Source organism: Aulonocara sp. 'chitande type north' Nkhata Bay, unplaced genomic scaffold, assembly GCF_057382095.1.
Source record: "Aulonocara sp. 'chitande type north' Nkhata Bay isolate Kocher_YH1m ecotype deep benthic unplaced genomic scaffold, A_spYH_male_GT1.1 unmapped_scaffold_9, whole genome shotgun sequence".
Taxonomy (NCBI): Eukaryota; Metazoa; Chordata; class Actinopteri; order Cichliformes; family Cichlidae; genus Aulonocara; species Aulonocara sp. 'chitande type north' Nkhata Bay.
In genome coordinates, this window is record NW_028234341.1 from 87,342 (window position 1) to 153,042 (window position 65,701).

Below are 65,701 nucleotides of genomic sequence, written 5' to 3' on the forward strand. Positions count from 1 at the left end.
CAAATCTTCTACTGTTTTACTTTTATGCCTCTTAAAGTTTTGAGTTGCAAAATTGTGATTTTTCACAAAATACATGCGTTGTTATGGTTGCTATGCTCTTGGCTTCCAGTGTGTCACTGAAGGTTTTGCAGTCTTCTCTTCATGTCCGAACAACTGTTTGCTACTTGCTCAATTTTCACTCAACTTCCACAAATTATACATCAAAACGTAGGTATTTTTGCTGGCTTTCAGGAAATGTCACTATCATTGTTGTGGGATTTATAGAATTTTCGCAAATCTCCTCAGACCAACACAATGTCAGAAAACTCTCCATATAAAGTGAATGGAGAGCTTGTTCAAAATCACCGCTGGATTTCTGTAATGAGAGGCATATTCGAATCGTCATATCTCCTTAACGAAGCAAAGTTAAGACATGAGGCTTGTCCCCGAATATCTTCAGACACCCCTGACGCTCACAATTCAAGAATTTCTTTCTCACCTATTACCGTTCTGAAATGAGTTGGACTTGTTTGAGGGTAGGAAATTTGTCCTTCGCTCAGATTTCTTCAGATTTCAAACTGTGGAAATGAACCACTTTTTTCTCTCATCATAACTTTTTGTTGGATTTCCACAGAGACCTGAAAATTTCTATGACTGTTCACCAAAGCCTGCTGTCTCTTACGGTGAAAGAATGATATCGATACTCCAAATAGATTTAGAGTTAGAAAGCGTTGTTTGAGGGCAAGTCAAGGCAGTTTTTGCTTCGCTCTGCTCAGTTATGGTGCATTAGAAGTCTAATATCTTTAATAATTCATATTTTAATGATAAATTGTTAACACTGGAAGATTCCCCCATCTCTTCTGAACAAAACGGTATAAGAATGACCGCTCTAGCCCCTACGGTTAGGAAATTATGGTCATTTGTTTGAGGGGAGTCCTCACTATGAGAAATAGGCTGCAATAATCCTGTGCCTCTCTGTCCTGCGTGTGTAAAAAGATGCACCTGTTTTGGCGGGAAAACGTAAACAGCCACTCTGATTGGTGGATTTAAATTCGGCAGCTCTCTCCCTCTGTGTCTGTCTGTGTGTGTGTGTGTGTGTGTGTGTGTGTGTGTGTGTGTGTGTGTGTGTGTGTGTGTGTGTGTGTGTTTAGTGGGAGAGAGAGGACCCTGCCCTTATTTGGCAGCATGTCATTGTAGGATTTAAATTGAATATAGTTAGACTGGTTGACTGGATTAGAGCCTGTGTTTGTGTGTCCCTCTGTGCATTTGTGTTCCAATATGCCTCCATATTTGTAATTTTGTAAGTTAGTATGATTTAGCAGAATAGTAATATTTCTGCTTTTTATAGGATTTGTGCCTAACATAGTATTTCTGCTTTTTATAGGATTTGTGCCTAATATAGTATTTCTGCTTTTTATAGGATTTGTGCCTAATATAGTATTTCTGCTTTTTATACTATTTGTGCTAAATTATAATATTTCTGCTTTTTATACTATTTGTGCTAAATTATAATATTTCTGCTTTTTATACTATTTGTGCTAAAACATAGTATTTCTACTAAATGTAGTATTTATGCTTAATCATACTATTTCTGCTTTTTATAGGATTTGTGCCTAATATAGTATTTCTGCTAAATTATAGTATTTCTGCTTTTTATACTATTTGTGCTAAAACATAGTATTTCTACTAAATGTAGTATTTATGCTTAATCATACTATTTCTGCTATTTTATAAGATTTGTGCCTAATATAGTATTTCTGCTTTTTATAGGATTTGTGCTTAATATAGTATTTCTACTAAATTATAGTATTTCTGCTTTTTATAGTATTTGTGCTAAAACATAGTATTTCTACTAAATGTAGTATTTCTGCTTTTTATACTATTTGTGCTAAATTATAATATTTCTGCTTTTTATACTATTTGTGCTAAATTATAATATTTCTGCTTTTTATACTATTTGTGCTAAAACATAGTATTTCTACTAAATGTAGTATTTATGCTTAATCATACTATTTCTGCTTTTTATAGGATTTGTGCTTAATCATAGTATTTCTGCTAAATTATAGTATTTTTGCTTTTTATAGTATTTGTGCTAAAACATAGTATTTCTACTAAATGTAGTATTTATGCTTAATCATAGTATTTCTATATATTTCTGCCAGGTCCCCAGGCAGCCAATCCTCTGTGAGGACTTAGACATTCAAATTTTCAAATCAGGGCCTGCACGGTTTCCCAGCCAATCATATATGTGTCCTGAGGCATTCAAATTTGCATATTGGGGCCTTCATGGCTTCTAAGCCAGCCAATCATATCTGAGGGCTGAGGAATTCAAATCCACAAATCAGGGCCTGCACGGCTTCCCAGCCAGCCAATCATATATGTGGCCTCAGGCATTCAAATTTGCATATTGGGGGAATTCGTGGCTTCTAAGTCAACAAGTCATCCATGTCGTATATCTCTAAAAATTCACATTTTAATGATAAATTGTTAACACTGGAAGATTCCCCCATCTCTTCTGAACAAAACGGTGTAAGAATGACCGCTCTAGCCCCTACGGTTAGGAAATTATGGTCATTTGTTTGAGGGGAGTCCTCACTATGAGAAATAGGCTGCAATAATCCTGTGCCTCTCTCTGCTGTGTGTGTAAAAAGATGCACCTGTTTTGGCGGGAAAAAGTACACAGGCTCTCTGATTGGTGGATTCAAATTCAGCAGCTCCCAGGCTGACCTAGAAACTTACTTCTCTCTCCCTGTGCATTTTTTTGCTGATTTTTTCATTTAACAAGTATATTTGAGGGACCCTCAGCATGTTCAGCATTTTTTCAGCTGTCCATTTTGCTTTTCCAATTTTTCTGTTTAACTTATTACTATTGTGCTAAATCATACTGTTTCTGCTTTTTATAGGATTTGTGCTTAATATAGTATTTCTGCTAAATTATAGTTTTTCTTCTTTTTATAATATTTGTGCTAAAACATAGTATTTCTACTAAATGTAGTATTTATGCTTAATAATAGTATTTCTATATATTTCTGCCAGGTCCCCAGGCAGCCAATCCTCTGTGAGGACTGAGACATTCAAATTTTCAAATCAGGGCCTGCACAGTTTCCCAGCCAATCAAATAAGTGTCCTGAGGCATTCAAATTTGCATATTGGGGCCTTCGTGGCTTCTAAGCCAGCCAATCATATCTGAGGGCTGAGGAATTCAAATCCACAAATCAGGGCCTGCACGGCTTCCCAGCCAGCCAATCACATATGTGGTCTCAGGCATTCAAATTTGCATATTGGGGAATTCGTGGCTTCTAAGTCAACAAGTCATCCATGTCATATATCTCTAAAAATTCATATTTTAATATTAAATTGTCAACACTTGAAGATTCCCCCATCTCTTCTGAACAAAACGGTGTAAGAATGACCGTTCTAGCCCCTACGGTTAGGAAATTACGGTCATTTGTTTGAGGGGAGTCGTCACTATGAGAAATAGACTGCAAAAATCCTGTGTCTCTCTGTGCTGCTGCGTGTGTAAACAGATGCACCTGTTTTGGTGGGGAAAAGTGCACAGCCTCTCTGATTGGTGGATTCGAATTCACCAGCTCCCAGGCTGACCTAGAAACTTACTTCTCTCTCCCTGTGTGTGTGTGTGTGTGTGTGTGTGTGTGTGTGTGTGTGTGTGTGTGACAGAGAGAGAGAGAGAGAGAGAGAGAGAGAGAAAGGCTTTTAATGGGATGATCTCATTCTAAGATTTAAATTCAATATATTTAGACTGGTTGACTGAATTGGATCTTGTGTGTGGGTCTCTCTGTGCATGTGTGTTTCCTCATGTGTACATATTTGTGATTGTGTGGCTGTAATAAATTTTTTTGCAGATTTTTGTCATTTAACAAGTATATTTGAGGGACCCTCAGCATGTTCAGCATTTTTTCAGCTGTCCATTTTGCTTTTCCAATTTTTCTGTTTAACTTATTACTATTGTGCTAAATCATACTATTTCTGCTATTTTATAAGATTTGTGCTTAATATACTATTTCTGCTTTTATAGGATTTGTGCTTAATATAGTATTTCTGCTAAATGTAGTATTTATGCTTAATCATACTATTTCTGCTTTTTATAGTATTTGTGCTTAATATAGTATTTCTGCTAAATTTAGTATTTCTGATTAATTATAGTTTTTCTACTAAATCATAGTACAGTATTTCTGCTTTTTATGGGATTTGTGCTAAAACAAAGTATTTCTACTAAATGTAGTATTTGTGCTTAATCATACCATTTCTGCTTTTTATAGGATTTGTGCTTAATATAGTATTTCTGCTAAATTATAGTATTTCTGCCAAATTATAATATTTGTGCTAAAACATAGTCTCAATTTAAAATTACAATATTCATAGTTCATCACAGTGTCTCTGGTAAATCACAATATTTCTGCTCTGTTGTACTATTTTTCTAAATCATAGTGTTTCTGTAATGTTTAAGTATTTTTGGCTAAATATATTCTTTCTGTTATCTTATACTATTTCTCCTAAATTCTTGTATTTTTGAGAAGTTATCATGTTTCTGGTAAGTTACAATATTTCTGCTAAATTCTGCTATGCTATTGTATTTCTGCCAAGTATTATGTTTCCTCTAAGATATTGCAGTTCTGCTAAGTTATTCCATTTTAGCAAACTTCTTTTGCTTCTGCAAAGTTTTTACAATTTCTGCAACTTTTCAGCTTTTTCAGCTACTTTTTGCATACAGCTTCAGCTTTAAGCATCCACACTGCATTTTCGCAGGAAATGCAAATTTTTCTAGTTGTGTGGATGCTTTAAGCATCCACACTATTGAGTTCCTGTTTCTCTTTATTCTTTATTGTGTGGATGCTTAAGCATCCACACTATTGAGTTCCTGTTTCTCTTTATTCTTTATTATTATTGTGTGGATGCTTAAGCATCCACACTATTGAGTTCCTGTTTCTCTTTATTCTTTATTATTGTGTGGATGCTTTAAGCATCCACACTATAGAGTTCCTGTTTCTCTTTATTCTTTATTATTATTATTATTATTATTCTGGGTGTTTCCGTACACTTTTCGCCGTTAAACTACTTCCACAATTTTCAGCCGATTTTCACCGTTCAAATTTTAAACTATTCAACTATTTTTGCTAATTTCTGCTATGATTTTTGCTATTTTTAACTATTATACTTTTTAAAATATTCCACTTTTTTCCTTTAATTTGTCCCATTGAAATGAATGGAAATCTTCCAAAATTCTGCTAAATTTTGCTTGTTTTTGAAACTTAACTACTTCCTCATACTTTCACCTAGAACAACCATTCAAACTTTAAAATGTTCACAAATTATTGGGCTATTCAGGTATGATTCAGCTTTTTCAAATCTTTTACTGTTTTACTTTTATGCCTCTTAAAGTTTTGAGTTGCAAAATTGTGATTTTTCACAAAATACATGCGTTGTTATGGTTGCTATGCTCTTGGCTTCCAGTGTGTCACTGAAGCTTTTGCAGTCTTCTCTTCATGTCCGAACAACTTCCTGCTACTTGCTCAATTTTCACTCAACTTCCACAAATTATACATCAAAACGTAGGCATTTTTGCTGGCTTTCAGAAAATGTCACTATCATTGTTGTGGTATTCATAGAACTTTCGCAAATCTCCTCAGACTAACACAAGGTCAGAAAACTGTCCATATAAAGTCAATGGAGAGCTTGTTCAAAATCACCGCTGCATTTCTGTAATGAGAGGCATATTCGAATCGTCATATCTCCTTAACGAAGCAAAGTTAAGACATGAGGCTTGTCCCGGTATATCTTCAGACACTCCTGACGCTCACAATTCAAGAATTTCTTTCTCACCTATTACCGTTCTGAAATGAGTTGGACTTGTTTGAGGGTAGGAAATTCGTCCTTCGCTCAGATTTCTTCAGATTTCAAAGTCTGGAAATGAACCACTTTTTTCTCTCGTCATAACTTTTTGTTGGATTTCCACAGCGACCTGAAAATTTCCATGATTGTTCACCAAAGCCTGCTGTCTCTTACGGTGAAAGAATGATATCAATACTCCAAACAGATTTCAAGTTACAAACCGTTGTTTGAGGGCAAGTCAAGGCAGTTTTTGCTTCGCTCTACTCAGTTATGCTGCATTACAAGTCAAATATCTTTAATAATTCATATTTTAATGATAAATTGTTAACACTGGAAGATTCCCCCATCTCTTCTGAACAAAACGGTGTAAGAATGACCGCTCTAGCCCCTACGGTTAGGAAATTATGGTCATTTGTTTGAGGGGAGTCGTCACTATGAAAAGTAGGCTGCAATAATCCTGTGCCTCTCTGTGCCTGCGTGTGTAAAAAGGTGCACCTCTTTTGGCGGGAAAACGTAAACAGGCACTCTGATTGGTGGATTCAAATTCAGCAGCTCCCAGGCTGACCTAGAAACTTACTTCTCTCTCCCTGTGTGTCTGTGTGTGTGTGTGTGTCTGTGTGTGACAGAGAGAGAGAGAGAGAGAGAGAGAGAGAGAGAGAGAAAGCCTTTTAATGGGATGATCTCATTCTAAGATTCTAATTTAATATATTTAGACTGGGTGACTGAATTTGATCTTGGTAGTGTGTCTCTCTGTGCATGTGTGTTTCCTTATGTGTACATATTTGTGATTGTGTGGCTGTTATAGATTTTTTTTGCTAATTTTTTTCATTTAACAAGTATATTTGAGGGACCCTCAGCATGTTCAGCATTTTTTCAGCTGTCCATTTTGCTTTTCCAGTTTTTCTGTTTAAGTTATTACTATTGTGCTAAATCATACTGTTTCTGCTATTTTATAAGATTTGTGCTTAATATACTATTTCTGCTTTTATAGGATTTGTGCTTAATATAGTATTTCTGCTAAATTTAGTATTTCTGATTAATTATAGTTTTTCTACTAAATCATAGTACAGTATTTCTGCTTTTTATGGGATTTGTGCTAAAACAAAGTATTTCTACTAAATGTAGTATTTGTGCTTAATCATACCATTTCTGCTTTTTATAGGATTTGTGCTTAATATAGTATTTCTGCTAAATTATAGTATTTCTGCCAAATTATAATATTTGTGCTAAAACATAGTCTCAATTTAAAATTACAATATTCATAGTTCATCACAGTGTCTCTGGTAAATCACAATATTTCTGCTCTGTTGTACTATTTTTCTAAATCATAGTGTTTCTGTAATGTTTAAGTATTTTTGGCTAAATATATTCTTTCTGTTATCTTATACTATTTCTCCTAAATTCTTGTATTTTTGAGAAGTTATCATGTTTCTGGTAAGTTACAATATTTCTGCTAAATTCTGCTATGCTATTGTATTTCTGCCAAGTATTATGTTTCCTCTAAGATATTGCAGTTCTCCTAAGTTATTCCATTTTAGCAAAGTTCTTTTGCTTCTGCAAAGTTTTTACAATTTCTGCAACTTTTCAGCTTTTTCAGCTACTTTTTGCATACAGCTTCAGCTTTAAGCATCCACACTGCATTTTCGCAGGAAATGCAAATTTTTCTAGTTATTATTATTATTATTCTAGTTGCTTCCGTACACTTTTCGCCGTTAAACTACTTCCACAATTTTCAGCCGATTTTCACCGTTCAAATTTTAAACTATTCAGCTATTTTTGCTAATTCCTGCTATGATTTTTGCTATTTTTAACTATTATACTTTTTAAAATATTAAGCTTTTTTCCTTTAATTTGTCCCATTGAAATGAATGGGAAACTTCAGCAATTCTGCTAAAATTTGCTTGTTTTTGAAACTTAACTACTTCCTCATATTTTCACCTAGAACAACCATTCAAACTTTAAAATGTTCACAAATTATTGGGCTATTCAGGTATGATTCAGCTTTTTCAAATCTTTTACTGTTTTACTTTTATGCCTCTTAAAGTTTTGAGTTGCAAAATTGTGATTTTTCACAAAATACATGTGTTGTTATGGTTGCTATGCTCTTGGCTTCCAGTGTGCCACTGAAGGTTTTGCAATTTTCACTTCATGTCCGAACAACTTCCTGCTACTTGCTCAATTTTCACTCAACTTCCACAAATTATACATCAAAACGTAGGTATTTTTGCTGGCTTTCAGAAAATGTCACCATCATTGTTGTGGGATTTATAGAATTTTTGCAAATCTCCTCAGACTAACACAAGGTCAGAAAACTCTCCATATAAAGTGAATGGAGAGCTTGTTCAAAATCACCGCTGGATTTCTGTAATGAGAGGCATATTCGAATCGTCATATCTCCTTAACGAAGCAAAGTTAAGACATGAGGCTTGTCCCCGAATATCTTCAGACACCCCTGACACTCACAATTCAAGAATTTCTTTCTCACCTATTACCGTTCTGAAATGAGTTGGACTTGTTTGAGGGTAGGAAATTCGTCCTTCGCTCAGATTTCTTCAGATTTCAAAGTGTGGAAATGAACCACTTTTTTCTCTCGTCATAACTTTTTGTTGGATTTCCACAGAGACCTGAAAATTTCCATGATTGTTCACCAAAGCCTGCTGTCTCTTACGGTGAAAGAATGATATCGATACTCCAAATAGATTTCAAGTCACAAAGCGTTGTTTGAGGGCAAGTCAAGGCAGTTTTTGCTTCGCTCTACTCAGTTATGGTGCATTAGAAGTCAAATATCTTTAATAATTCATATTTTAATGATAAATTGTTAACACTGGAAGATTCCCCCATCTCTTCTGAACAAAACAGTGTAAGAATGACCGCTCTAGCCCCTACGGTTTGGAAATTATGGTCATTTGTTTGAGGGGAGTCCTCACTATGAGAAATAGGCTGCAATAATCCTGTGCCTCTCTGTGCTGCGTGTGTAAAAAGAGGCACATGTTTTGGCGGGAAAAAGTACACAGGCTCTCTGATTGGTGGATTCAAATTCAGCAGCTCCCAGGCTGACCTAGAAACTTACTTCTCTCTCCCTGTGCATTTTTTTGCTGATTTTTTCATTTAACAAGTATATTTGAGGGACCCTCAGCATGTTCAGCATTTTTTCAGCTGTCCATTTTGCTTTTCCAATTTTTCTGTTTAACTTATTACTATTGTGCTAAATAATACTATTTCTGCTATTTTATAAGATTTGTGCCTAATATAGTATTTCTGCTAAATTACAATATTTCTGCTTTTTATACTATTTGTGCTCAAACATAATATTTCTACTAAATGTAGTGTTTATGCTTAATCATCCTATTTCTGCTTTTTATAGGATTTGTGCTTAATATAGTATTTCTGCTAAATTATAGTATTTCTGCTTTTTATACTATTTGTTCTAAATTATAGTATTTCTGCTTTTTATAGGATTTGTGCTTAATATAGTATTTCTGCTAAATTATAGTTTTTCTTCTTTTTATAGTATTTGTGCTAAAACATAGTATTTCTACTAAATGTAGTAATTATGCTTAATAATAGTATTTCTATATATTTCTGCCAGGTCCCCAGGCAGCCAATCCTCTGTGAGGACTGAGACATTCAAATTTTCAAATCAGGGCCTGCACAGTTTCCCAGCCAATCAAATAAGTGTCCTGAGGCATTCAAATTTGCATATTGGGGCCTTCGTGGCTTCTAAGCCAGCCAATCATATCTGAGGGCTGAGGAATTCAAATCCACAAATCAGGGCCTGCACGGCTTCCCAGCCAGCCAATCACATATGTGGTCTCAGGCATTCAAATTTGCATATTGGGGAATTCGTGGCTTCTAAGTCAACAAGTCATCCATGTCATATATCTCTAAAAATTCATATTTTAATATTAAATTGTCAACACTTGAAGATTCCCCCATCTCTTCTGAACAAAACGGTGTAAGAATGACCGTTCTAGCCCCTACGGTTAGGAAATTACGGTCATTTGTTTGAGGGGAGTCGTCACTATGAGAAATAGACTGCAAAAATCCTGTGTCTCTCTGTGCTGCTGCGTGTGTAAACAGATGCACCTGTTTTGGTGGGGAAAAGTGCACAGCCTCTCTGATTGGTGGATTCAAATTCACCAGCTCCCAGGCTGACCTAGAAACTTACTTCTCTCTCCCTGTGTGTGTGTGTGTGTGTGTGTGTGTGTGTGTGTGTGACAGAGAGAGAGAGAGAGAGAGAGAGAGAGAAAGGCTTTTAATGGGATGATCTCATTCTAAGATTTAAATTCAATATATTTAGACTGGTTGACTGAATTGGATCTTGTGTGTGGGTCTCTCTGTGCATGTGTGTTTCCTCATGTGTACATATTTGTGATTGTGTGGCTGTAATAAATTTTTTTTGCAGATTTTTGTCATTTAACAAGTATATTTGAGGGACCCTCAGCATGTTCAGCATTTTTTCAGCTGTCCATTTTGCTTTTCCAATTTTTCTGTTTAACTTATTACTATTGTGCTAAATCATACTATTTCTGCTATTTTATAAGATTTGTGCTTAATATACTCTTTCTGCTTTTATAGGATTTGTGCTTAATATAGTATTTCTGCTAAATGTAGTATTTATGCTTAATCATACTATTTCTGCTTTTCATAGTATTTGTGCTTAATATAGTATTTCTGCTAAATTTAGTATTTCTGATTAATTAGTTTTTCTACTAAATCATAGTACAGTATTTCTGCTTTTTATGGGATTTGTGCTAAAACAAAGTATTTCTACTAAATGTAGTATTTGTGCTTAATCATACCATTTCTGCTTTTTATAGGATTTGTGCTTAATATAGTATTTCTGCTAAATTATAGTATTTCTGCCAAATTATAATATTTGTGCTAAAACATAGTCTCAATTTAAAATTACAATATTCATAGTTCATCACAGTGTCTCTGGTAAATCACAATATTTCTGCTCTGTTGTACTATTTTTCTAAATCATAGTGTTTCTGTAATGTTTAAGTATTTTTGGCTAAATATATTCTTTCTGTTATCTTAGACTATTTTTCCTAAATTCTTGTATTTTTGAGAAGTTATCATGTTTCTGGTAAGTTACAATATTTCTGCTAAATTCTGCTATGCTATTGTATTTCTGCCAAGTATTATGTTTCCTCTAAGATATTGCAGTTCTGCTAAGTTATTCCATTTTAGCAAACTTCTTTTGCTTCTGCAAAGTTTTTACAATTTCTGCAACTTTTCAGCTTTTTCAGCTACTTTTTGCATACAGCTTCAGCTTTAAGCATCCACACTGCATTTTCGCAGGAAATGCAAATTTTTCTAGTTGTGTGGATGCTTTAAGCATCCACACTATTGAGTTCCTGTTTCTCTTTATTCTTTATTATTATTATTATTCCGGGTGTTTCCGTACACTTTTCGCCGTTTAACTACTTCCACAATTTTTGTGCTATTTTCACCGTTCAAACTTTAAACTATTCAGCTATTTTTGCTAATTCCTGCTACGATTTTTGCTATTTTTAACTATTATACTTTTTAAAATATTAAGCTTTTTTCCTTTAATTTGTCCCATTGAAATGAATGGGAAACTTCTGCAATTCTGCTAAATTTTGCCTGTTTTTGAAACTTAACTACTTCCTCATATTTTCACCTAGAACAACCATTCAAATTTTAAAATGTTCACAAATTATTTGGCTATTCAGGTATGATTCAGCTTTTTCAAATCTTCTACTGTTTTACTTTTATGCCTCTTAAAGTTTTGAGTTGCAAAATTGTGATTTTTCACAAAATACATGTGTTGTTATGGTTGCTATGCTCTTGGCTTCCAGTGTGCCACTGAAGGTTTTGCAATTTTCACTTCATGTCCGAACAACTTCCTGCTACTTGCTCAATTTTCACTCAACTTCCACAAATTATACATCAAAACGTAGGTATTTTTGCTGGCTTTCAGAAAATGTCACCATCATTGTTGTGGGATTTATAGAATTTTTGCAAATCTCCTCAGACTAACACAAGGTCAGAAAACTCTCCATATAAAGTGAATGGAGAGCTTGTTCAAAATCACCGCTGGATTTCTGTAATGAGAGGCATATTCGAATCGTCATATCTCCTTAACGAAGCAAAGTTAAGACATGAGGCTTGTCCCCGAATATCTTCAGACACCCCTGACGCTCACAATTCAAGAATTTCTTTCTCACCTATTACCGTTTTGAAATGAGTTGGACTTGTTTGAGGGTAGGAAATTCGTCCTTCGCTCAGATTTCTTCAGATTTCAAACTGTGGAAATGAACCACTTTTTTCTCTCGTCATAACTTTTTGTTGGATTTCCACAGAGACCTGAAAATTTCCATGATTGTTCACCAAAGCCTGCTGTCTCTTACGGTGAAAGAATGATATCGATGCTCCAAATAGATTTCGAGTTAGAAAGCGTTGTTTGAGGGCAAGTCAAGGCAGTTTTTGCTTTGCTCTACTCAGTTATGGTGCATTACAAGTCAAATATCTTTAATAATTCATATTTTAATGATAAATTGTAAACACTGGAAGATTCCCCCATCTCTTCTGAACAAAACGGTGTAAGAATGACCGCTCTAGCCCCTACGGTTTGGAAATTATGGTCATTTGTTTGAGGGGAGTCCTCACTATGAGAAATAGGCTGCAATAATCCTGTGCCTCTCTGTGCTGCGTGTGTAAAAAGAGGCACATGTTTTGGCGGGAAAAAGTACACAGGCTCTCTGATTGGTGGATTCAAATTCAGCAGCTCCCAGGCTGACCTAGAAACTTACTTCTCTCTCCCTGTGCATTTTTTTGCTGATTTTTTCATTTAACAAGTATATTTGAGGGACCCTCAGCATGTTCAGCATTTTTTCAGCTGTCCATTTTGCTTTTCCAATTTTTCTGTTTAACTTATTACTATTGTGCTAAATAATACTATTTCTGCTATTTTATAAGATTTGTGCCTAATATAGTATTTCTGCTAAATTACAATATTTCTGCTTTTTATACTATTTGTGCTAAAACATAGTATTTCTACTAAATGTAGTATTTATGCTTAATCATACTATTTCTGCTTTTTATGGGATTTGTGCCTAATATAGTATTTCTGCTTTTTATAGGATTTTTGCTCAAACATAGTATTTCTACTAAATGTAGTGTTTATGCTTAATCATCCTATTTCTGCTTTTTATAGGATTTGTGCTTAATATAGTATTTCTGCTAAATTATAGTATTTCTGCTTTTTATAGTATTTGTGCTAAAACATAGTATTTCTACTAAATGTAGTATTTATGCTTAATCATAGTATTTCTATATATTTCTGCCAGGTCCCCAGGCAGCCAATCCTCTGTGAGGACTGAGAAATTCAAATTTTCAAATCAGGGCCTGCACGGCTTCCCAGCCAATCATATATGTGTCCTGAGGCATTCAAATTTGCATATTGGGGCCTTCATGGCTTCTAAGCCAGCCAATCATATCTGAGGGCTGAGGAATTCAAATCCACAAATCAGGGCCTGCACGGCTTCCCAGCCAGCCAATCATATATGTGGTCTCAGGCATTCATATTTGCATATTGGGGAATTCGTGGCTTCTAAGTCAACAAGTCATCCATGTCATATATCTCTAAAAATTCACATTTTAATGATAAATTGTTAACACTGGAAGATTCCCCCATCTCTTCTGAACCAAACAGTGTAAGAATGACCGCTCTAGCCCCTACGGTTAGGAAATTATGGTCATTTGTTTGAGGGGAGTCCTCACTATGAGAAATAGGCTGCAATAATCCTGTGCCTCTCTGTGCTGCTGCGTGTGTAAAAAGATGCACCTGTTTTGGCGGGAAAACGTAAACAGCCACTCTGATTGGTGGATTTAAATTCGGCAGCTCTCTCCCTCTGTGTCTGTCTGTGTGTGTGTGTGTGTGTGTGTGTGTGTGTGTGTGTGTGTGTGTGTGTGTTTAGTGGGAGAGAGAGGACCCTGCCCTTATTTGGCAGCATGTCATTGTAGGATTTAAATTGAATATAGTTAGACTGATTGACTGGATTAGAGCCTGTGTTTGTGTGTCCCTCTCTGCATTTCTGTTTCAATATGCCTCCATATTTGTAATTTTGTAAGTTATTGCTATTCTGCTAAATCATAGTATTTCTGGTACTTTTTGGTACTTGTGCTAAATACAGTATTTCTGCTAAATTATAGTATTTCTGCTTTATTATACTATTTGTGCTAAAACATAGTATTTCTACTAAATGTAGTATTTCTGCTTTTTATACTATTTGTGCTAAATTATAATATTTCTGCTTTTTATACTATTTGTGCTAAATTATAATATTTCTGCTTTTTATACTATTTGTGCTAAATTATAATATTTCTGCTTTTTATACTATTTGTGCTAAATTATAATATTTCTGCTTTTTATACTATTTGTGCTAAATTATAATATTTCTGCTTTTTATACTATTTGTGCTAAAACATAGTATTTCTACTAAATGTAGTATTTCTGCTTTTTATACTATTTGTGCTAAATTATAATATTTCTGCTTTTTATACTATTTGTGCTAAATTATAATATTTCTGCTTTTTATACTATTTGTGCTAAAACATAGTATTTCTACTAAATGTAGTATTTCTGCTTTTTATACTATTTGTGCTAAATTATAATATTTCTGCTTTTTATACTATTTGTGCTAAATTATAATATTTCTGCTTTTTATACTATTTGTGCTAAATTATAATATTTCTGCTTTTTATAGTATTTGTGCTAAAACATAGTATTTCTACTAAATGTAGTATTTATGCTTAATCATAGTATTTCTATATATATCTGCCAGGTCCCCAGGCAGCCAATCCTCTGTGAGGACTGAGAAATTCAAATTTTCAAATCAGGGCCTGCACGGCTTCCCAGCCAATCATATATGTGTCCTGAGGCATTCAAATTTGCATATTGGGGCCTTCATGGCTTCTAAGCCAGCCAATCATATCTGAGGGCTGAGGAATTCAAATCCACAAATCAGGGCCTGCACAGCTTCCCAGCCAGCCAATCATGTATGTGGGCTCCAGGCATTTAAATTTGCATATTGGGGAATTCGTGGCTTCTAAGTCAACAAGTCATCCATGTCATATATCTCTAAAAATTCATATTTTAATGATAAATTGTCAACACTTGAAGATTCCCCCATCTCTTCTGAACAAAACGGTGTAAGAATGACCGCTCTAGCCCCTATGGTTAGGAAATTATGGTCATTTGTTTGAGGGGAATCCTCACTATGTGAAATAAACTGAAAGAAGCAGGTCTATGTCTCTGTGCTGCGTGTGTAAAAAGATGCACCTTTTTTGGCGGGAAAACGTAAACAGCCTCTCTGATTGGTGGATTCAAATTCAGCAGCTCCCAGGCTGACCTAGAAACTTAGTCCTCTCTCCCTGTGTGTGTGTGTGTGTGTGTGTGTGTGTGTGTGTGTGTGTGTTTAGTGGGAGAGAGAGGACCCTGCCCTTATTTGACAGCATGTCATTGTAGGATTTAAATTGAACATAGTTAGACTGGTTGACTGGATTAGAGCCTGTGTTTGTGTGTCCCTCTGTGCATTTGTGTTTCAATAAGTTATTACTATTCTGCTAAATCATAGTATTTCTGGTACTTTTCGGTACTTGTGCTAAATACAGTATTTCTGCTAAATCATACTATTTCTGCTTTTCATAGGATTTATGCCTAATATAGTATTTCTGCTAAATTATAGTATTTCTGCTTTTTATAGGATTTGTGCCTAACATAGTATTTCTGCTAAATTATAGTATTTCTGCTTTTTATACTATTTGTTCTAAATTATAGTATTTCTGCTTTTTATAGGATTTGTGCTTAATATAGTATTTCTGCTAAATTATAGTTTTTCTTCTTTTTATAATATTTGTGCTAAAACATAGTATTTCTACTAAATGTAGTATTTATGCTTAATAATAGTATTTCTATATATTTCTGCCAGGTCCCCAGGCAGCCAATCCTCTGTGAGGACTGAAACATTCAAATTTTCAAATCAGGGCCTGCACAGTTTCCCAGCCAATCAAATAAGTGTCCTGAGGCATTCAAATTTGCATATTGGGGCCTTCGTGGCTTCTAAGCCAGCCAATCATATCTGAGGGCTGAGGAATTCAAACCCACAAATCAGGGCCTGCACGGCTTCCCAGCCAGCCAATCACATATGTGGTCTCAGGCATTCAAATTTGCATATTGGGGAATTCGTGGCTTCTAAGTCAACAAGTCATCCATGTCATATATCTCTAAAAATTCATATTTTAATATTAAATTGTCAACACTTGAAGATTCCCCCATCTCTTCTGAACAAAACGGTGTAAGAATGACCGTTCTAGCCCCTACGGTTTGGAAATTATGGTCATTTGTTTGAGGGGAGTCCTCACTATGAGAAATAGGCTGCAATAATCCTGTGCCTCTCTCTGCTGCGTGTGTAAAAAGATGCACCTGTTTTGGCGGGAAAAAGTACACAGGCTCTCTGATTGGTGGATTCAAATTCAGCAGCTCCCAGGCTGACCTAGAAACTTACTTCTCTCTCCCTGTGTGTGTGTGTGTGTGTGTGTGTGTGTGTGACAGAGAGAGAGAGAGAGAGAGAGAGAGAGAGAGAAAGGCTTTTAATGGGATGATCTCATTCTAAGATTTAAATTCAATATATTTAGACTGGTTGACTGAATTGGATCTTGTGTGTGGGTCTCTCTGTGCATGTGTGTTTCCTCATGTGTACATATTTGTGATTGTGTGGCTGTAATAAATTTTTTTGCAGATTTTTGTCATTTAACAAGTATATTTGAGGGACCCTCAGCATGTTCAGCATTTTTTCAGCTGTCCATTTTGCTTTTCCAATTTTTCTGTTTAACTTATTACTATTGTGCTAAATCATACTATTTCTGCTATTTTATAAGATTTGTGCTTAATATGCTATTTCTGCTTTTATAGGATTTGTGCTTAATATAGTATTTCTGCTAAATTTAGTATTTCTGATTAATTATAGTTTTTCTACTAAATCATAGTACAGTATTTCTGCTTTTTATAGGATTTGTGCTTAATATAGTATTTCTGCTAAATTATAGTATTTCTGCCAAATTATAATATTTGTGCTAAAACATAGTCTCAATTTAAAATTACAATATTCATAGTTCATCACAGTGTCTCTGGTAAATCACAATATTTCTGCTCTGTTGTACTATTTTTCTAAATCATAGTGTTTCTGTAATGTTTAAGTATTTTTGGCTAAATATATTCTTTCTGTTATCTTATACTATTTCTCCTAAATTCTTGTATTTTTGAGAAGTTATCATGTTTCTGGTAAGTTACAATATTTCTGCTAAATTCTGCTATGCTATTGTATTTCTGCCAAGTATTATGTTTCCTCTAAGATATTGCAGTTCTGCTAAGTTATTCCATTTTAGCAAACTTCTTTTGCTTCTGCAAAGTTTTTACAATTTCTGCAACTTTTCAGCTTTTTCAGCTACTTTTTGCATACAGCTTTAGCTTTAAGCATCCACACTGCATTTTCGCAGGAAATGCAAATTTTTCTAGTTATTATTATTATTATTCTAGTTGCTTCCGTACACTTTTCGCCGTTAAACTACTTCCACAATTTTCAGCCGATTTTCACCGTTCAAATTTTAAACTATTCAGCTATTTTTGCTCTTTCCTGCTACGATTTTTGCTATTTTTAACTATTATACTTTTTAAAATATTCCACTTTTTTCCTTTAATTTGTCCCATTGAAATGAATGGGAAACTTCAGCAATTCTGCTAAAATTTGCTTGTTTTTGAAACTTAACTACTTCCTCATATTTTCACCTAGAACAACCATTCAAACTTTAAAATGTTCACAAATTATTGGGCTATTCAGGTATGATTCAGCTTTTTCAAATCTTTTACTGTTTTACTTTTATGCCTCTTAAAGTTTTGAGTTGCAAAATTGTGATTTTTCACAAAATACATGTGTTGTTATGGTTGCTATGCTCTTGGCTTCCAGTGTGCCACTGAAGGTTTTGCAATTTTCACTTCATGTCCGAACAACTTCCTGCTACTTGCTCAATTTTCACTCAACTTCCACAAATTATACATCAAAACGTAGGTATTTTTGCTGGCTTTCAGAAAATGTCACCATCATTGTTGTGGGATTTATAGAATTTTTGCAAATCTCCTCAGACTAACACAAGGTCAGAAAACTCTCCATATAAAGTCAATGGAGAGCTTGTTCAAAATCACCGCTGGATTTCTGTAATGAGAGGCATATTCGAATCGTCATATCTCCTTAACGAAGCAAAGTTAAGACATGAGGCTTGTCCCCGAATATCTTCAGACACCCCTGACGCTCACAATTCAAGAATTTCTTTCTCACCTATTACCGTTCTGAAATGAGTTGGACTTGTTTGAGGGTAGGAAATTCGTCCTTCGCTCAGATTTCTTCAGATTTCAAACTGTGGAAATGAACCACTTTTTTCTCTCGTCATAACTTTTTGTTGGATTTCCACAGAGACCTGAAAATTTCCATGATTGTTCACCAAAGCCTGCTGTCTCTTACGGTGAAAGAATGATATCGATACTCCAAATAGATTTCGAGTTAGAAAGCGTTGTTTGAGGGCAAGTCAAGGCAGTTTTTGCTTCGCTCTACTCAGTTATGGTGCATTACAAGTCAAATATCTTTAATAATTCATATTTTAATGATAAATTGTAAACACTGGAAGATTCCCCCATCTCTTCTGAACAAAACGGTGTAAGAATGACCGCTCTAGCCCCTACGGTTTGGAAATTATGGTCATTTGTTTGAGGGGAGTCCTCACTATGAGAAATAGGCTGCAATAATCCTGTGCCTCTCTGTGCTGCGTGTGTAAAAAGAGGCACATGTTTTGGCGGGAAAAAGTACACAGGCTCTCTGATTGGTGGATTCAAATTCAGCAGCTCCCAGGCTGACCTAGAAACTTACTTCTCTCTCCCTGTGCATTTTTTTGCTGATTTTTTCATTTAACAAGTATATTTGAGGGACCCTCAGCATGTTCAGCATTTTTTCAGCTGTCCATTTTGCTTTTCCAATTTTTCTGTTTAACTTATTACTATTGTGCTAAATAATACTATTTCTGCTATTTTATAAGATTTGTGCCTAATATAGTATTTCTGCTTTTTATAGGATTTGTGCTTAATATAGTATTTCTACTAAATTATAGTATTTCTGCTTTTTATAGTATTTGTGCTAAAACATAGTATTTCTACTAAATGTAGTATTTCTGCTTTTTATACTATTTGTGCTAAATTATAATATTTCTGCTTTTTATACTATTTGTGCTAAATTATAATATTTCTGCTTTTTATACTATTTGTGCTAAAACATAGTATTTCTACTAAATGTAGTATTTATGCTTAATCATAGTATTTCTATATATTTCTGCCAGGTCCCCAGGCAGCCAATCCTCTGTGAGGACTTAGACATTCAAATTTTCAAATCAGGGCCTGCACGGTTTCCCAGCCAATCATATATGTGTCCTGAGGCATTCAAATTTGCATATTGGGGCCTTCATGGCTTCTAAGCCAGCCAATCATATCTGAGGGCTGAGGAATTCAAATCCACAAATCAGGGCCTGCACGGCTTCCCAGCCAGCCAATCATATATGTGGCCTCAGGCATTCAAATTTGCATATTGGGGGAATTCGTGGCTTCTAAGTCAACAAGTCATCCATGTCGTATATCTCTAAAAATTCACATTTTAATGATAAATTGTTAACACTGGAAGATTCCCCCATCTCTTCTGAACAAAACGGTGTAAGAATGACCGCTCTAGCCCCTACGGTTAGGAAATTATGGTCATTTGTTTGAGGGGAGTCCTCACTATGAGAAATAGGCTGCAATAATCCTGTGCCTCTCTCTGCTGCGTGTGTAAAAAGATGCACCTGTTTTGGCGGGAAAAAGTACACAGGCTCTCTGATTGGTGGATTCAAATTCAGCAGCTCCCAGGCTGACCTAGAAACTTACTTCTCTCTCCCTGTGCATTTTTTTGCTGATTTTTTCATTTAACAAGTATATTTGAGGGACCCTCAGCATGTTCAGCATTTTTTCAGCTGTCCATTTTGCTTTTCCAATTTTTCTGTTTAACTTATTACTATTGTGCTAAATCATACTGTTTCTGCTATTTCATAAGATTTGTGGTTAATATAGTATTTCTGCTTTTTATAGGATTTGTGCTTAATATAGTATTTCTGCTTTTTATAGAATTTGTGCTTAATATAGTATTTCTGCTTTTTATATGATTTGTGCTTAATATAGTATTTCTGCTTTTTATAGAATTTGTGCCTAATATAGTATTTCTGCTAAATTACAATATTTCTGCTTTTTATACTATTTGTGCTAAAACATAGTATTTCTACTAAATGTAGTATTTATGCTTAATAATAGTATTTCTATATATTTCTGCCAGGTCCCCAGGCAGCCAATCCTCTGTGAGGACTGAGACATTCAAATTTTCAAATCAGGGCCTGCACAGTTTCCCAGCCAATCAAATAAGTGTCCTGAGGCATTCAAATTTGCATATTGGGGCCTTCGTGGCTTCTAAGCCAGCCAATCATATCTGAGGGCTGAGGAATTCAAATCCACAAATCAGGGCCTGCACGGCTTCCCAGCCAGCCAATCACATATGTGGTCTCAGGCATTCAAATTTGCATATTGGGGAATTCGTGGCTTCTAAGTCAACAAGTCATCCATGTCATATATCTCTAAAAATTCATATTTTAATATTAAATTGTCAACACTTGAAGATTCCCCCATCTCTTCTGAACAAAACGGTGTAAGAATGACCGTTCTAGCCCCTACGGTTAGGAAATTACGGTCATTTGTTTGAGGGGAGTCGTCACTATGAGAAATAGACTGCAAAAATCCTGTGTCTCTCTGTGCTGCTGCGTGTGTAAACAGATGCACCTGTTTTGGTGGGGAAAAGTGCACAGCCTCTCTGATTGGTGGATTCGAATTCACCAGCTCCCAGGCTGACCTAGAAACTTACTTCTCTCTCCCTGTGTGTGTGTGTGTGTGTGTGTGTGTGACAGAGAGAGAGAGAGAGAGAGAGAGAGAGAAAGGCTTTTAATGGGATGATCTCATTCTAAGATTTAAATTCAATATATTTAGACTGGTTGACTGAATTGGATCTTGTGTGTGGGTCTCTCTGTGCATGTGTGTTTCCTCATGTGTACATATTTGTGATTGTGTGGCTGTAATAAATTTTTTTGCAGATTTTTGTCATTTAACAAGTATATTTGAGGGACCCTCAGCATGTTCAGCATTTTTTCAGCTGTCCATTTTGCTTTTCCAATTTTTCTGTTTAACTTATTACTATTGTGCTAAATCATACTATTTCTGCTATTTTATAAGATTTGTGCTTAATATACTATTTCTGCTTTTATAGGATTTGTGCTTAATATAGTATTTCTGCTAAATGTAGTATTTATGCTTTTTATAGTATTTGTGCTTAATATAGTATTTCTGCTAAATTTAGTATTTCTGATTAATTATAGTTTTTCTACTAAATCATAGTACAGTATTTCTGCTTTTTATGGGATTTGTGCTAAAACAAAGTATTTCTACTAAATGTAGTATTTGTGCTTAATCATACCATTTCTGCTTTTTATAGGATTTGTGCTTAATATAGTATTTCTGCTAAATTATAGTATTTCTGCCAAATTATAATATTTGTGCTAAAACATAGTCTCAATTTAAAATTACAATATTCATAGTTCATCACAGTGTCTCTGGTAAATCACAATATTTCTGCTCTGTTGTACTATTTTTCTAAATCATAGTGTTTCTGTAATGTTTAAGTATTTTTGGCTAAATATATTCTTTCTGTTATCTTATACTATTTCTCCTAAATTCTTGTATTTTTGAGAAGTTATCATGTTTCTGGTAAGTTACAATATTTCTGCTAAATTCTGCTATGCTATTGTATTTCTGCCAAGTATTATGTTTCCTCTAAGATATTGCAGTTCTGCTAAGTTATTCCATTTTAGCAAACTTCTTTTGCTTCTGCAAAGTTTTTACAATTTCTGCAACTTTTCAGCTTTTTCAGCTACTTTTTGCATACAGCTTCAGCTTTAAGCATCCACACTGCATTTTCGCAGGAAATGCAAATTTTTCTAGTTATTATTGTGTGGATGCTTTAAGCATCCACACTATTGAGTTCCTGTTTCTCTTTATTCTTTATTATTATTGTGTGGATGCTTTAAGCATCCACACTATTGAGTTCCTGTTTCTCTTTATTCTTTATTATTATTATTATTATTATTATTCTTAGGACTTCCGTACACTTTTCGCCGTTAAACTACTTCCACAATTTTCAGCCGATTTTCACCGTTCAAATTTTAAACTATTCAGCTATTTTTGCTCTTTCCGGCTATGACTTTTGCTATTTTTAACTATTATACTTTTTAAAATATTCCACTTTTTTCCTTTAATTTGTCCCATTGAAATGAATGGGAAACTTCAGCAATTCTGCTAAAATTTGCTTGTTTTTGAAACTTAACTACTTCCTCATACTTTCACCTAGAACAACCATTCAAATTTTAAAATGTTCACAAATTATTGGGCTATTCAGGTATGATTCAGCTTTTTCAAATCTTTTACTGTTTTACTTTTATGCCTCTTAAAGTTTTGAGTTGCAAAATTGTGATTTTTCACAAAATACATGCGTTGTTATGGTTGCTATGCTCTTGGCTTCCAGTGTGCCACTGAAGGTTTTGCAGTCTTCTCTTCATGTCCGAACAACTGTTTGCTACTTGCTCAATTTTCACTCAACTTCCACAAATTATACATCAAAACGTAGGTATTTTTTCTGGCTTTCAGAAAATGTCACTATCATTGTTGTGGTATTCATAGAACTTTCGCAAATCTCCTCAGACTAACACAAGGTCAGAAAACTCTCCATATAAAGTCAATGGAGAGTTTGTTCAAAATCACCGCTGCATTTCTGTAATGAGAGGCATATTCGAATCGTCATATCTCCTTAACGAAGCAAAGTTAAGACATGAGGCTTGTCCCGGCATATCTTCAGACACTCCTGACGCTCACAATTCAAGAATTTCTTTCTCAACTATTACCGTTCTGAAATGAGTTGGACTTGTTTGAGGGTAGGAAATTCGTCCTTCGCTCAGATTTCTTCAGATTTCAAAGTCTGGAAATGAACCACTTTTTTCTCTCGTCATAACTTTTTGTTGGATTTCCACAGAGACCTGAAAATTTCCATGATTGTTCACCAAAGCCTGCTGTCTCTTACGGTGAAAGAATGATATCGATACTCCAAATAGATTTCAAGTTACAAAGCGTTGTTTGAGGGCAAGTCAAGGCAGTTTTTGCTTCGCTCTACTCAGTTATGGTGCATTAGAAGTCAAATATCTTTAATAATTCATATTTTAATGATAAATTGTAAACACTGGAAGATTCCCCCATGTCTTCTGAACAAAACGGTGTAAGAATGACCGTTCTAGCCCCTACGGTTAGGAAATTATGGTCATTTGTTTGAGGGGAGTCGTCACTATGAGAAATAGACTGCAATAATCCTGTGCCTCTCTCTGCTGCGTGTGTAAAAAGATGCACCTTTTTTGGCGGGAAAACGTAAACAGCCACTCTGATTGGTGGATTTAAATTCGGCAGCTCTCTCCCTCTGTGTCTGTCTGTGTGTGTGTGTGTGTGTGTGTATGTGTGTGTGTGTGTGTGTGTGTGTGTGTGTTTAGTGGGAGAGAGAGGACCCTGCCCTTATTTGGCAGCATGTCATTGTAGGATTTAAATTGAATATAGTTAGACTGATTGACTGGATTAGAGCCTGTGTTTGTGTGTCCCTCTCTGCATTTCTGTTTCAATATGCCTCCATATTTGTAATTTTGTAAGTTATTGCTATTCTGCTAAATCATAGTATTTCTGGTACTTTTCGGTACTTGTGCTAAATACAGTATTTCTGCTAAATTATAGTGTTTCTGCTTTATTATACTATTTGTGCTAAAACATAGTATTTCTACTAAATGTAGTATTTCTGCTTTTTATACTATTTGTGCTAAATTATAATATTTCTGCTTTTTATACTATTTGTGCTAAATTATAATATTTCTGCTTTTTATACTATTTGTGCTAAATTATAATATTTCTGCTTTTTATACTATTTGTGCTAAAACATAGTATTTCTACTAAATGTAGTATTTCTGCTTTTTATACTATTTGTGCTAAATTATAATATTTCTGCTTTTTATACTATTTGTGCTAAATTATAATATTTCTGCTTTTTATACTATTTGTGCTAAATTATAATATTTCTGCTTTTTATACTATTTGTGCTAAATTATAATATTTCTGCTTTTTATACTATTTGTGCTAAAACATAGTATTTCTACTAAATGTAGTATTTATGCTTAATCATACTATTTCTGTTTTTTATAGGATTTGTGCCTAATATAGTATTTCTGCTTTTTATAGGATTTGTGCTTAATAATATAGTATTTCTGCTAAATTATAGTATTTCTGCTTTTTATAGTATTTGTGCTAAAACATAGTATTTCTACTAAATGTAGTATTTATGCTTAATCATAGTATTTCTATATATTTCTGCCATGTCCCCAGGCAGCCAATCCTCTGTGAGGACTTAGACATTCAAATTTTCAAATCAGGGCCTGCACGGTTTCCCAGCCAATCATATATGTGTCCTGAGGCATTCAAATTTGCATATTGGGGCCTTCATGGCTTCTAAGCCAGCCAATCATATCTGAGGGCTGAGGAATTCAAATCCACAAATCAGGGCCTGCACGGCTTCCCAGGCAGCCAATCATATATGTGGCCTCAGGCATTCAAATTTGCATATTGGGGGAATTCGTGGCTTCTAAGTCAACAAGTCATCCATGTCGTATATCTCTAAAAATTCACATTTTAATGATAAATTGTTAACACTGGAAGATTCCCCCATCTCTTCTGAACAAAACGGTGTAAGAATGACCGCTCTAGCCCCTACGGTTTGGAAATTATGGTCATTTGTTTGAGGGGAGTCCTCACTATGAGAAATAGGCTGCAATAATCCTGTGCCTCTCTCTGCTGCGTGTGTAAAAAGATGCACCTGTTTTGGCGGGAAAAAGTACACAGGCTCTCTGATTGGTGGATTCAAATTCAGCAGCTCCCAGGCTGACCTAGAAACTTACTTCTCTCTCCCTGTGCATTTTTTTGCTGATTTTTTCATTTAACAAGTATATTTGAGGGACCCTCAGCATGTTCAGCATTTTTTCAGCTGTCCATTTTGCTTTTCCAATTTTTCTGTTTAACTTATTACTATTGTGCTAAATCATACTGTTTCTGCTATTTCATAAGATTTGTGCTTAATATAGTATTTCTGCTTTTAATAGGATTTGTGCTTAATATAGTATTTCTGCTTTTTATAGAATTTGTGCTTAATATAGTATTTCTGCTTTTTATATGATTTGTGCTTAATATGGTATTTCTGCTAAATTATAGTATTTCTGCTTTTTATAGTATTTGTGCTAAAACATAGTATTTCTACTAAATGTAGTATTTATGCTTAATCATACTATTTCTATATATTTCTGCCAGGTCCCCAGGCAGCCAATCCTCTGTGAGGACTGAGACATTCAAATTTTCAAATCAGGGCCTGCACGGTTTCCCAGCCAATCATATAAGTGTCCTGAGGCATTCAAATTTGCATATTGGGGCCTTCATGGCTTCTAAGCCAGCCAATCATATCTGAGGGCTGAGGAATTCAAATCCACAAATCAGGGCCTGCACAGCTTCCCAGGCAGCCAATCATATATGTGGCCTCAGGCATTCAAATTTGCATATTGGGGAATTCGTGGCTTCTAAGTCAACAAGTCATCCATGTCATATATCTCTAAAAATTCATATTTTAATGATAAATTGTCAACACTTGAAGATTCCCCCATCTCTTCTGAACAAAACGGTGTAAGAATGACCGTTCTAGCCCCTACGGTTAGGAAATTATGGTCATTTGTTTGAGGGGAGTCCTCACTATGAGAAATAGACTGCAATAATCCAGTGTCTCTCTCTGTGCTGCGTGTGTAAACAGAAGCACCCGTTTTGGTGGGGAAAAGTGCACAGCCTCTCTGATTGGTGGATTCAAATTCAGCAGCTCCCAGGCTGACCTAGAAACTTACTTCTCTCTCCCTGTGTGTGTGTGTGTGTGTGTGTGTGTGTGTGTGTGTGTGTGTGTGTGTGTGACAGGGAGAGAGAGAGAGAGAGAGAGAGAGAGAGAGAGAGAGAGAGAGAGAGAAAGCCTTTTAATGGGATGATCTCATTGTAAGATTCAAATTCAATATATTTAGACTGGTTGACTGAATTGGATCTTGTGTGTGTGTCTCTCTGTGCATGTGTGTTTCCTCATGTGTACATATTTGTAATTGTGTGGCTGTCATAAATTTTTTTGCAGATTTTTGTCATTTAACAAGTATATTTGAGGGAACCTCAGCATGTTCAGCATTTTTTCAGCTGTCCATTTTGCTTTTCCAATTTTTCTGTTTAACTTATTACTATTGTGCTAAATCATACTATTTCTGCTATTTTATAAGATTTGTGCTTAATATACTATTTCTGCTTTTATAGGATTTGTGCTTAATATAGTATTTCTGCTAAATGTAGTATTTATGCTTAATCATACTATTTCTGCTTTTCAAAGGATTTGTGCTTAATATAGTATTTCTGCTAAATTTAGTATTTCTGATTAATTATAGTTTTTCTACTAAATCATAGTACAGTATTTCTGCTTTTTATGGGATTTGTGCTAAAACAAAGTATACCTACTAAATGTAGAATTTATGCTTAATCATACCATTTCTGCTTTTTATAGGATTTGTGCTTAATATAGTATTTCTGCTAAATTATAGTATTTCTGCCAAATTATAATATTTGTGCTAAAACATAGTCTTAATTTAAAATTACAATATTCATAGTTCATCACAGTGTCTCTGGTAAATCACAATATTTCTGCTCTGTTGTACTATTTTTCTAAATCATAGTGTTTCTGTAATGTTTAAGTATTTTTGGCTAAATATATTCTTTCTGTTATCTTATACTATTTCTCCTAAATTCTTGTATTTTTGAGAAGTTATCATGTTTCTGGTAAGTTACAATATTTCTGCTAAATTCTGCTATGCTATTGTATTTCTGCCAAGTATTATGTTTCCTCTAAGATATTGCAGTTCTGCTAAGTTATTCCATTTTAGCAAACTTCTTTTGCTTCTGCAAAGTTTTTACAATTTCTGCAACTTTTCAGCTTTTTCAGCTACTTTTTGCATACAGCTTCAGCTTTAAGCATCCACACTGCATTTTCGCAGGAAATGCAAATTTTTCTAGTTATTATTATTCTTAGGACTTCCGTACACTTTTCGCCGTAGAACTACTTCCACAATTTTCAGCCGATTTTCACCGTTCAAATTTTAAACTATTCAGCTATTTTTGCTCTTTCCGGCTATGACTTTTGCTATTTTTAACTATTATACTTTTTAAAATATTCCACTTTTTTCCTTTAATTTGTCCCATTGAAATGAATGGGAAACTTCAGCAATTCTGCTAAAATTTGCTTGTTTTTGAAACTTAACTACTTCCTCATACTTTCACCTAGAACAACCATTCAAATTTTAAAATGTTCACAAATTATTGGGCTATTCAGGTATGATTCAGCTTTTTCAAATCTTTTACTGTTTTACTTTTATGCCTCTTAAAGTTTTGAGTTGCAAAATTGTGATTTTTCACAAAATACATGTGTTGTTATGGTTGCTATGCTCTTGGCTTCCAGTGTGCCACTGAAGGTTTTGCAATTTTCACTTCATGTCCGAACAACTTCCTGCTACTTGCTCAATTTTCACTCAACTTCCACAAATTATACATCAAAACGTAGGTATTTTTGCTGGCTTTCAGAAAATGTCACCATCATTGTTGTGGGATTTATAGAATTTTGGCAAATCTCCTCAGACTAACACAAGGTCAGAAAACTCTCCATATAAAGTCAATGGAGAGTTTGTTCAAAATCACCGCTGCATTTCTGTAATGAGAGGCATATTCGAATCGTCATATCTCCTTAACGAAGCAAAGTTAAGACATGAGGCTTGTCCCGGTATATCTTCAGACACTCGTGACGCTCACAATTCAAGAATTATTTTCTCACCTATTACCGTTCTGAAATGAGTTGGACTTGTTTGAGGGTAGGAAATTTGTCCTTCGCTCAGATTTCTTCAGATTTCAAACTGTGGAAATGAACCACTTTTTTCTCTCGTCATAACTTTTTGTTGGATTTCCACAGAGACCTGAAAATTTCCATGATTGTTCACCAAACCCTGCTGTCTCTTACGGTGAAAGAATGATATCGATACTCCAAATAGATTTAGAGTTAGAAAGCGTTGTTTGAGGGCAAGTCAAGGCAGTTTTTGCTTCGCTCTACTCAGTTATGGTGCATTAGAAGTCAAATATCTTTAATAATTCATATTTTAATGATAAATTGTAAACACTGGAAGATTCCCCCATCTCTTCTGAACAAAACGGTGTAAGAATGACCGCTCTAGCCCCTACGGTTAGGAAATTATGGTCATTTGTTTGAGGGGAGTCCTCACTATGAGAAATAGGCTGCAATAATCCTGTGCCTCTCTGTGCTGCGTGTGTAAAAAGAGGCACATGTTTTGGCGGGAAAAAGTACACAGGCTCTCTGATTGGTGGATTCAAATTCAGCAGCTCCCAGGCTGACCTAGAAACTTACTTCTCTCTCCCTGTGCATTTTTTTGCTGATTTTTTCATTTAACAAGTATATTTGAGGGACCCTCAGCATGTTCAGCATTTTTTCAGCTGTCCATTTTGCTTTTCCAATTTTTCTGTTTAACTTATTACTATTGTGCTAAATAATACTATTTCTGCTATTTTATAAGATTTGTGCCTAATATAGTATTTCTGCTAAATTACAATATTTCTGCTTTTTATACTATTTGTGCTAAAACATAGTATTTCTACTAAATGTAGTATTTATGCTTAATCATACTATTTCTGCTTTTTATGGGATTTGTGCCTAATATAGTATTTCTGCTTTTTATAGTATTTGTGCTAAAACATAGTATTTCTACTAAATGTAGTATTTATGCTTAATCATAGTATTTCTATATATTTCTGCCAGGTCCCCAGGCAGCCAATCCTCTGTGAGGACTGAGAAATTCAAATTTTCAAATCAGGGCCTGCACGGCTTCCCAGCCAATCATATATGTGTCCTGAGGCATTCAAATTTGCATTTTGGGGCCTTCATGGCTTCTAAGCCAGCCAATCATATCTGAGGGCTGAGGAATTCAAATCCACAAATCAGGGCCTGCACAGCTTCCCAGCCAGCCAATCATGTATGTGGGCTCCAGGTATTCAAATTTGCATATTGGGGAATTCGTGGCTTCTAAGTCAACAAGTCATCCATGTCATATATCTCTAAAAATTCATATTTTAATGATAAATTGTCAACACTTGAAGATTCCCCCATCTCTTCTGAACAAAACGGTGTAAGAATGACCGCTCTAGCCCCTACGGTTAGGAAATTATGGTCATTTGTTTGAGGGGAATCCTCACTATGTGAAATAAACTGAAAGAAGCAGGTCTATGTCTCTGTGCTGCGTGTGTAAAAAGATGCACCTGTTTTGGCGGGAAAACGTAAACAGCCTCTCTGATTGGTGGATTCAAATTCAGCAGCTCCCAGGCTGACCTAGAAACTTAGTCCTCTCTCCCTGTGTGTGTGTGTGTGTGTGTGTGTGTGTGTGTGTGTGTGTGTGTGTGTGTGTGTGTGTGTTTAGTGGGAGAGAGAGGACCCTGCCCTTATTTGACAGCATGTCATTGTAGGATTTAAATTGAACATAGTTAGACTGGTTGACTGGATTAGAGCCTGTGTTTGTGTGTCCCTCTGTGCATTTGTGTTTCAATAAGTTATTACTATTCTGCTAAATCATAGTATTTCTGGTACTTTTCGGTACTTGTGCTAAATACAGTATTTCTGCTAAATCATACTATTTCTGCTTTTTATAGGATTTGTGCTTAATATAGTATTTCTGCTAAATTATAGTTTTTCTTCTTTTTATAATATTTGTGCTAAAACATAGTATTTCTACTAAATGTAGTATTTATGCTTAATAATAGTATTTCTATATATTTCTGCCAGGTCCCCAGGCAGCCAATCCTCTGTGAGGACTGAGACATTCAAATTTTCAAATCAGGGCCTGCACAGTTTCCCAGCCAATCAAATAAGTGTCCTGAGGCATTCAAATTTGCATATTGGGGCCTTCGTGGCTTCTAAGCCAGCCAATCATATCTGAGGGCTGAGGAATTCAAATCCACAAATCAGGGCCTGCACGGCTTCCCAGGCAGCCAATCATATATGTGGCCTCAGGCATTCAAATTTGCATATTGGGGAATTCGTGGCTTCTAAGTCAATAAGTCATCCATGTCATATATCTCTAAAAATTCACATTTTCATGATAAATTGTCAACACTTGAAGATTCCCCTATCTCTTCTGATCAAAACGGTGTAAGAATGACTGTTCTAGCCCCTACAGTTAGGAAATTATGGTCATTTGTTTGAGGGGAGTCCTCACTATGAGAAATAGACTGCAATAATCCTGTGCCTCTCTGTGCTGCGTGTGTAAAAAGGATGCACCTGTTTTGGAGGGAAAGAGTGCACAGGCTCTCTGATTGGTGGATTCAAATTCACCAGCTCCCAGGCTGACCTAGAAACTTACTTCTCTCTCCCTGTGTGTGTGTGTGTGTGTGTGTGTGTGTGTGTGTGTGTGTGTGTGTGTGTGTGTGTGTGTGTGTGTGTGTGTGACAGAGAGAGAGAGAGAGAGAGAGAGAAAGCCTTTTAATGGGATGATCTCATTGTAAGATTCAAAATCAATATATTTAGACTGGTTGACTGAATTGGATCTTGTGTGTGTGTCTCTCTGTGCATGTGTGTTTCCTTATGTGTCCATATTTGTGATTGTGTGGCTGTTATATTTTTTTTGCCGATTTTTTTCATTTAACAAGTATATTTGAGGGACCCTCAGCATGTTCAGCATTTTTTCAGCTGTCCATTTTGCTTTTCCAATTTTTCTGTTTAACTTATTACTATTGTGCTAAATCATACAATTTCTGCTTTTTATAGGATTTGTGCTTAATATACTATTTCTGCTTTTTATAGGATTCATGCTTAATCATACTATTTCTATATATTTCTGCCAGGTCCCCAGGCAGCCAATCCTCTGTGAGGACTCAGACATTCAAGTATACAGATCACAGCCTGCACGGCCTCCCAGCCAGCCAATCATATCTGAGGTCTCCCGTTTCCTCTCTCGTCATATCTCAGCGACAGATGTACAGAGAGCAATGAAAATCGCAGTCAAAGTACACCAAAGTCCGCTGATTCAGCCAGTAGAAGAATTATGCTTCTAGTCCACCTAGTTTTTGAGTTACACAACGTTTTGTAACTCCAAAAAACGGTGTTTTTCGCCTCTCACCGCAATCTAATTCTGACTCCTCATCAGCCTGTTTTTCCAAAGCGGCCGCTCTCTTTCCCAGTGGCGCAGTTGGTAATGACACGGCTCTGCAAGCCAAAGGTCGTGGGTTCGATTCCACCTTGGTCAACATGTTTTTTTTCCCTACAAATTAATACACTGTCACAGACCAGTAATTCATATTCATCATTTATTACAATTCTGCAAATTTTTATGATTTTACCAGCTTTTGATAATATGGACCTCACATTCTTGTTAACACTCCATGGCACAAATACTCTTCCCTTTAGGCTCTGTGTATGTGTGTGTGTGTATCAATATTTCTCCCATTTTAAAGTATTACTCCTCCATAATTGTATTTCTGTTCAATCAAAGTACTTTTACTACATCTTAGTATTTCTGCTCAATCTTAGTATTTCTGCTCAATCATAGTATTTCTGCTAAATCATAGTATTTTTGCCAAATCATGATTTTTGTGCCAAATCATAACATTTGTGTTATGTTAAAGTATTACTACTAATTGGAGGAATTTCTGTCATGTTACAGTATATGTGCTAAATATAGTATTTCTGCCAAATCATACTATTTCTACTATGTTATATTTTTCTTTCTAAATACAGCATTTCTGCTATATAATTGTATTTCTGCTTTTTATACTATTTGTGCCTAACATAGTATTTCTGCTAAATTATAGTATTTCTGCTTTTTATACTGTTTGTGCCTAATATAGTATTTCTGCTTTTTATAGGATTTGTGTTTAACCTTCAGAGGTCCTTAGGGACATTTATTGTCTTTTGCATTTTTAATTTTAATATAGTATTTCTGCTAAATTATAGTATTTCTGCTTTTTATAGGATTTGTGCTAAAACATAGTATTTCTACTAAATGTAGTATTTATGCTTAATCATACTATTTCTATATATTACTATTCTGCTAAATCATACTATTTCTGCTTTTCATAGAATTTGTGCCTAATATAGTATTTCTGCTAAATTACAGTATTTCTGCTTTTTATACTATTTGTGCTAAAACATAGTATTTCTACTAAATGTAGTATTTATGCTTAATCTATTTGCATATTGGGGAATTCGTGGCTTCTAAGTCAACAAGTCATCCATGTCATATATCTCTAAAAATTCACATTTTAATGATAAATTGTCAACACTTGAAGATTCCCCCATCTCTTCTGAACAAAACGGTGCAGTGACCGTTCTAGCCCTTACGGTTAGGAAATTATAGTCATTTGTTTTGAGGGGAATCCTTAATGGATAATGTTTATATATATATATTTGTCTTTAAAACATCTTTGCAGACTGACTGTCCTGGACTGGTTGTTGTTGTTTTTTTTTCAGGTCTGGTGAACTCAGCTCTTTGGTGTTGGTGTTCAGGAGTAGAGCCTTCTAATAATATTTATTCAAGTTATAGATTTAAAGTTCTGCGAGTTTTTTCTGTAGCAAATAAATATTGTATAGAATATTTAAAATCACCTACATTTTTGATGTTTACAATGCCCATTGTGTGTAAATACTGGAATTTCCTACTACCCGTGAACGCCTCATCTTTTACCTGACTGCCGGACATCCGCCATTCCGCACACTTCGCTGAGTCCGCTCTGGGTGAGTGCTGCTGCTCTGCTTCTCCTCTTCTCTCCTAAATGTTTATAGTCTGTTTGTGCGATTTAACGAGTTCTTTTAGTGATTTATAAAGCCAACCGAGGTATAACTCATATTAGAGTAACACAGTGGTTGCTTTTTCTTAGTGAAACTTTGTCATTTTTGTATGTAAAAGGAGTGTTTGATGAGCTAACAACCCGATGCTAATGCCTAGCGCTCCTTTGAGCCCAGTGTGAAATGAAAATTTGACTGTGAACCACGGTTATCGTGTTGTTTTATTAATTACATTTGGTGTGTTCGTGTTTGTCAGCCTGTTACATAAGGTGCAGTTAGTTCTCTTCACAAATCAGTTGGTTAAAACAGCCTCATTCTTTATGCTGTAAAGTTTTTAACGAACCGCCATCTTAGATTCAGTGTCAGCTGTCGGCAAGATCAAAGGAGCCATTTTACCGCCTCTGACCGAACACGGGAGAAAGAGTCACGTGTGTGCAGGTCTTGTGGGTTAATTAAGACAAAGGAGGGGGGGAGAAACTGAGGATTAAACATAGGCTATGTCCCCACATACACGGGTATTTTTGAAAACGGAGATTTTCCGTTTCTGTTTTAAAAAACAATCCCGTCCACACATAAATGCAGAAATGAAGGAGAACGCTGCTAGGAACATGCCAAAGCAGCAGGTGGCGCTATATTCCTAACCGTGTAGAAATGTTGGCCAATCAGAAGTCTAGAAGCCTCGGTGGGAAATGGCAAACAAAGATGGGGCATAGAAGCAGAACCGAGTCATATCTGTGGGGGGACAGTAACTGTGTGCGCATATGTAAGCATTTAAACACTGCAGAGAGAACAATTAACAGTAACCGTATTGTAGAAATGCATTTCACCGAAACAATAACGTGGCGCACAGTGTGACGTCAAAAAAGGCGCTGCGTTTTCTCCGTTTCCCTGTCCACACATAAATGCAAAAACGGAGTTTTCGAAAATATTCTGGCAAGCGTTTTTAGTTTTTCAGTGACCGAAAACGCCGTTTAAGTGTGGACGAAAGGTGCAAACGCATAGAAAAATCTCCATTTTCAAAAGTACCTGTGTACGTGTGGACATAGCCCAAGAATAATAAGAACTCCTAATATGTAGACTTTAATTTTTAAGAACTGTTTAACAAAGGCTTGTTTGTGCCAACCTAAATCTGCAGCACAGTTTAAATTCTCACTTTGTGGGAAATTAATGAAATAAACAACAGCCCACCTTCACATAAATAAAATATGGCAGTATATTATTATTAGTATGGTATATAGATATTTATTTTAAAATAACAGCATATTTAATGATACTATGTGCAGTTGGTAATATTTTAGGAAGTAGAATTTGAATGCAGACCACCTCAAATATTAAAGCCTTAAAAATATGTCGTGCAGTTTTTCATGTATGAGTGTTTTGCAATCTTAAATGAGATGTAGACCAAAGAAAACAGAGGAGAGTTGTTGTTTGTATTCCAGCTGTAGTAAACAAAGAAGTTTAGTGAATCTTTTTGACAACAGAGAGTGATGCAGTATTGATGCTGATTTGAGTTTTCTGATCCTGTATTTTTGTTCTTTGTCTTTTGTTACACAGAGTGAAATAAAGCTTGGTTTTGCCTTTGCTGGTAAGTAAACCGTGATTGTAACTGAAGCAATATGAAATTGGGATTGTGTAACATTTTTAGCAATTTACATACAATAGTTTGGCTTTTTGTGATATCTTGCCATTTGCTCATGGGCAAAAACACATTTAGGATTTATAAGCAGTAAAGCCCCCCCCGATCTCTGAGTGTCCCTAAAAATGTCCCTGAAGTTTAATAGGCCATTTATGTCTAATTTTAAAGGCTTATCAAAGCATTTCTGTAGTAATTATTGTTTTTATTACACATGTTAAGGCCATTTGAGACTCTGCAATTAAATTTTGCCCTCTTTAGACTAAAGTGAGTTCATTTTGTCTGAGGTACAGTGCTGGGAAAAGTCTTTCTTCCTTGCAGATTTATTTTGTTCATGCTTTTTTGTCACATGTTTCAAATCATCTAACAGGGATGATTTGAATAAATACAAAAAAGCATTTTAAAGTGATGATTTCACGTATGAAGCAGAGAAAACCAAACCAGAGCTATCTGTTCTAATGTGAGAACATGCTGGTCTCTAATACCCAGCTGTGGAAGCCCTGATACGAAGAACTACCATCAAGCATTTATAGTATCAAGTATTATTTGTGATTGTTGCACGCTTTGAAACTGTGATGTTATCATTTGATCAAGTGTGCAGTGCGAGCAAATCATTGCTTGTGGTATCTGCTGTGTTATGTAATAGCACCAAAGTATTAGAGCTTTACGTTCATGAGGAATTTCTGTGGAATTGCAGATGGATAAAACGACACATCACCTTAATAAAGACAGAAATCTTTAATAAGGTGCAGAAAGAGAAGATGGGGTGTTTATAGTAAAGCTGTTGTAAACAAAGAATTTAACAGATTTTTTTTCCCACTACAGATTGTGATGCAGTATTGACTCTGATGCTGATTTCAGTTGTCTGATTCTGTATTTTTGTTCTTTTGTTACAGAGTGAAACAGAACTTCGGTTTTGCCTTTGCTGGTAAGTAAGCAGCAATTGTAACTGCAGTAATATGACATTGTCACTGTGTAACATGTTTAGCAACTTACCTAACGTAGTTTGGTTTTTGTGACATTACCATTTACTGATGGGCAAAAACAAATGGTCAGAATTTATACCTTGTAGCAGCAAAGGCCCCACACATGACCTCTGACTGTCCCTGAAGTTTAACAGGCCATTTGTGTCTGATTTTTATGTTTGAACACAAACAACTGTTTTTATACAGTTGTTCATGTTCTCCGTTTGTTTATGGATTTACCTAGCAGACATAACTATGAACGCATTTTAGGTGAGTTAGTGTAAGTGGTAGCTTAAACTAGGGCTGCTCGATTATGGCAAAAATGATAATCACGATTATTTTCACTGAAATTGAGATCACGATTATTTGACGATATTTATTTAACCCTTTAAGACCTACTATAGAACCAAGTCCACCAGAGCTTATATTATTTTTATTTATTTTTTTTACATGCTGTAGTGCCATTTGTGGGAGCATTTCAAGTTGCTATACATCAATACAACTGTTATAGCCCATATTTTAATAATATGTATGCATTAAGTCCATAGTAATTACATAAATTGCAAAAAAGTGCAATAAACTACAAAAAAAAATTTGAAAATCGCTTTTGTTTTGTTTACATATATTTCTACTTGGAGAAGTTTAAGAGGTTTATCCCTCAAAACTTTAAATACAAAAAAAGTTGCAAAAAATAGTTTCCCACCACAGGAAATTTATTTTGAGTGTCTTCATAGTTTTATTTTGGAGATACAGCAATTTTTATATACTGCAGGAAAAACAAAAAACAATCCTATGATGCAAATTTGCAAAGAAAACAGCATGTGCATCATTTCACTGTGGGAAGTGTTACGAACAGCTGATAGGAACGGCGAAGCGTGTTTCTGGAATATTATGTTTTTGTTCCTCCAAGCGCTTTTTATGCAATTTTTGCAAAGCTATATGTGGAACGAAACCGTGACCGAGGACAAGCTGATGGCATCAGATGTAAGTACAACTCCTCCGGTTTCATATGCAAAACAAATGATTGCGCTAGCTTACACGGTTCAGGTTCTACAGGGATTTAAAAATAGTTACGCAAAACGGAGCTTACTGCTCTGACCGGCTTTAAAGGGTTAACAATGACTTTTAAAAAATAATATAAAATAGTGTGCAACACCACTGAAGTTTTTTTTTTTTTAAACTCTTTTCAACCAACGGCAGTCACTCTCCAAATAACTTCTGCTTAGCTTTCCGAGCTTCCCTCGGGTCCTCTTAATCAGCGGTCTCCAACCTTTTTTGAGCCACGGACCGGTTTATGCCCGACAATATTTTCACGGACCGGCCTTTAAGGTCTCGCGGATAAATGATGGAGGGGCTAATAATCGGCTCAGTCATTTTTAATGATCGTTGAAAGCCCAGATCGTAATCGTGATTAAAATTCGATTAATTGAGCAGCCCTAGCTTAAACACTTAAGAGCACCACAGTTGTTGATTTATATCTTCACTCATATTCTGCTTATGTATTACATTAAAGTCAGACCACTATAGAAGTATTTTTGCCTGAGTGAACAGAAGTGGTACGTTAAACATTTAAGCAATAATAAAAGACTAAGAGAACCAGAGTTGTGAGTAGGCAATGTTGTGTATGTTAAAGCCTGTGTGTAATTTATGTACACTAAGTTTAAATCAGTTTCTTAATAAGTTGCTTGATACAATGTGTTTGAAAATTATATATAAAAGGGAAATATTGCAAAATACAAAAAGATTCCTGCCAACAGGTACAATGGAAGGACTTTTTATTATAATTTTTAAGAAATTAATTGCAAAAATGGCGTGCCACTGTTGTTACTATAACATGTCAGAATTTACATGTATTTTAGGATTTACATATTCAGATCAGAACTAAAACCTAATGAGGTTTTCCGTTGATTCTAACAGTTGTGGTTTTTCCACACTTTATTAAGCACTGACTTGTGATAGAAAATGATGGAGCTAAAAAGCCATAATCTGTACCAACAAATATAGGTGCCTCTTCTTTGCACTTCTGTAGTATGCATGCCTTTATTACACATGTCATCGTCATGTGAGACTCTGTAACTAAAGTTTGTCCTCTTTAGACTACAGTGAGTTCATAAAGGCTTGAAGAAATTGAGGATCTTACTAGTTATTTCATGTCACAGTAAATTGGATTGTGTGTGAAGAGGTTCAACAGTGTAAGTCATTAAACAGTGATCTGATGTGTTGTTTCCTTTCTCTAGGATACTGATCTGATCGTCGCAAGTCTGGTAAGTATAGGTTTTGTCTGCAGTACAGTGCTGAGAAAGGTCTTTCTTCCTTGCAGATTTATTTTGTTTATGCTTTTTTTCACATGTTTCAAATCATCTAACAAGGATGACCTGGATAAATACAAAAAGCAGTTTTAAAGTGATGATTTCATTTTTGAACCAGAACAACCTGGTCTAATGTAAAAACATATTGGTCTCTAATACCCAGCTGTGGATGCCCTGATAGCAACAATTACCATCAAGCATTTACAGTAACTGGTAATGACTGGTTTACATCACTGGTTGATTTTGGTCCACTATAATTTCAGAATTGTCTTAATTAGATCCAAACAGGACAGGCAAAAAAAGAAAAGAAAAAAGTCTTAATTAAGGCCCAATATAGGGTTTTCAAGTCATACCAAGTACCACGGTGGTTAGCACTGTTGCCGCACAGCAAGAAGGTCCTGAGTTTAATTCCAACATCAGGCCGGGGTCTTTCTGTGTGGAGTTTGCATGTTCTCCCGGTGTTTGCGTGGGTTCCCTCCGGGTAGGGCTGCTCAATTAATCGAATTTTAATCACGATTACGATCTGGGCTTTCAACGATCATTAAAAATGACTGAGCCGATTATTAGCCCCTCCCTCATTTATCCGCGAGACCTTAAAGGCCGGTCCGTGAAAATATTGTCGGGCATAAACCAGTCCGTGGCGCAAAAAAGGTTGAGACCGCTGATTAAGAGGACCCGAGGGAAGCTCGGAAAGCTAAGCAGAAGTTATTTGGAGAGTGACTGCCGTTGGTTGAAAAGAGAGGTAAAAAAAAAAAAAAAACTTCAGTGGTGTTGCACACTATTTTATATTATTTTTTAAAGTCATTATTCAATACATTGTTATTGTTAACCCTTTAAAGCCGGTCAGAGCAGCACGCTCTGTTTTGTGTAACTTTTTAAATCCCTGTAGAACCTGAACCGTGTAAGCTAGCGCAATAATTTGTTTTGCATATGAAACTTACATCTTATGCCATCAGCTTGTCCTCGGTCACGGTTTCCTTCCACATAAATTGCATAAAAAGCGCTTGCAGGAACAAAAACATAATATTCCAGAAACACGCTTTGCCGATCTGATCAGCTGTTCGTAACACTTCGCACATTGAAACAGACCGCTAACTATCACATGTCCGCCATTTCCTGCCCGAAACCGGAAGTGATGTCATTTTCGCGGAAAATGTAGGTTTTTTTTACTTGTAGGCCTTAAAAGCCTATACTGGTCATGTTTGACTTTTCTGAATAGTTGCTGGGATGCTTAGAACTCGAATTGCACTGCTGGAAATAGTTTATTTTGATGCACCTGCTGTTTTCTTTGCAAATTTGCATCATAGGATTGTTTTTGTTTTTCCTGCAGTATATAAAAATTGCTGTATCTCCAAAATAAAACTATGAAGACACTGAATAAATTTCCTGTTGTTGTAAACTATTTTTTGCAACTTTTTTGTATTTAAAGTTTTGAGGGATAAACCTCTTAAATTTCTCCAAGTAGAAATATATGTTAAAAAACAAAAACAATTTTCAATTTTTTTGTAGTTTATTGCACTTTTTTGCAATTAATGTAGTTACTATGGACTTAATGCATACATATTATTAAAATATGGGCTATAACAGTTGTATAGCAACTTGAAATGCTCCCACAAATGGCACTACAACATGTAAAAAAATAATATAAGCTCTGGCGGACTTGGTTCTATAGTAGGTCTTAAAGGGTTAAATAAATATCGTCAAATAATCGAGATCTCAATTTCAGTGAAAATAATCGTGATTATCATTTTTGCCATAATCGAGCAGCCCTACCTCCGGGTACTCCGGCTTCCTCCCACCGTCCAAAGACATGCAGCTTGTGGGGATAGGTTAATTGAATAATCAGACAGACTGGCGACCTGTCCAGGGTGTACCCTGCCTCTCGCCCTATGACAGGTGGGATAGGCTCCAGTGCCCCCTGAAAAGGATAAGCGGAAGCGAATGGATGGATGGATGGATGGATAGGGTTTTCAAGTCATACCAAGTATCTTAATTTCATTAAAGTCCAGACTGATTCGTTTACACCAAGTGTTTTGTTTCATTCATTCAATTGGACTTGCTTGTGTGCTTCAGATCCTAAGTGTGATTAAACTTAAGCCCAGGACCTGATGAGTTGATGTAGGTCCTGAAGTAGTAAAGGAACTCTGGGACATCACAGTAACAGCACCATGTTTGACTTTAATGCTGGTGTTTTTCTCTCACTATAGATGATTCAGTTTAGTGCAGTTAGTCAGCACAGCTCTTGGTTATCATCGAGATATTATTAGGCAACTTGTTGTAGCTGAACAGGCAAAAACGTCTGGGAGGGTTTCTGTTTTCTGGGGTCTCCAGATCCTTAGAAATCTCTTTGTAAACCTTTACAGAACTATATGTGTTTGTTTCACATTAGAGCAGCTCACGACTAGCAGTTTAGGGACAATTAAATATTCACATAGGGCAGGGGTCTCAAACTCCACTCTTCAAGGGCCGGTGTCCTGAAGCTTTTCCACGTGTCCCTGTTACAAAACACCTGAATAACATTTGTAGGTCATTAGTGAGAGTATAGAATTTGACTGTGTTGAAGTGGCATCCCCGAAGACTGTTCAAATTTAAGTAATTTAAGTGTTTGGAAAAATGTACTTCTAAAAGTACTTTCATTGCATCATGTTCATTCACTCATGAGCTGCTATAACATGAATCAAATTCCTGAATTACCACCTCAGCATGCAGTCACGTTCTGTAGAGTTTTGCTAATGACCTACTAATGTTATTCAGGTGTGTTGCAACAGGGACACATAGAAAAGTTTCTGGACACCAGGCCTTAACAACCAGAGTTTGAGACCACTGGTGGTAGGGCATGGTGGATTTCAAAAGCTTCTTCCCTTAAATCACTGCCTAAAAACTGCTTTTTGTAATTTGTCATAATGACTTGCAAAATATAGGTGGGATGAAAACATAAACATAAGACATTTTATAGTGGCCTGATATTTTTATCAAGGCTGTTTTTTGAAAATAATCCTGCCCTAATTTACAAAAGATGAACTGTCTGAAAGTCATGTTTGTTTGTTTGTTTGTTTGTTTGTTTGTTTGTTTGTTTGTTTAAGAAATGTGGGAATCTCCAGCAAAGATCTTACATGCACCAGCTCAGATACAGCACTCACTTCTGTTCTTTTTATCATGAAATGATCTACAAAGAAATGATCATCATACTAAATTTTGCTAATTAGGCCTTTATATCAGCTATGATAAGTTTATTATAGATTTAGTGTAGTGCTTATTGCTGTGTATCAAACATGCCCCAAATGTGACTGAAATATGTAGAAACTGCTGTGTAGAAACTAGTTGTCTCCAAATTTCTCATTTTGCCAAAATTCATACAGAGTGACCTGAAACTGTGCTGTAACCTCAGTGTGTTGGTTTTGTTGGACCATTTAATATTTACAGTAAGTTACTGTAGCAGCACGTCTTCGTTTGAGTTTATAGACTTAGTTTATTGTTTTAATAGAATGTAAAAATGTCCTTATAACAGTTCCACCATCATTTGTTAAACATTGTCATTCTGTTCAGTCCAATAATTTACTGTAGAAGTCTTTAGTATTTAAAGCCCTACATGTATTGTATTTTTGAGATTATAAGGCATAATGTCAATAAACAAGCCTGTTTTTAAGGCAGATTAAGCCAAACAAACAGTCAGATAAGTCAAACTTTATTCAAGTCATTCACAAACAACTCTCAACACTGTTCAGTTGTAACACATAAAATACAGAACAATACACTCTTTCAGTTCATTCCTCATCCACAAATCCATCAAACTCTTCATGGGTTGATCAGTTTGAAATCTGCTTCTTAAGCATGTCTCTTAGCACGTGCCAGGTCCTTGTACACACACCATAATGTTATGTTGAAGCACCGTACGAATTACTCTACGAGGGTCCTGACTATGGTAGCCATAATGCTCTGACAATACATCAAGCAGCACAGCTTTGTAGCTTACGAAGTCTTACTAAAATATTTGACAGAATTTTGAGCGCTGTGTACCACAGAAATCCCGTTTGAGGTCAGTAAGCATAACCAGAATCGATACGCTAGGCACATTGTATGTTTTTGAGATAATGACAGGATTTTAGGTATGCCATATAGTCTGAAGAATATGGTAAATCCAAGCATGTTGGAAATATGACTAATTCCAGTCCTTTTGTGTCTTACAGGTGACCTGCTGCAGAAGATCCTCTCTCTCTCTATCATTATAAGCAATTCTGTCTATCCTATCACTCTCCCAACTCTATCTAATTTGAAAGCCATTCTATCTTGTATCCCTCTATCCCTACTGCTCTATCTAATTTGAAAGCCATTCTATCTTGTATCCCTCTATCCCTACCGCTCTATCTAATTTGAAAGCCATTCCATCTTGTATCCCTCTATCTCTACTGCTCTATCTAATTTGAGAATCCAAGTTTTGAGAATCCTTTCAGAATCCAATTTTCAGAAATCCAAGTTACCAGAACTTGATCTATCTGTTACAGAATTCTGAGAGATCTCTGCTCTCACTGCTCTTTCTTTCCTGTCATTAAGCTCTCTCACATTCAGTCATTTTGCTTTAAATTACAAGTTGAATATACAGTAGTAGAATTACAGTACAGTAGAACTTATAGTAGAAACTACTTACACAGCCCTACATTTGTCATTTTAATTTTGCATTAGACTTTAGTTTGGACTGCTAGTTTGGCTTACTTTGATCAATTGTATAAAATATCACCTTTTTATAAGTTTATTTGTAATAAGATAATCTGGTTATTTTGTAATACATACATTCAGATAAATAATAAATCAGATCCAGTCTGTTAGTCTGTTTCATTGGCTATAACATTTGACTGCAAGTTTATAGTATTATTATTTAAGGACAAACCCATTTTGTCACTCAGTGTAAGTATTCAGTCAGTATTGTCATCGAGAAGTGCCTGAGGACCCAGACTTCCTGTTTCCTGACTGCTGCAGAACATCCAGCTGAAGAAACCCCGTTTCTAAAAGAGCTACAATAAAACGGACCAAATTGTTTCCAGAGAACTTTGAATTTCCTTTATTTTGAGTTTGGAGTACAAATCAGCTTTTTAACATCTATTCATATATTCATAAAAACATTTTATAGTATAATAGTACATTTCTCAGATTTAACAGTAACTTAAGGAGTTATAAGTTTTTCTGTTTCAAGGTTCAGTTTTGTTTATATTTGTGTATAAACACATATAAGCTCCAGATTGTACTTCAGCAAAATGCCAAGAAAAAGTCAAAGGTCGCAGTCCCAGAAGCTTAGATGGCAAAAGCAGAAAGAACAGGTGAATGTTTCTCAGAGCAGTGAGCAGGTAAAGGTGTGTGTTTCAGCTTTTCCCAGCACAGAAGTGCAGAGCAGTGTTCAGACAGCCACAGTGTCTTATGCAGATGTGGTAAAGAGAAGTGTTCCCTCAGTGTCTGTCCCAGAGCCTGAAGTTATGCAGGTAATCCAGACTGAACCCCAGCTAACTGTACAAACACAGCATGATGGAGAGACAGCCACAGTGTCTTATGCAGATGTGGTAAAGAGAAGTGTTCCCTCAGTGTCTGTCCCAGAGCCTGAAGTTATGCAGGTAATCCAGACTGAACCCCAGCTAACTGTACAAACACAGCATGATGGACAAGCTCCAGGACAGTCTCATGTACAGGTTACAAACAGTGAAAGTCCACGAGTGAGTAGCGTCTGTGCTTCCCGAAGCCAGGCTTCTCCTAGGTATGGAAAGTACCGGAATCAGCAATGCATGGCTAACAGTTTGGTTTTCCTGTCATTCTTACACGAGGATGAATTTATTACCAGAGCAGATCTAAACCGTGTGTTGGACAAAGGCCATGCCGTCTATTCAGATGCCAGACTGAGGTTTGTGAACAGTGTGTTTCTAGCCTGCGATGAACTTCCCTCAGTTGTTACCAGCCGCACACACGAGTATCAAGTCGACATGTCTCAGTTTGCTCATTACGGCACATTTGATGGTACAGATCACTTTCCGAGCCTTGAACAGGGATTACAGCGTTTGGCTTCAGAGTTTCGCTATGCTTTGCTAGTCATGGGAGGAACAGTCATCGCTGTTAGCAGGCTGACTTCAGGTGAATATGCATATTTTGACCCTCACCCACGTAAGTCTACTGGTATGCCATTGTCGCTAAGTGTAAGTGGTGGAACTGCAGTTATGTTGAAATTCACACGTCTTAATGACATGATTGACAGGATCAAACGTTTGTACAGAATGTTTAGCATCGCACCAAGCTGTACTTATGAACTACAGCCCATCGAGTTTCACAGTGAAAACGCTGCTGACCAAAGAGATGCTAATCAAACCACCGAATACAGACAAACAGCTACAAGTGCACCAGCACCAGCTTTAAATGAACGTGTTCATGAATTAAACTCCGAAATATACACTGAGCAGACACGGAAACCTGTGGCCAAAGATTTAACCAGTGAAGTAATGTCATCCAGAGTTGATTCTTCAAATGAGACAGCTGCTCCCGGAAAAAAACATCCTTCTGATTATTTTGAAAAGAAAACCTCTGCATCTTCTGTGAGAGAAACTCCGGTAACACCAGATTCTGTTCCTCAGAATGATTCAAACAGTGCCTCCAGTTCAACTAAGATAACAGAGGAACTCTCAGATAAACTGCTGAAACGTAATAAACAGGAAAGGCAAAAAATGAGAAGATTATTAGCCCAACAAAAGCTACCACAACGAAAGGAAAATCAGAAGACGAAAGAAAGGCAGATGTACAGGTTTGATGAAAGCTTCAAGACAAAGAAAAAAAACTCAACTAAGAAGTGTAATGATCCTGATCACAGACATAAAAGGAGTCTGTACAAAAATGAGCTGTATAAATTAAATGCTACCTATAAGGAGAAACACAGAGAACATTTGAGAAAGATGTATAGAGAAAGTGCTAAAATTAGAGAGAGAAAAAGAGAACGTGTCATAAGGACATATAGAGACAATCCCCTATTCAGAGATAAGCAGAAGGAACGTATAACAAGAACGTATAGAGAGTCTCCTATATTCAGAGAAAAGCAGAAGGAACGTATAACAAGAACATATAGAGAGTCTACCATATTCAGAGAAAAGCAGAAGGAACGTGTAACAAGAACATATAGAGAGTCTCCCATATTCAGAGAAAAGCAGAAGGAACGTGTAACAAGAACATATAGAGAGTCTCCCATATTCAGAGATAAGCAGAAAGAGCGTATAAGAAGAATATACAGAACTTGTGCTGAATTCAGAGAAAAACATAAAGCTTACATGAGGTCATATGTATATAACCTATATAAAGAAAGTGAAGAATTTAAAAAGAAAAAACTATCTTACATGACTAAGCGTTATGGAGAAGAGAGACGATTTCAGCAACAACACAAGGACAATATGAGAGAACGAATGAGAGTAAAATATTGGAACGGTTTTTCTTTCAGACAGATGCATAATATCAGATGTGCAATGAATATAAAACGGAAATATCGCCAGATGCATCGACCAGCTGAGACTTTACAGTGTCATCCAGAGAACACTTTAATGAATGAGGCCATATCTTGTTTCAGATCAAACATTAAGTCAGCACCATCTTATGTTTGTACTGTTTGTCTAAAAGCTTCTTTTCCTAATCAGGTGAAAATCTGCAAAAGACAAAATTACTCAAAACACCAGACTGTAGCTCATCAGTGTCTAACTGGTAAATATGTTCATGTGTGTGATGAAGCATGTCATGATCACTGCAGCTTTCCTGTTGAGAGAAAAAAAGAGTATATCTGTCACACATGTCACAGTTCCCTCAAAAGTGGATGCATGCCCAGGCTTGCTGCTGTTAATGGTTTAGAACTGCAGGATATTCCAGCTGAACTTTGTGATCTCAACATTCTGGAGAGACATCTGATTGCCAAATGCATACCATTTGCTAAGATTATTCCTCTTCCAAAGGGGAGACAGAGACTCATACGTGGTAATGTGGTATGTGTACCATCTGAGGTCCAACAAACAGTTGACAGTTTACCGAGGATCAGAAGCCAATCACAGATCATGAGGGTGAAATTGAAAAGACGACTGTGCTACAAAGGCCATCAGCTGTTCCAGACTGTCACCTGGTCTAAACTCATTCAAGCTCTGCGTAAACTGAAACAAATTCATCCACAGTACACAGATATTGTTATCAGAGATGATGCATTGCTTTGTGATCCAACGTTACCTGATGATGACAGCAGTGATGAAGCCAGCATGGCAAGTGATGATTATAATGAAGCAGATTTAATGGAAATTGACAACTATGAAAAAGATGCCCTTTTGTGCGAAAGTGAGTCTCAAAGTGACCAAGATATTAATATGCAATCCTGTGATGAACAACCAGAGGAACAAAATCCAGATGAACCAGAAAGTGATTTGAGCAATGGAGGTTTTGCTCTAGAAAGTTGTCTGCAGCCTGTAGACATTTCAGAAGAGATTCTCTGTTTCACTGATAACACATATTGTGTGGCTCCTGCAGAAAGAAACAATCCTGTTAGCTTCTTCAGAACTCCTCATTTGGAAGCCATGGCATTTCCTGTGCAGTTTCCTACTGGTCAGAATACACTGGATGAAAAGAGACGTCTCAAGCTCACACCAAGTGCTTACTTCAAGTCAAGGCTTTTCAACATTGATGCAAGATTTGCTAAAGACACAAATTACTTGTTTTTCTCACAGTTTGTCACTGAAATACATTTGGCTAATTCCAGCATGACAATACAGCTAAGGAAAGGTAAAACTATGACCAAAGATGGACGCAAAATCACATCAGGAATGTTACAAAGTAAGACAGAAGTAGAGAAGCTGGTAAGAAATAAAGATGCAATCAGATTTATGCAGCCACTCAGAGGAACTCCAGCTTACTGGCAGAAAACTACCAGAGATCTATTCAGCATGGTTCGCCAAATAGGAACACCTCAGTTCTTTGTCACTTTCTCTGCTGCTGAGATGAGATGGCCTGAAGTGATTCAAGCAATAAAGAGACAGCAAGGTGAAGAGGTTGATTTTGAAGCCCTGGACTGGTCAGAAAAGTGTGAAATTCTAAGATCAAATCCAGTAACCACCATGCGAATGTTTGATAAACGTGTTGAGGCTTTGTTCAGAGATTTGCTTTTTTCTCCTGCACAGCCCCTTGGTGAGATCATTGATTACTTTTACAGAGTTGAGTTCCAGCACAGAGGTAGTCCACATATACACATGTTGCTGTGGATTCGAGAAAAGGTAGAAGCAGATGTGGATGATGACCAAACTGTCTGTGACTTTGTGGACAGATACATCTCAGCTCAACTCCCTGATCCAGAAAAACAACCTGAACTGCACAAAAAAGTCACTGAGCTACAAAAGCACAGCAAAAACCACACAAAGACATGCTTTAAGAGTGTGAACTCTGGTTGTAGATTTGGGTTTCCCAAACCACCAGCCACAAGAACAATGATTGTGAGACAGGATGAGGATTCAGACACTGAAGCTGCAAAAGCCAAACTCAGACCTTTGTTGAACCTGCTGAAGGAACCTGAAGCTGCTTCCCTCACCATAGAGCAGATTCTGTCACGATGCAACTTAACAATGAATGAGTATGAACAATGCCTCCAAGACATAAACAAGAAAACAGCTCTGATTCTGAAACGTGACCCAAATGAGTGTTGGATCAACAATTACAACCCAGACCTGCTTGAAGCCTGGAACTCTAATTTAGATGTCTCATTCATTTTGAATGCCTATTCATGTATAGAATACCTCTGTAAATATATAACAAAGAAAGAATCTGGCCTCTCTGAATACCTGAAGACAGTTATTGACAACTCTGATAAGAACACCGTCAATGAATGTGATGAAATGAGAGCTGTGATGCAAGCTTACTCAAAAAAGAGAGAAATCAGCGCACAGGAGTGTGTGACTCGAGTCTGTGGCCTAAAAATGAAAAAATGTTCCCGCAGTGTTGTATTTGTACCAACAGATGATAACCCAGTAAAAATGAGTCGGCCCATGAGCTTCCTGGAAAGCACAACACACGACAGTTGTAATATTTGGATGACAAGTTTGAGTGATAAATACAAATGCAGACCTGAGACCCCAGAATATGAGGAAATGTCACTGGCTGATTTTGCTGCCTTGTGCAGGTTGGTGAGTGGTCCAAATGAAGGAAAAGATGTGCTTCCTCTTCTAAACCAGCTTGGATTTGTACAAAGGCGAAAGAATGATAAACCAGCTATAATCAGATATTACCACTGTTCACAGGAAAAAGATCCTGAGCAATATTATGGTCGACTGTTGAGACTTTACCTTCCACACAGATCAGAGCAGGAACTGAAACCACAAGGGTTCCAAACCTATCAGTCCTTCTACAACTCAGGTTTTGTACGACTTCCATGTTCAGACCACAGTGAGTCTGTGAAACGGATTGTGAAAAGAAATAAAGACAAGTATGAGAAGAACTCTGAGGATATTGAGAGTGCACTGGAAGAGTTTGAACAAAATAGGGATGTTGTGATTGATGAATGGTGTAATCTTGCTCCTGAATCTGAAGTTGTGAGGCTGCAATGCGATGAGAATCTTCCTGAGAGACATTCTGATGATGAGAACGAACAGGAGAATGTTCCCGACTACAGTCGTCAGTCTGATGCTGTAACAAAGATCAGAGCCGTCAGAGAACAACCTGCAGTAGATCCAGCCGTGGTACGTGTAATGTATCAGAATCTGAACCAGAAGCAGGCCTGCGTGTTCTATGCCATAAGAGACTGGTGTATTCAGCGAGTTTGTGGTTTGAACCCAGATCCATTTTTCTTCTATATCAACGGTGGTGCAGGAACTGGAAAGTCACATCTGATTAAGTGTATTCATTCTGAAGCATCAAAGATCCTGAGCAGACTGCCTGCTAATGCAGAAGAAGCTGACATATCAAATCCAACTGTTTTACTGACTTCATTTACCGGTACAGCAGCTTTTTCTATCAGTGGCTCTACGTTACATTCTCTACTGAAACTACCCAGGAGTCTGAAACCACCCATTCAAGGACTTGGTAACCAACTGGATGAAGTCAGATCTGAGCTGATGAATGCTGAAATTATTGTTATTGATGAGATTTCAATGGTTTCAAAACCCCTTTTTGCCTATGTGGATGCAAGACTGAAACAAATCAAAGGCACTCAGAGACCTTTTGGTGGAATGTCAGTTTTAGCTGTTGGAGATTTTTACCAGCTGCCACCAGTGCGACAGTCTAAACCTCTCTGTGTTTACGATCCAGAACAGATTGACCTATGGCAGGAACATTTTCAGATGATCACTCTAACCGAGATCATGCGTCAGAAAGATGATGTGGCCTTTGCAGAGATGCTGAACAGGATTAGAGTCAAAGAAAAGACAGATGAGCTTTCTCAGTGCGACAGAGATTTGTTGTCACAGGCTGTGACTGCACCAGAAGAATGTCCAACTGAGGTCTTACACATTTATGCCACCAACAAGAATGTGGAATCCCATAACATAGATACCCTGAAGAAGCTTCATTCAAACATCATAATAATCAATGCAGACGATTTCCAGAAGGATAAATGTACAGGCAGAATGGAACGAAGAGACAAACCATTTACAGGTGGGCGAAATGATTTACCTGACACTCTGAATGTTGCTGAAGGAGCTCGAGTCATGCTGACCAGAAACTTGGACACACTAAACGGTTTAGTCAACGGTGCTTTTGGTATACTGGTAAAGGTGGTGAGATCTGAAAATGATGGACACATGATTAAACTGGGGCTCAGGATGGACAACCGGCAGCCTATGAGACACAACCGCAGTGCTAATGCAGCTTCTGATGATCTGGTTTACATTGAGAGAGCAGAGGAGAGTCTGAAGTTTAAAGGAGCAGTACGCAGACAGTTTCCTGTAAAGCTAGCATTCGCCTGCACAATTCACAAAACTCAGGGTCTTACAACACAGACAGCTGTAGTTTCAATGAAGAACATTTTTGAACCAGGTATGGCTTACGTTGCTCTCAGCAGGGTGACGTCTCTCAGTGGACTCTATTTGCAGGACTTGGATGAGAAAAAGATTTACGCCAATCCCGAGGTAACTGCAGCGCTCCAAACCATGAGACAAGCCAGTGTTGAGGAAATGATGCCTCTTCTTCAGGTCAGAGAAACAGCCAGCAGACTTGACACTCTTACACTGATCCATCACAATACAGAGGGTTTGCCATCTCACATCAGTGACATCAAGAGTCATCATGAAATGTGTTTAGCAGATGTTTTGTGTCTCACTGAGTCTCACCTTCAAGGCTCCTTTGTTGCAGACAGTCTTCATTTGGATGGCTACACCATGTTCAAACGCAACAGACATGTGTCCTACACAAACTTTCCTCACATGGCCAGCAGAAGTGGTGGGGGAGTTGTTGTGTATTTGAGGAATCATTTTCAGGTTCAGGTAAAACAGTATCTGCATAATGTCACTGATCTTGAGTTTTTAGTGTTGAAGGTTCAGGCTCCATTCCCTGCACTCATTGCTGTTGTGTACAGACCCCCTGACTACAGTTTGACACCATTCATGCAAAACCTGGTAAGTCTTTTAGATTCACTTGAAATAATGGACTGTCACCCAATAATTGTGTGTGGAGATTTTAATGAGAACCAGTTGCAGAGTGGAAGAAAACAGATTCTGGAGCAGTTTCAGTCGAGAGGGTATTCACAGCTGATCACTTCTGCCACTACAGACAAGAACACCCTGCTTGACCTCATTTTTATTTCTCAGCCACAGAAATGTCTGTATTCAGGTGTTCTGAGATCATATTACAGTTACCACAACCCTGTCTTTTGTGTCCTGTCCTCGAGCCAATCATGAAGTCGTCTGGTGAGTTTTGAAACAATTACAGATCATGTTTGTTACAGAGTTTACTGATTGTAGAGCATGAAAAAGATTTTTCATTGAAAAAAGGGTCTTCCCTACTCTGTCTGTCAGAAGACCCTTTCTTATTGCAATGTTATTAATCATTTCACCAAATCATTGCTGAACTTCATGCAGAGCAGAGAACATCTGCTATCATGCACCTCTGATCTGAAATGTGCTGCAACATTTGATAAACCAACATCATGTTTTAAATGACTAAATCTTTTTACTATGACGTATGTAGCTCAACAAACGAGATCTTCCCCTCCAAGGGCTTTAAAATATGAAATAGTAAATAAATAAATCCCAGATAAATGCAGGTATTTATTATGATGACATACACGAATAAATACAGACAATTATATTTTCTTGATTATAGTAGATTTTGTAGAATCAAAAGTTTTTGTGATGAATGAGTTTTTGCTTATCATGTTTTACAGGTAAAAAATGTCAAAAGTTTTAAACTATCTTTAGGCTACCAGAGATGTCTATAATGATACATTATGTAGAGAAAAACATTAGTACAGCTTACAGAATATGTATAAAAACTGATTTAGAAGTAAATGGATAGTTTTCTGAAAGTTCCCGACTACAGTTTAACACCACCCACCCAGCTCAGCCCCCAAGTGTCTATGTAATGCTGGTATGGTGTGTGAGTTTGACTTGGCCTTTATCCGGGTGGGTTTGGGTTTGGGTGGATAAAGGCCAAGTCAGAATGCTCTGAGCAGCTGGAAAAAGCTGCTAATAAACAAAGACATCAGAAAGTGTGGGCTTTAGGTGTAGCCCCCGCTTTCTGATGCACTAATTAAACTTAGTAACCGACACCCCATACCAGCATTACATAGACACTTGGGGGCTGAGCTGGGTGGGTGGTGTTATAAGCACGTGTTTTGTTAGATATATTTTTTCAGATAGGGCACAGTCTCCTTTGTGGGAAAACCTTCAAACTTCACCATCCTCAGCTGAAACAACAACATCTTAACACCATCTTCATGAACTGCTGAGCCAAACCTGATCCATCAGTGCTGGACTGCACAGATAACTACATGCCACAAGGAGACTGCTGTGTTATGAACTGCCATACCAGTGTGTCTTCAATGGAGAAGATGACACACCCATCACCTGACCTCCTGCCTGATCTGGAGACCATCATCATGCTGCCACACTACAACCTCTGAGACCATCAATGATGACTCCTACTGAGGAAACTGTATTTCCTGTCAGAGATGCTCAGTGATCCTCAGAGCAGAGAGAGGTATGATTCTTTATCTTTGATAAAAAAATGTCAGTGTTTTTAATTCAATTAATTAATTAAAATCCTGTTTATTGAATAAACAATTCCACACTCAAATGATTATACTTGTTGACACTTTTTGAGTTTTAATTGACATTATGGATTACAAATCTATGCTTTTTCTACTCTGTCTCTCTGTGCAGGTATTGCTGTCTTCTGAGTTCTTCAGTGTCCCAACTGAGACATTCAAACCTCATTGCAGAGCTCATGTCTTTCCTCACCATCATGTAAGTGTGAGATTGCTCTGGATTCTGGTTATGTGGCCCGCAGCACCTATAAGGTATTTCAATATTGTTCATTGTATAACTTATTTGTAGTTTTTAGGCCTTAACACAAATAAAATGTTCCTTTTTCTGTATTTTTTAGAACAAGCTCGTCCAGTGTGCCTGCATTCCAGCTTCACAGAAAAGAACATCAGACACCAGCGAGGGAGGATAAGAAAGACAGACACAACAACATTGTCATCCCCTATGTGGCCGGTGTATCAGAAAAACTCAGGAGAGTTTTCTCCAAATACGACATCCCAGTGTACTTCAGACCCAGCAAAACACTCAGACAGAAACTGGTTCACCTGAAAGACAAAACTCCTAAACACAAACTTAACAATGTGGTGTATGCTGTACAGTGCAGCGAGGAATGCCCAGACTTCTACATCGAAGAGACCAAACAGCCACTTCACCAGCGCATGGCACAACACAGAAGAGCCACCTCCACAGGACAAGACTCAGCAGTTCATCTGCATCTAAAGGACAAAGGTCACTCTTTGAGGATGCCAATGTTCACATTTTGGATAGATGGAGGAGTGAAAGAAGCCATTTACGTCCACTGTGAGCGACCATCTTTGAACAGAGGCGGTGGTTTACAACACCAACTGTCTGCCATCTATAATCCAGTTTTGAGTTCCCTCCCCAGACACTGTAACGTCCACTCACATCCTGGGAGTGGGCGTGGGTGATTTCCTGACCTCAGGAAATCACATGATAGGGTGGGGCCAGGTTTCACAATGAGCTCACCCAAAACCCTGGCTGATTGGGACCCACACCCACTTTCACACCTTGGCTCATGTGATTAGGTAGAGGATCATCAGGGGGTTCTTTGTCCCTGTTTGTGGAGAAACTCACATTGGGTTTAAATCTGGGACTCTCCACCATTGACCCTTAGAACTGAAGAAGCTTCTCGGATGAGAGGTGAAACGTCTTCAAGAAACTCAAAGAAGTCCAGACGCTTTTCTTTCCAAGCTCCTTAGACTTCACTTGTGTTAATTACATTTTATTTGTTGTTGTTTTCTTTTAGATTTATATGCAGTGATTGGATGTGGTGGAGCTTTGTTAACCGCGTGGAAAACATCTGTTTGTGATGATATTTACAATGAGGCTTTAAGGTGATAGTTTCCATGTAATTTCAATCCTTTTACTAAGCAAAAACATGTTTGCAATTAACATATTTTTTCAGTTTTGTCTTTTGGATTTATGGTTAACATTCCTCTGTGACAGCAAATACTAAACTGGTCCAAGTAACCAGCATATCATTGGTCAAAGGCAAAAAGGACCACATGTCACACTAGCAATGAATTTGTGACTGTGTTTGTGTTAGTATAGAGTAGGTCTAACAGTGGTTTTCCACATCTGCTCTAATATATATAGATAATGGGTCAGACATATAAAGTCATTTTGAAAAGTTCATAAAGGTCATTTATATGTGTTCCTCTTTATCATTTTATATCAGGTCACACAGCTGACTTGAGTTTTGATCAGAGTAGAACCATAACATTCATGCTAATGGTTCTACTGTTTACAGTTACTTTATGATGGATTTCACCCTGGTCACAGCACTATGTGAAAAGCTGTTAGAGGTAAAGTTAAGCCAATTAATACCTCATCATAAGTCACTCTCTAATGCAGGGCAGTGATTATTATTCACTGTAATTTATTCCACAACAATGTTCTTTATTTGATTCTTTAAATATGCACATCGATTGTTTGGCTGTGTGACTCTCCACACCTGAAATATATCACAATGTGGACTTCATTTCGACAGTATTTTGTAGATTGGTACCATATTTATCATCAAATCATCTTGTGCATTTATTAACTAAATGTTGTTTGTTTTTGTTTTTTTGTTTGTTTGTTTGTTTGGGGTTTTTTTGTTGCCATTTTTACATTTCACCAACTGTGTAAATTCTGCAATTTTACTTTGGTTTTGTTTCACATCAGTTTATCTGCTGGCTGGTAATCCTGTCTTCCTTCTCTCACCCCAACCGGTCGCAGCAGATGGCCGCCCCTCCCTGAGCCTGGTTCTGCTGGAGGTTTCTTCCTGTTAAAAGGGAGTTTTTCCTTCCCACTGTCGCCAAAGTGCTTGCTCATAGGGGGTCATATGATTGTTGGGTTTTTCTCTGTATCTATGAAGCGCCTTAAGGCGACTTTTGTTGTGAATTGGCGCTATATAAATTTAATTGAATTGGTTTTCTTCCTTTTCTAATGTTTCTGGTCATTTTTCACAGTTAAACAAGTAACTTTGAGGTTACTTCATCATTTTTAGCTTTTATCTGTTTACAGTTTTTTCCTAATAATTACATTTCTGCAAAATTATAGCAGTTCTGATAAGTTGTAATATTTCTGCCAAGTTATTAATTTTCTACTAAATTATATCATTTCTGCTAAGTTATGTTATTCTAAATTATTACATTTCTGCTAAGTTGTAGCTTCTGGTAAATTACAACATTTCTGCTGAATTGTTATGTTTCTTCTAAGTTATTGCATTTCTGCTAAGTTATTGCATTTTTGTTAACTTGATGTTGTTCTGCAAAGTTATTAAAATTTCAACAACTTTTTAAAAACTAGCTTTGATTTCTTCAGCTTCTTCAGCTATTTTCAACTATCTTCAGCAGACAGCTTCAGCTTTACAATTTCTGCAACTTTTCAGCTTTTTCAGCTACTTTTTGCATGCAGCTTCAGCTTTAAAGCATCCACACTGCATTTTCGCAGGAAATGCAAATTTTTCTAGTTATTATTCTAGTTGCTTCCGTACACTTTTCGCCGTTAAACTACTTCCACAATTTTCAGCCGATTTTCACCGTTCAAATTTTAAACTATTCTGCTATTTTTGCTAATTCCTGCTATGATTTTTGCTATTTTTAACTATTATACTTTTTAAAATATTAAGCTTTTTTCCTTTAATTTGTCCCATTGAAATGAATGGGAAACTTCAGCAATTCTGCTAAAATTTGCTTGTTTTTGAAACTTAACTACTTCCTCATATTTTCACCTAGAACAACCATTCAAACTTTAAAATGTTCACAAATTATTGGGCTATTCAGGTATGATTCAGCTTTTTCAAATCTTTTACTGTTTTACTTTTATGCCTCTTAAAGTTTTGAGTTGCAAAATTGTGATTTTTCACAAAATACATGTGTTGTTATGGTTGCTATGCTCTTGGCTTCCAGTGTGCCACTGAAGGTTTTGCAATTTTCACTTCATGTCCGAACAACTTCCTGCTACTTGCTCAATTTTCACTCAACTTCCACAAATTATACATCAAAACGTAGGTATTTTTGCTGGCTTTCAGAAAATGTCACCATCATTGTTGTGGGATTTATAGAATTTTTGCAAATCTCCTCAGACTAACACAAGGTCAGAAAACTCTCCATATAAAGTCAATGGAGAGCTTGTTCAAAATCACCGCTGGATTTCTGTAATGAGAGGCATATTCGAATCGTCATATCTCCTTAACGAAGCAAAGTTAAGACATGAGGCTTGTCCCCGAATATCTTCAGACACCCCTGACGCTCACAATTCAAGAATTTCTTTCTCACCTATTACCGTTCTGAAATGAGTTGGACTTGTTTGAGGGTAGGAAATTCGTCCTTCGCTCAGATTTCTTCAGATTTCAAACTGTGGAAATGAACCACTTTTTTCTCTCGTCATAACTTTTTGTTGGATTTCCACAGAGACCTGAAAATTTCAATGATTGTTCACCAAAGCCTGCTGTCTCTTACGGTGAAAGAATGATATCGATACTCCAAATAGATTTCGAGTTAGAAAGCGTTGTTTGAGGGTAAGTCAAGGCAGTTTTTGCTTCGCTCTACTCAGTTATGGTGCATTACAAGTCAAATATCTTTAATAATTCATATTTTAATGATAAATTGTAAACACTGGAAGATTCCCCCATCTCTTCTGAACAAAACGGTGTAAGAATGACCGCTCTAGCCCCTACGGTTTGGAAATTATGGTCATTTGTTTGAGGGGAGTCCTCACTATGAGAAATAGGCTGCAATAATCCTGTGCCTCTCTGTGCTGCGTGTGTAAAAAGAGGCACATGTTTTGGCGGGAAAAAGTACACAGGCTCTCTGATTGGTGGATTCAAATTCAGCAGCTCCCAGGCTGACCTAGAAACTTACTTCTCTCTCCCTGTGCATTTTTTTGCTGATTTTTTCATTTAACAAGTATATTTGAGGGACCCTCAGCATGTTCAGCATTTTTTCAGCTGTCCATTTTGCTTTTCCAATTTTTCTGTTTAACTTATTACTATTGTGCTAAATAATACTATTTCTGCTATTTTATAAGATTTGTGCTTAATATACTATTTCTGCTTTTATAGGATTTGTGCTTAATATAGTATTTCTGCTAAATTACAATATTTCTGCTTTTTATACTATTTGTGCTAAAACATAGTATTTCTACTAAATGTAGTATTTATGCTTAATCATACTATTTCTGCTTTTTATGGGATTTGTGCCTAATATAGTATTTCTGCTTTTTATAGGATTTTTGCTCAAACATAGTATTTCTACTAAATGTAGTGTTTATGCTTAATCATCCTATTTCTGCTTTTTATAGGATTTGTGCTTAATATAGTATTTCTGCTAAATTATAGTATTTCTGCTTTTTATAGTATTTGTGCTAAAACATAGTATTTCTACTAAATGTAGTATTTATGCTTAATCATAGTATTTCTATATATTTCTGCCAGGTCCCCAGGCAGCCAATCCTCTGTGAGGACTGAGAAATTCAAATTTTCAAATCAGGGCCTGCACGGCTTCCCAGCCAATCATATATGTGTCCTGAGGCATTCAAATTTGCATATTGGGGCCTTCATGGCTTCTAAGCCAGCCAATCATATCTGAGGGCTGAGGAATCCATAAATCAGGGCCTGCACAGCTTCCCAGCCAGCCAATCATGTATGTGGGCTCCAGGTATTCAAATTTGCATATTGGGGAATTCGTGGCTTCTAAGTCAACAAGTCATCCATGTCATATATCTCTAAAAATTCATATTTTAATGATAAATTGTCAACACTTGAAGATTCCCCCATCTCTTCTGAACAAAACGGTGTAAGAATGACCGCTCTAGCCCCTATGGTTAGGAAATTATGGTCATTTGTTTGAGGGGAATCCTCACTATGTGAAATAAACTGAAAGAAGCAGGTCTATGTCTCTGTGCTGCGTGTGTAAAAAGATGCACCTGTTTTGGCGGGAAAACGTAAACAGCCTCTCTGATTGGTGGATTCAAATTCAGCAGCACCCAGGCTGACCTAGAAACTTACTTCTCTCTCCCTGTGTGTGTGTGTGTGTGTGTGTGTGTGTGTGTGTGTGTGTGTGTGTGTGTGTGTGTGTGTGTGTGTTTAGTGGGAGAGAGAGGACCCTGCCCTTATTTGACAGCATGTCATTGTAGGATTTAAATTGAACATAGTTAGACTGGTTGACTGGATTAGAGCCTGTGTTTGTGTGTCCCTCTGTGCATTTGTGTTTCAATAAGTTATTACTATTCTGCTAAATCATAGTATTTCTGGTACTTTTCGGTACTTGTGCTAAATACAGTATTTCTGCTAAATCATACTATTTCTGCTTTTCATAGGATTTATGCCTAATATAGTATTTCTGCTAAATTATAGTATTTCTGCTTTTTATAGGATTTGTGCCTAACATAGTATTTCTGCTAAATTATAGTATTTCTGCTTTTTATAGGATTTGTGCCTAACATAGTATTTCTGCTAAATTATAGTATTTCTGCTTTTTATACTATTTGTTCTAAATTATAGTATTTCTGCTTTTTATAGGATTTGTGCTTAATATAGTATTTCTGCTAAATTATAGTTTTTCTTCTTTTTATAATATTTGTGCTAAAACATAGTATTTGTACTAAATGTAGTATTTATGCTTAATAATAGTATTTCTATATATTTCTGCCAGGTCCCCAGGCAGCCAATCCTCTGTGAGGACTGAGACATTCAAATTTTCAAATCAGGGCCTGCACAGTTTCCCAGCCAATCAAATAAGTGTCCTGAGGCATTCAAATTTGCATATTGGGGCCTTCATGGCTTCTAAGCCAGCCAATCATATCTGAGGGCTGAGGAATTCAAATCCACAAATCAGGGCCTGCACGGCTTCCCAGCCAGCCAATCACATATGTGGTCTCAGGCATTCAAATTTGCATATTGGGGAATTCGTGGCTTCTAAGTCAACAAGTCATCCATGTCATATATCTCTAAAAATTCATATTTTAATATTAAATTGTCAACACTTGAAGATTCCCCCATCTCTTCTGAACAAAACGGTGTAAGAATGACCGTTCTAGCCCCTACGGTTAGGAAATTACGGTCATTTGTTTGAGGGGAGTCGTCACTATGAGAAATAGACTGCAAAAATCCTGTGTCTCTCTGTGCTGCTGCGTGTGTAAACAGATGCACCTGTTTTGGTGGGGAAAAGTGCACAGCCTCTCTGATTGGTTGATTCAAATTCACCAGCTCCCAGGCTGACCTAGAAACTTACTTCTCTCTCCCTGTGTGTGTGTGTGTGTGTGTGTGTGTGTGTGTGTGTGTGTGTGTGAGAGAGAGAGAGAGAGAGAGAGAGAGAGAGAGGCTTTTAATGGGATGATCTCATTCTAAGATTTAAATTCAATATATTTAGACTGGTTGACTGAATTGGATCTTGTGTATGGGTCTCTCTGTGCATGTGTGTTTCCTCATGTGTACATATTTGTGATTGTGTGGCTGTAATAATTTTTTTTGCAGATTTTTGTCATTTAACAAGTATATTTGAGGGACCCTCAGCATGTTCAGCATTTTTTCAGCTGTCCATTTTGCTTTTCCAATTTTTCTGTTTAACTTATTACTATTGTGCTAAATCATACTATTTCTGCTATTTTAGAAGATTTGTGCTTAATATACTATTTCTGCTTTTATAGGATTTGTGCTTAATATAGTATTTCTGCTAAATGTAGTATTTATGCTTAATCATACTATTTCTGCTTTTCATAGTATTTGTGCTTAATATAGTATTTCTGCTAAATTTAGTATTTCTGATTAATTATAGTTTTTCTACTAAATCATAGTACAGTATTTCTGCTTTTTATGGGATTTGTGCTAAAACAAAGTATTTCTACTAAATGTAGTATTTGTGCTTAATCATACCATTTCTGCTTTTTATAGGATTTGTGCTTAATATAGTATTTCTGCTAAATTATAGTATTTCTGCCAAATTATAATATTTGTGCTAAAACATAGTCTCAATTTAAAATTACAATATTCATAGTTCATCACAGTGTCTCTGGTAAATCACAATATTTCTGCTCTGTTGTACTATTTTTCTAAATCATAGTGTTTCTGTAATGTTTAAGTATTTTTGGCTAAATATATTCTTTCTGTTATCTTATACTATTTCTCCTAAATTCTTGTATTTTTGAGAAGTTATCATGTTTCTGGTAAGTTACAATATTTCTGCTAAATTCTGCTATGCTATTTCTGCCAAGTATTATGTTTCCTCTAAGATATTGCAGTTCTGCTAAGTTATTCCATTTTAGCAAACTTCTTTTGCTTCTGCAAAGTTTTTACAATTTCTGCAACTTTTCAGCTTTTTCAGCTACTTTTTGCATACAGCTTCAGCTTTAAGCATCCACACTGCATTTTCGCAGGAAATGCAAATTTTTCTAGTTATTATTATTCTAGTTGCTTCCGTACACTTTTCGCCGTTAAACTACTTCCACAATTTTCAGCCGATTTTCACCGTTCAAATTTTAAACTATTCTGCTATTTTTGCTAATTCCTGCTACGATTTTTGCTATTTTTAACTATTATACTTTTTAAAATATTAAGCTTTTTTCCTTTAATTTGTCCCATTGAAATGAATGGGAAACTTCTGCAATTCTGCTAAATTTTGCTTGTTTTTGAAACTTAACTACTTCCTCATACTTTCACCTAGAACAACCATTCAAATTTTAAAATGTTCACAAATTATTGGGCTATTCAGGTATGATTCAGCTTTTTCAAATCTTTTACTGTTTTACTTTTATGCCTCTTAAAGTTTTGAGTTGCAAAATTGTGATTTTTCACAAAATACATGCGTTGTTATGGTTGCTATGCTCTTGGCTTCCAGTGTGCCACTGAAGGTTTTGCAATTTTCACTTCATGTCCGAACAACTTCCTGCTACTTGCTCAATTTTCACTCAACTTCCACAAATTATACATCAAAACGTAGGTATTTTTGCTGGCTTTCAGAAAATGTCACCATCATTGTTGTGGGATTTATAGAATTTTGGCAAATCTCCTCAGACTAACACAAGGTCAGAAAACTCTCCATATAAAGTCAATGGAGAGCTTGTTCAAAATCATCGCTGCATTTCTGTAATGAGAGGCATATTCGAATCGTCATATCTCCTTAACGAAGCAAAGTTAAGACATGAGGCTTGTCCCCGTATATCTTCAGACACTCCTGACGCTCACAATTCAAGAATTTCTTTCTCACCTATTACCATTCTGAAATGAGTTGGACTTGTTTGAGGGTAGGAAATTTGTCCTTCGCTCAGATTTCTTCAGATTACAAACTGTGGAAATGAACCACTTTTTTCTCTCGTCATAACTTTTTGTTGGATTTCCACAGAGACCTGAAAATTTCTATGACTGTTCACCAAAGCCTGCTGTCTCTTACGGTGAAAGAATGATATCGATACTCCAAATAGATTTAGAGTTAGAAAGCGTTGTTTGAGGGCAAGTCAAGGCAGTTTTTGCTTCGCTCTGCTCAGTTATGGTGCATTAGAAGTCTAATATCTTTAATAATTCATATTTTAATGATAAATTGTTAACACTGGAAGATTCCCCCATCTCTTCTGAACAAAACGGTGTAAGAATGACCGCTCTAGCCCCTACGGTTAGGAAATTATGGTCATTTGTTTGAGGGGAGTCCTCACTATGAGAAATAGGCTGCAATAATCCTGTGCCTCTCTGTCCTGCGTGTGTAAAAAGATGCACCTGTTTTGGCGGGAAAACGTAAACAGCCACTCTGATTGGTGGATTTAAATTCGGCAGCTCTCTCCCTCTGTGTCTGTGTGTGTGTGTGTGTGTGTGTGTGTGTGTGTGTGTGTGTGTGTTTAGTGGGAGAGAGAGGACCCTGCCCTTATTTGGCAGCATGTCATTGTAGGATTTAAATTGAATATAGTTAGACTGGTTGACTGGATTAGAGCCTGTGTTTGTGTGTCCCTCTGTGCATTTGTGTTCCAATATGCCTCCATATTTGTAATTTTGTAAGTTATTACTATTCTGCTAAATCATACTATTTCTGCTTTTCATAGGATTTGTGCCTAATATAGTATTTCTGCTAAATATAGTATTTCTGCTTTTTATAGGATTTGTGCCTAACATAGTATTTCTGCTTTTTATAGGATTTGTGCCTAATATAGTATTTCTGCTTTTTATAGGATTTGTGCCTAATATAGTATTTCTGCTTTTTATAGGATTTGTGCTTAATATAGTATTTCTACTAAATTATAGTATTTCTGCTTTTTATAGTATTTGTGCTAAAACATAGTATTTCTACTAAATGTAGTATTTCTGCTTTTTATACTATTTGTGCTAAATTATAATATTTCTGCTTTTTATACTATTTGTGCTAAATTATAATATTTCTGCTTTTTATACTATTTGTGCTAAAACATAGTATTTCTACTAAATGTAGTATTTATGCTTAATCATACTATTTCTGCTTTTTATAGGATTTGTGCCTAATATAGTATTTCTGCTTATTATAGGATTTGTGCTTAATATAGTATTTCTGCTAAATTATAGTATTTCTGCTTTTTATAGTATTTGTGCTAAAACATAGTATTTCTACTAAATGTAGTATTTATGCTTAATCATAGTATTTCTATATATTTCTGCCAGGTCCCCAGGCAGCCAATCCTCTGTGAGGACTTAGACATTCAAATTTTCAACTCAGGGCCTGCACGGTTTCCCAGCCAATCATATATGTGTCCTGAGGCATTCAAATTTGCATATTGGGGCCTTCATGGCTTCTAAGCCAGCCAATCATATCTGAGGGCTGAGGAATTCAAATCCACAAATCAGGGCCTGCACGGCTTCCCAGCCAGCCAATCATATATGTGGCCTCAGGCATTCAAATTTGCATATTGGGGGAATTCGTGGCTTCTAAGTCAACAAGTCATCCATGTCGTATATCTCTAAAAATTCACATTTTAATGATAAATTGTTAACACTGGAAGATTCCCCCATCTCTTCTGAACAAAACGGTGTAAGAATGACCGCTCTAGCCCCTACGGTTAGGAAATTATGGTCATTTGTTTGAGGGGAGTCCTCACTATGAGAAATAGGCTGCAATAATCCTGTGCCTCTCTCTGCTGCGTGTGTAAAAAGAGGCACATGTTTTGGCGGGAAAAAGTACACAGGCTCTCTGATTGGTGGATTCAAATTCAGCAGCTCCCAGGCTGACCTAGAAACTTACTTCTCTCTCCCTGTGCATTTTTTTGCTGATTTTTTTCATTTAACAAGTATATTTGAGGGACCCTCAGCATGTTCAGCATTTTTTCAGCTGTCCATTTTGCTTTTCCAATTTTTCTGTTTAACTTATTACTATTGTGCTAAATCATACTGTTTCTGCTATTTTATAAGATTTGTGCTTAATATAGTATTTCTGCTTTTAATAGGATTTGTGCTTAATATGGTATTTCTGCTAAATTATAGTATTTCTGCTTTTCATAGGATTTGTGCTAAAACATAGTATTTCTACTAAATGTAGTATTTATGCTTAATCATACTATTTCTGCTTTTTATAGGATTTGTGCTTAATATAGTATTTCTGCTAAATTATAGTATTTCTGCTTTTTATAGGATTTGTGCTAAAACATAGTATTTCTACTAAATGTAGTATTTATGCTTAATCATAGTATTTCTATATATTTCTGCCAGGTCCCCAGGCAGCCAATCCTCTGTGAGGACTTAGACATTCAAATTTTCAAATCAGGTCCTGCACGGTTTCCCAGCCAATCATATAAGTGTCCTGAGGCATTCAAATTTGCATATTGGGGACTTCATGGCTTCTAAGCCAGCCAATCATATCTGAGGGCTGAGGAATTCAAATCCACAAATCAGGGCCTGCACAGCTTCCCAGCCAGCCAATCATGTATGTGGGCTCCAGGCATTCAAATTTGCATATTGGGGAATTCGTGGCTTCTAAGTCAACAAGTCACCCGTGTCATATATCTCTAAAAATTCATATTTTAATGATAAATTGTTAACACTGGAAGATTCCCCCATCTCTTCTGAACAAAACGGTGTAAGAATGACCGCTCTAGCCCCTACGGTTTGGAAATTATGGTCATTTGTTTGAGGGGAGTCCTCACTATGAGAAATAGGCTGCAATAATCCTGTGCCTCTCTGTGCTGCGTGTGTAAAAAGAGGCACATGTTTTGGCGGGAAAAAGTACACAGGCTCTCTGATTGGTGGATTCAAATTCAGCAGCTCCCAGGCTGACCTAGAAACTTACTTCTCTCTCCCTGTGCATTTTTTTGCTGATTTTTTCATTTAACAAGTATATTTGAGGGACCCTCAGCATGTTCAGCATTTTTTCAGCTGTCCATTTTGCTTTTCCAATTTTTCTGTTTAACTTATTACTATTGTGCTAAATAATACTATTTCTGCTATTTTATAAGATTTGTGCCTAATATAGTATTTCTGCTAAATTACAATATTTCTGCTTTTTATACTATTTGTGCTAGAACATAGTATTTCTACTAAATGTAGTATTTATGCTTAATCATACTATTTCTGCTTTTTATGGGATTTGTGCCTAATATAGTATTTCTGCTTTTTATAGGATTTTTGCTCAAACATAGTATTTCTACTAAATGTAGTGTTTATGCTTAATCATCCTATTTCTGCTTTTTATAGTATTTGTGCTAAAACATAGTATTTCTACTAAATGTAGTATTTATGCTTAATCATAGTATTTCTATATATTTCTGCCAGGTCCCCAGGCAGCCAATCCTCTGTGAGGACTGAGAAATTCAAATTTTCAAATCAGGGCCTGCACGGCTTCCCAGCCAATCATATATGTGTCCTGAGGCATTCAAATTTGCATATTGGGGCCTTCATGGCTTCTAAGCCAGCCAATCATATCTGAGGGCTGAGGAATTCAAATCCACAAATCAGGGCCTGCACAGCTTCCCAGCCAGCCAATCATGTATGTGGGCTCCAGGTATTCAAATTTGCATATTGGGGAATTCATGGCTTCTAAGTCAACAAGTCATCCATGTCATATATCTCTAAAAATTCATATTTTAATGATAAATTGTCAACACTTGAAGATTCCCCCATCTCTTCTGAACAAAACGGTGTAAGAATGACCGCTCTAGCCCCTATGGTTAGGAAATTATGGTCATTTGTTTGAGGGGAATCCTCACTATGTGAAATAAACTGAAAGAAGCAGGTCTATGTCTCTGTGCTGCGTGTGTAAAAAGATGCACCTGTTTTGGCGGGAAAACGTAAACAGCCTCTCTGATTGGTGGATTCAAATTCAACAGCTCCCAGGCTGACCTAGAAACTTACTTCTCTCTTCCTGTGTGTGTGTGTGTGTGTGTGTGTGTGTGTGTGTGTGTGTGTTTGTTTAGTGGGAGAGAGAGGACCCTGCCCTTATTTGACAGCATGTCATTGTAGGATTTAAATTGAACATAGTTAGACTGGTTGACTGGATTAGAGCCTGTGTTTGTGTGTCCCTCTGTGCATTTGTGTTTCAATAAGTTATTACTATTCTGCTAAATCATAGTATTTCTGGTACTTTTCGGTACTTGTGCTAAATACAGTATTTCTGCTAAATCATACTATTTCTGCTTTTCATAGGATTTATGCCTAATATAGTATTTCTGCTAAATTATAGTATTTCTGCTTTTTATAGGATTTGTGCCTAACATAGTATTTCTGCTAAATTATAGTATTTCTGCTTTTTATAGGATTTGTGCCTAACATAGTATTTCTGCTAAATTATAGTATTTCTGCTTTTTATACTATTTGTTGTAAATTATAGTATTTCTGCTTTTTATAGGATTTATGCTTAATATAGTATTTCTGCTAAATTATAGTTTTTCTTCTTTTTATAATATTTGTGCTAAAACATAGTATTTCTACTAAATGTAGTATTTATGCTTAATAATAGTATTTCTATGTATTTCTGCCAGGTCCCCAGGCAGCCAATCCTCTGTGAGGACTGAGACATTCAAATTTTCAAATCAGGGCCTGCACAGTTTCCCAGCCAATCAAATAAGTGTCCTGAGGCATTCAAATTTGCATATTGGGGCCTTCGTGGCTTCT

General features: G+C 36.4%; 2 protein-coding genes across 4 annotated transcripts; both read left to right on the forward strand.

The window, feature by feature from the left end:
- The first annotated feature begins 33,724 nt into the window (after positions 1–33,724).
- LOC147300722 (uncharacterized) lies at positions 33,725–44,824 on the forward strand. The gene is made up of 6 exons (XM_086284861.1): positions 33,725–34,587; positions 35,532–35,563; positions 37,838–37,864; positions 42,097–43,649; positions 43,734–44,597; positions 44,803–44,824. Exons 4-6 carry the CDS (start codon positions 43,159–43,161, stop codon positions 44,822–44,824), a joined length of 1,377 nt encoding a protein of 458 aa, XP_086140987.1. The 5' UTR covers positions 33,725–34,587; positions 35,532–35,563; positions 37,838–37,864; positions 42,097–43,158.
- A 213-nt stretch (positions 44,825–45,037) lies between these two features.
- On the forward strand, positions 45,038–54,968 carry LOC147300723 (uncharacterized). 3 transcript variants are annotated; one of them, XM_086284858.1, is made up of 3 exons: positions 45,038–52,075; positions 52,258–52,394; positions 52,481–54,968. In XM_086284858.1, the coding sequence occupies exon 1, from the start codon at positions 45,199–45,201 to the stop codon at positions 50,773–50,775; it is 5,577 nt and encodes a 1,858-aa protein (XP_086140984.1). In that variant the 5' UTR covers positions 45,038–45,198; the 3' UTR covers positions 50,776–52,075; positions 52,258–52,394; positions 52,481–54,968. The 3 variants fall into 3 exon arrangements, with proteins under 3 accessions (XP_086140984.1, XP_086140985.1, XP_086140986.1); XM_086284859.1 differs by having other exon boundaries at positions 52,284–52,394; XM_086284860.1 differs by lacking the exon at positions 52,481–54,968 and having other exon boundaries at positions 52,317–52,335.
- Positions 54,969–65,701: the final 10,733 nt, after the last annotated feature.

Coding starts and splice junctions, on each gene's coding strand:
- LOC147300722 (XM_086284861.1), top strand. CDS start 43,159: ATGCCAAGAAAAAGTCAAAGGTCGCAGTCCCAGAAGCTTAGATGGCAA. Junction 43,650..43,733: donor CGAAGCCAGGCTTCTCCTAG/GTATGGAAAGTA, acceptor ATTTATTACCAG/AGCAGATCTAAACCGTGTGT. Junction 44,598..44,802: donor AAACGTAATAAACAGGAAAG/GCAAAAAATGAG, acceptor GCTACCTATAAG/GAGAAACACAGAGAACATTT.
- LOC147300723 (XM_086284858.1), top strand. CDS start 45,199: ATGAGGTCATATGTATATAACCTATATAAAGAAAGTGAAGAATTTAAA.